This window comes from Elephas maximus, chromosome 3 (genome assembly GCF_024166365.1).
Source record: "Elephas maximus indicus isolate mEleMax1 chromosome 3, mEleMax1 primary haplotype, whole genome shotgun sequence".
In the NCBI taxonomy this organism is placed as follows: domain Eukaryota; kingdom Metazoa; phylum Chordata; class Mammalia; order Proboscidea; family Elephantidae; genus Elephas; species Elephas maximus.
Window position 1 is genome coordinate 208,070,595 of NC_064821.1, and position 70,580 is coordinate 208,141,174.

General features: G+C 43.7%; 1 protein-coding gene across 1 annotated transcript; it reads left to right on the forward strand.

Annotated features, from left to right (window-relative positions):
• Window positions 1-529: 529 nt before the first annotated feature.
• STYXL2 (serine/threonine/tyrosine interacting like 2) lies at window positions 530-42,484 on the forward strand. Its single transcript, XM_049881122.1, has 5 exons — window positions 530-639; window positions 23,539-23,633; window positions 26,916-27,147; window positions 29,452-29,669; window positions 39,687-42,484. Exons 1-5 carry the CDS (start codon window positions 530-532, stop codon window positions 42,482-42,484), a joined length of 3,453 nt encoding a protein of 1,150 aa, XP_049737079.1.
• The last annotated feature ends 28,096 nt before the right edge of the window (window positions 42,485-70,580 follow it).

The window sequence follows — 70,580 nt, forward strand, 5'->3', positions numbered from 1 at the left end:
TGTGTGTGTGTGTGTGTCCACACCCAGGAACCTCACAGAAAAATCATTCTGGTTTGACCCCCTAGTCTGGGAAATTCAGTTCTTCAACCTGTTTAGTCATAATAAGATGAACTTCCAGTTCACCTCACTGCTTCCTTACTGACATCTGTGGAAGGAGCCAAGTTGTCACTCCTTAAATGTTGTGACCCCTAGGTGGGCTGTTAACACAGCTGGGGTGTGCTACTTGGTGTTCTGGTAAAAGAAATTGTGCCCGATATGAACTGGATTTTCCCTTCAGGTCTTTTAGCCACCAGGGCTAATCTCTTCACCTGTTTTGTCATTGTTTTGTTTGGCAGATGGGGACAGTAATACCTGCCCTGTGTATCTCACAAATTGTATCGTGAAATTACTTTGGAAAACACAAGGCATTAGTATGCGATGACTTCCCAGTCCTAGCCCCAATGAGGGAACACCACTGACACTCTCCCCTAAAACCTCTAGAACCTGATTCCCTTACTGCCCTTTTCCTACCAAACTTACAGAGGTTGTCATGGCGACCAGTGGGGACCCAGAGGAGGAGCAGGTAGTCCCGAGTGAAGAGGATGAAGCTGATGTGAGGGCAGTGCAGGCCCGGTACCTCCGGAGCCCCTCGCCCAGCCAGTAAGTGTACATTCACTAACTTTTACAGCCCCCACTACCGTGGGGGACAGGGGCTAGAGACGATGATGTGAGGTGGGGCCTAGGGTGTCCACAGCCACCACCTTAAGTTCACTCATTCAACAAATACTGAACACTCATTATGTCATACTCTCTGAAGGAAGCAAATGTACAAACAGAATGCACTGCAGGGTTGCATGGAAACCGCTAGAAATATGTCTAGGGTCTAGGGAAAGGGAAAAACCTGACTTGGAAAAGAAGGCTTCTTGGAGGAGATGATGCTAGACCTGAGCCTTAAAGAGTGAACAGGAGTTTGGCAGATCTACCTGGAGAGGGGAGAGGGAAGGGGACAGGAGGAAGGGGGAAGGGGCAAGGACAGTGGTAGAGGTTAGTGGTGGTTCAGCGGTAGAATTCTCATCTTCCATGCAGAAGACCCTGGTTCAATTCTCCCAACTTGTCTGTCAGTGAAGGCTTGCATGTTGCTACAATGCTGAAACATGTTTTAGTAGAGCTTCTAGACTAAGACAGACTAGGAAGAAAGGCCTGGAGATTCACTTCCAAAAATCAGTCAATGAAAACCCTATAGATCACAATGGTCTGGCTCTGTTGGCTATTGTGCATGGAGTTACCATGAGTGAGGGGTGAGGGGACCTGGCTATCTGCTTCTGTAAAAATCACAGTCTTAGAAACACTTTGGGGCAGTTCTACACTGTCATATAGGGTCACCATGGGTCGATGGTAATGGATATGAGGATGGTAGACCAGAGACTCTAAGAAAAGTGATTAGAAGGGGAAGAGGCCTGTAGAACCAGAGCCCTAGTACTAGAATAACTTTGCATCTGTCATCAAACTGTGTCTTCCAAACTGGGATATGTACAAACCCAGCAGCAAGTGGCAGTGTGCCAAGGGGCAGATAAACATGATGCATCTTCCTGGAGAGTCCTTTTTATTTCATGACGAGTAGAATAAAAAACGTACATGAACAACAAAACAACAGCACCTGCTAAGGCTGCTTATGTATAATACAACCAAACACCTCATGGGATTTGGTTTCTTGGTTTGGAAGTTTAGAGTCATGGTTTCATGGGACATCCCAGTTAATTGGCCTAATATTGTGTTTAGTGGTTCTTTTCTATCTCCTAGTTTGTTATGTAGTGCCTGGGGTCTTAAAAGCTTGCAAGCAGTCATTCAGTTGGCCTCTATTTGCCTGGAGCAACAGAGGAAAAAAGAGAGTCAGGAGTAGGAGGAGGAAATGGAATACTGGCTAATTGCCTCCTTTGTCATGAGACCAGAAGAACTGGATGGTGCCCAGCTACCATTACTGAACGTTTTGATCGAAGATTCTATAGAAGAATCCTGATCAAACGGGAGAAAATACAGAACATAATTTCAAATTCTCATGGAATCCAGACTTTCTGGAGCCACAGAGGCTGGATAAACCCCCAAAACTGTTGCCCTCAGATAATCTTTAAACCTTAAACCCAAAATATCCCCTGAAGTCTTCGTAAAACCAAACAATAGTTCAGCTGAACTAGAAAAGAATGTCTGTCTTGAGCACCATACTCTTTTAAGAACTATCTATATGGGGTCGAAGTGACAACAGCAACCAGAAAGATCAGATAGGAAGCTTAGGGGGCAATGAGTTTATGTTAATGGGGGAGGAACAATTCAGAAAAGGAAGGTGAGAGTGGTTGCACAACTTGAAGAATGTAGTTAACATCACTGAATTGTACATGCAGAAATTGTTGAACTGGTGTATGTTCTGCTGTTCTCAACAAAAGCAACAAAAAACAAAATAAAAAAATACCATGCTGACACTAAAAGAACTTTAAAAATCTACATGAATTTTTAAGAAAAACTGTGAGACATCAAAGAAATTTCATGCTTAATTACCTGCTAAAGCAATAGTGGGTATGTGTCCATTTTCTTGTCATAAATGATACTCATCAGGGAGAAGAAGACCTGGCTCCTAATCATAAACAAAAACCAGCTGCCGTGGAGTTGATTCTGACTTATAACGACCACATAACGACCGTATAGGAAAGCTGCTGCAGCGTATAATTGAAGGGCTGGATTCTCCAGGTGGGGTGCATCCTGCCCCTCAGGTCTGAATGCAGCAACTCATGGTCTGACCAGCTCCCAATTGATAAGAGAAGAAATGGGAAACACAGTGGTCATCAGTTTGGATGAGTCTGTCTATCCCCAAAATGGGGTAACTTCTTGTATTTGACCTTGATTCTCCTCTCTGGAGGATCTCCCTTGTCTACTGCACTCTGTGATCTCTAGCCCCATCTTCTGGGCTGCCTTCCTTGTCCAGTGTTCTCCACAGCTACATCTGAAGTGAGACTGAAGCATATCTCTTGAAGGCTGTATAGCTTTTGAGACTGTTTCCTGCTCATGGAAATTAGGGGGCCCAAGGGCTGTTTTAAGGTTTAAACAGCCAAAGCCTTTTTAAGGCTCATGATTTCTTTTGAAAAGACGATCCTTTCAAAAATTTAATAGGTTTCTGACAACAGAGAGTCCTGGACAGAGCCAGAGAAAAATGCAGAGCAGAACTCAAATTCGCATAAAAAGACCAGACGTAATACTCTGATAGAGACTGGAGGAACCACCGAAACTGTGGTCCCAGAGGCTCTGTCATAAACATTAATCAAAAGAAAACTAGTAAAGCTATATTGATTTCAGAAAAAGTAGACTTTAAGGAAAGCATTACTAGAGACAAAGACGGACATACCATAATGATAAAAGGTTCAATTCACTTGAAGATATAATAATTTTGCATTCCTATGACCTAACATAGCTTCAGAATATGTAAAACAAAGCTTAAGAAGAAAAATATAAATCCACAATCTTGATCTCATTTATATTTTTTTAAAAACTCAGCAATTGATTGAATAAGGCAAAATATTATTAAGAATATAGGAAGTTTGAACAAAACAATAAACAAAATTAACCTAATTGGCATTTATAGGCTGTGCACCCAGTAACTGCAGGATATACATTCTAATTATGTGCTCATGAAAGGTTTACCAAAACAGACCATATACTGGACTGGACATATATCAACAAATTTTAAGTGATTGAAATTGTACAGAGAATATTCCCTGACCAGAGGAGAATATTAAGCTAGCTATCGATAAAAAGAGAAAAATAAAAATAGAAATTCAAATTAAAACTGTAATTCAGTACTACTACACATTCACCAGAATGAGTAACATTAAAGACCGACAAAGCCAAACATTAGTGAGGATGTGAAGCACTCAGAGCTCTCATTCATTTCTGAATTAGAGAATACGTAAATTGGGGGTGCAAATTAGGACAACCATTTTGGAAAACTATTTCACAGTATCCACTGAAGCTAAACATATGCCTGTCCTATGACCCAGCAGGCTCATTCCTGATGCATACTTAACAGAAATATGTGCATATGTGTGCCACAAGATAAATACCAGAAGGTCTTAGTAGCAAACAATCATTAAGGATATAAAATGTTTAAACAACATGATGAACTGTCCAATTAGCAGTAGGCTAGATAACTCTGGTGTATATTTTTAAAATACTGCCCTGGGGAATAGGCATTTTATGAAGTGCCTGTCGCTTTGGCTTGATTGAGCTCAGATTATTTTTATCAAGACAGTTGGGGAAGGCATCTACTGACCACTGGGGGCAAAGGCAGGGGAAGAGTCACTGAAGAGGAAGGTAGATAGATGTCAGGGAAGTCCAATTCTGCTGCCTTCACAGTTTCACATATAGTTAGCTGCCACCGGACAAAAGCATTTATTAACAGAGAAGTTCCAACAGTATTCAGTCCTTAGCCCTTCCAGCAGGCAGGTCTCCTCCTGGGTAAAAATAGGCATGAGCTCAGCCTGAAAGACCCACTTGCATGTGGCATGGGCTGTGCTTCCTAAAAGCAGGGTCTCACATTCAGAGCAAATTTTCTTTGGGTCCTCAATGTTTCCTGCTGAATCCTTTTGGTTTTGATGCTCTTCTTGGTTTGTGTCTACTCTTTAGCAATCGGTTTTCAAAAGCAGTTCCTAAATCTGGTAGCATTTTTCATAAATTTTCAAGGAAGGCAAGTGCATGGTGAAACTTCAAGAGCTCTTCTCACAATAATCATCATAGTCTGAGGTATAAATTATTAAGACTGAATTGGCTTTTGAGATATCATCCAATCAATCCTACTGCCTTACACAGAACCAGGCCTAAACCAGTCTAGATGAATGAGTACGCAGGGTCTTTTAAAAATGAAAAGACAACTCACAGACTGGGAGAAAATATCTTCAAATCACATATCTTATAATAATTTTGTATCTGGAATATTTTGAAACCCACAAAACCCAACAGCAATAAGAAAACAAACAACCCAATTTTTTAAAAAAAGGACAAAATACCCTTCACCAAAGAAGATATGTGGATAGAATTTGCTAAGCAAACAAAAAGATGGTCAACATCCTTAGTCATTAGGAAAATGTCAATTAAAACTACAATGAGATAGCACAGTACCTGTACCTGTACCTATTGCCATCAAGCCGATTTTGACTCATAGTGACCGTATAGAACAGAGCAGAACTTCCCCCATAGGATTGCTGTGATGGCTAAGGTTCTGTCAACTTGGCTAGGTCATGATTCTCAGTGGTTTGGGAGATATTATGTAATCATCCTCCATTTTGTAATCTGATGTAAGCAGCCAATCAGTTGAAAGCCAGTCAGTTTCTTGGAGGGTGTGGCCTGCATCCCATATATGTGGATGTCCTGGCAAAGCTCTCTCTGTATACCGCATCTGACTCATCATCCTCTGACTCCTGGTTCTTGGGACATGAGCCAGTAGCCTGCCACCTGACCTGCAGATCTTGGGATTTGGCAGCTCCCACAACCCCGTAAGCTGGCCTTCCAACTGACTTGCTTATTTTGGGTTTGTCAGCCCCTGCAATCACATGAGTTAGGAAGAAGCCTGCAGCCTGATGCCTGACCCACGGATTTGGGACATGCCAACCTCTACAACTGTGTGAGCCATTTCCTTGAGATAAATCTCTCCATATATATTTGTATATATATGCTTCACTGGTTGTGCTTCTCTAGAGAACTCAGCCTTAGACAGTCCCAAGGCTGTAAATCTTTACAGAAGCAGATTGCCACATCTTTCTCCCACAGAGTGTCTGTGGGATTCAAAACAGTGACCTTTCAGTTAAGAACCAAGCACTTTATCATTGTGCCACCAGGGCTCCTACACACCTGTTGCAATGTCTAAAGTTAAAAAGACTGACCATGCCAAATGGCGAGAATGTGGCACACCTAGAACAATCCTACACTGCTGGTAAGAGTGCAAAATGGTACAACCACTTTAGAAAACAGCTAGGCAGTTTCTTAAAAACTTAAGCATAAACCTACCTAAAACTACACCTATACCTATGTGATCCAGTCATTCTATTCCTAGGTATTTAACCAAGAGAAATGAAAACCTGTGTCCATGCAAAGATTGTGCACAAATGCCCATAACAGCTTTATTTGTAATAACCAAGAAACTAGAAGCAAATTTTGATGGACACATCGACAATGAATGAATAAACACATTGTGGTGTATTTACCATGTTTTTATGCAAACGATGTGCACCTTCTATGTTTGTTTGCCGAAAAGAAAAAAATTGGCATAGCTGCTCTTATGAAAATACCTTGTGGAGGGAGGATGCGGTTGGCAAACAAATGTAGAAAGTGCACTTTATTTGTGCAAAAATACATTGTATATATGGGGTAATGGCACACAGCAATACAAAGAAATGAACTATTGAGTCACACAATAACCTTGATGAATCTCAATATAATTATGCTGAGTGGCAGTAGCCAGACCAAAAAAGAGTACATAGTATATGATTACATTTATATAAAAATTCTAGAAAATGTAAACTAATTTCAAGAGTGACAGAAAGCATACCAGCAGTTCCCAAAAAATGGGGGCCTGGGAAGGGAGGAAGCAAAGAGAGGGCTGACAAAGGGGCATGAGAAAATTTGGAGAGGTAATGGATAAGTTCACAATCTTAATTATGGTGATGATTTCACAGATGTATACACATGTCAAGTCTTACTAAACTGTACATTTTAAATATGTACAGTGTATGTGTCAATTATACCTTAGTAAAGCTTTAAAAAAAAAAAGAACTATAAAAGGGGAGAAAAACTCTTCTGGGAGGCAGCATAGTAGTGTGGAGCAAACCTAGGTAGAGGAATTAAGGCCAACATTGAGGTCAAATCTGCTTTCCCACTTATTAGCCATGAGGACTTGCATATATTACTTAACCATTAAATGGGAATTCCAGTTTTATCCAGCATTAGAGATTAAAGAAGATGATATATATAAAAGAATATCAGGTATTTAATAAATGCTGATTCCCTTCCCTTTCCCCCCTAGAGAAAGATGCCTGACAACCACTCTCTTTCAATAACTCGTGATGTCAAGAAATTTTTATTTAACAAGAACCCCAAATACTCTAGTTAGAACCTCCTGTTTCTCGAATTCTGCCATCAGCAAATCCTGTATACTAGGCAAATGATCACTGCCTGTGGCTATCGGTTCCCAGTCCAAAGAGTTCTCCCGGTATTTGATAAGTGCCCGAAATTTTATCCTTCTCGTTTTATCTTCTTTAGCTAAAGGCTTGAGTCTTTTTTAAAAATTATATTATGCATTGAGTCAGCAAATATCTCACAAACTGACTCTTAGTCCTGTATCAACCACTGTCAAATATAACAACACTCTTTCCTGTGAAACCAAGATTTAAAAAAATAAAAATAAACACAGCCACCATCAAGTTGATTCAGACTCATGGCGACTCCACGTGTTTCAGAGCAGAACTCTGCTCCCTAGGGTTTTCAATGGCTGGGGTTTTTAAGTAGACCACCAGGACCTTCTTCTAAGGTGCCTCTGGTTAGCAGTCAAAAGTATTAATCACTTGCATCACCCAGGGACTCCGGAACCAGGATAGAGCCTTGCAAAACTTCACCCAGTGATACAGCCCAAAATAGTGGCTTAGTCGCGCCATTCCTCCGTAGCAAAGACCTGAGAAACCAAGTGAAACAGATACAGATGACAATCCTGGAACCCTAAGCATCAAATGAAAGGATAAAGAATTAGACTGGATACCATTGGAAGAAGAAACTGAATGACAACAGCAAAGGTGGAGTGATACAGAGTAGAGGTGCCCTGCCAGTCAGCATGGCACAGTGTGGCCATCTTGAGACAAAGCCAGCTTGCCTCCCAGGTGAGGAGCACAAGAAAGCAGCTTCACAGAACTCCCAATAGGAGACAGAGAAACTGTGTAAATGCACCCGGAGTGAAGCAAGGTGAGCAGGGCATGAGCCAAATCTAAGGAAGAAAGGTACAGGAAGGAGGGTGAGAGCTCCAGAGATCCTGGTGTCCACAGAACAGGGAGGAGCCAGAGAGAGGACTACTCACCAGCAACAGTCCCTGACTTTAAGGATGAGTGGCACACATGCACTAATATATTCGCAGAGTGTCAGCAGGAGATGCCCCACCCAACTGACCTCCAGGCAGTCCCCCACTCCTCACACTTGGTTTGGACTAGGTCCCTATTGTTGGTTGCAGCCAACAGGAAGTGCCCAGGCACCCAAGCCTGGTGACACATGGAGCATACTCCCCCTTCTCCCACCCTCCTGGTGATTAGTGACACTAACTCCCCTAACCCTGCCATCCTGCCCAACTGAGGACTGTGTATGAGTCCCCCCAGGCTATCCCCACCAACCCCATTCACCACCCCTCCTGCCACCCTGCCCACCTGGTAACAAGTGGTAAGCACTCCTGCACCCCTGGTCTCCTGTCACACCCTCATCTACCCAGTCAGTGGCAGAAAGCACTCCTACATGCCCAGTGGCCCACCACACCCTCACACCCACTGCCCTGTCCACTCTGAAAGTGGCAGAGAGCACTCCCACACACCCAGTCGCCCACCCCCGTGCCCACATTTGCTGCCCCGGCCACCCAGCGAGTGGTGGAGAGCACTCCTATGCCCCCAGTCACCTGTCGCACCCCCACCTACCATCCCACCCACCCAGTGAGTGGCAGAGAGTGTTCTCATGCCACTGGTTGTCTGCCACACACCCCTGGCCCACTGCCTTACCCACCACATCCCCCCACTGGCTGCCCCACCCACCTGGCAAGTAACAGTAAGCACTCCTGTGGTGCTGGTCACCGGCCACACCCCCTACCCACCACCTGCCAACCTGGCAAGTGGTAGTAAGTACTCCTATACTGCTGAGCATCCACCATACCACCAACCCACTACTCTGTCCATCTGGCAGCAGCAGAGCACTTACATGCCCCCAGTAACCTGTAACGCCCCCCGTCTGCCACCCTGCACATCCAGCAAATGCCATCATGTGATCTTGTGCCAATGAATGGACAACAGGTGGTGGCCTGTGCCTGTGAAGCTTGTCCTCAGCCACCCACACACCTGGTAAACAGTGACACACATTAGCCCTGCCCACCTCTGCCCCATCCACCCAGCAACAGTTGCTGAAAATTCCTGTGCCACCAGATGAGCAATCAGCTGAGCACACCTGCTCTGCCCACTCCGATATATCAAAACAAAACAAAAAATCAGGACAAAACAAACATACTATTAATCAATAAACACATAAATAAATTAAATAACACCTCAGTGCCTCAGAGACAGCAGACAATAACAAATCCTGTGAAAATCAGGGTAAGATGGCTCATAAAAGTGAGTAAGATAAAGGGAAAGAAAACCTTCCCTGGAAAGAAGCAATAATAGAATTACCTGAGAAGGAATTTAAAAGACTTATATTTAGTATCCTCAAACAGATCCAGGAAAATACAGACAAAAGCCTAGAAGAATTCAGGAAGGTAGTACAAGGACAAAATGACAGACTCAATAGATATTTAGAAACTATACAAAAAGAACTAGAAATTCAGAAGAGTAACAATAAAATACCAGAAATGGATAACTCAATGGAAGGACACAGAAGTAGAATCGAAGAACCATTCCCGAAGCCAACTCTCCAGACATAAAATGATACTGGTGAGGAGTATGTTTCTTAGCTCACATAGACACATGAGACTGTGTGGACAGCTCCTGTCTGGAGGCAAGGTGAGAAGACAGAGGGGGACAGGACCTGGTTGAACGGACACGGGAAATACAGGGTGGAGAGAAGGAGTGTGCTGTCACATTGTAGGGAGAACAGCTAGGGCCACATAACAATGTGTGTATAAGTTTTCGTGTGGGAAACTGACTTGAATTGTAAACTTTCACTTAAAGCACAATTTAAAAAAAAAGATGAAGTTTAGAACCCACCCTACACCATTAAAAAAAAAAAAAAGTAGAATAGAATCAATAGAAGAAAGAATCAGCAAATAAGAGGACGAATATCTCAATGCTAATTTGTTTGAGGAACAATCAGAAAAAAGAATGAAGAAATTAAGAGCTTTGTGGGACACAAGTCGACTACATCTGTAGAAAGAGATGATGGAAAAGCTCAATACTGTGGAACAGACCATCAATTGCTCATATGCAAGCTCAAGCTGAAACTGAAGAAAATTAGAACAAGTCCACGAGAGCCAAAGTGTGACCTTGAGTATATCCCACCTGAATTTAGAGACCATCTCAAGAATAGATTTGACATGTTGAACTCTAATGACCTAAAACCAGATGAATTGTTGAATCATATCGAGGACATCATAAATGAAGAAAGCAAGAAGTCACTGAAAAGAAAGAAAAGACCAAGATGAACATCAGAGGAGACTCTGAAACTTCCTCTTGAACGTCGAACAGCTAAAGCAAAAGAAAGAAATGATGAAGTAAAAGAACTGAACAGAAGATTTCAAAGGGCGGCTAGAAAAGAGAAAGTAAAGTATTACAATGACATGTACAAAGAGCTGGAGATAAAAAAAAAAAGGGAAGAACACACTGGGCATTTCTCAAGCTGAAAGAAGTGAAGAAAAAATTCAAGCCTCGAGTTGTGATATTGAAAGATTCTATGGGGAAAATATTAAACGACACAGGAAGCGTCAGAAGAAGATGGAAGGAATACACAGAGTATCATACCAAAAAAGAATTAGTCAATGTTCAAATGTTTCAAGAGGTAGCATAGGATCAGGAACCAATGGTAATGAAGGAAGAAGTCCAAGCTGCACTGAAGGCATTGGCAAAAAACCAAGCTCCAGGAATTGACGGAATATCAATTGAGATGTTTCAACAAACAGCTGCAGCACTGGAAGTGCTCACTCATCTATGCCAAGAAATTTGGAAGACAGTTACCTGGCAAACGGACTGGAAGAGGTCCATATTTGTGCCCATTCCCAAGGAAGGCGATCCAAATGAGTGCAGAAATTATCAACCTATATCATTAATATGACACGCAAGCAAAATTTTGCTGAAGATCATCCAAAAGCAGCTGCAGCAGTATAGCAACAGGAAACTTCCAGAAATTCAGGCCTGATTTAGAAGAGGACGTGGAACCAGGGATATCATTGCTGATGTCAGATGGATCCTTGCTGAAAGCAGAAAATACAAGAAGGATGTTTACATGTGTTTTATCGACTATGTACAGGCATTCGACTGTGTGGATCATGACAAATTATGGATAACATTGTGAAGAATAGGAATTCCAGAACACTTAATTGTACTCATGAGGAATGTGTACACAGATGAAGAGGCAGTTGTTAGAACAGAACAAGGGGATGCTGAGTGGTTTAAAGTCAGGAAAGGTGTGCATCACGGTTGTATCCTTTCACCATACTTATTCAATCTGTATGCTGAGCAGATAACCTGAGAGGCTATACTATAGAAGAAGAACTGGGCATCGGGATTGGAGGAAGACCTGCATTATGCAGATGACACAACCTTGCTTTCTGAAAGCAAAGAAGACTTGAAGCACTTGCTGATAAAGATCAAAGACCACAGCCTTCAGTATGGATTATACCTCAACATAAAGAAAACAAAAATCCTGATGACTGGACCAATAAGCAACATCATGATAAACGGAGAAAAGATTGAAGTTGTCAAGGATTTCATTTTACTTGGATCCACAATCAACACCCATGGAAGCAGCAGTCAAGAAATCAAAAGACGCATTGCATTGGACCAATGTGCTGCAAAGGACCTCTTTAAAGTGTTGAAGAGCAAAGATGTCACCCTGAAGACTAAGGTGCACCTTACCCAAGCCATGGTATTTTCAATCGCCTCATATGCATGTGAAAGCTGGACAATGAATAAGGAAGACCAAAGAAGAATTCACGCCTTTGAATTGTGGTGTTGGCAAAGAATATTGAATATGCATACCATACACTGCCAAAAGAACGAACAAATCTATCTTGGAAGAAGTACAACCAGAATGCTCCTTAGAAGCAAGAGTGGCAAGACTGCATCTTACATACTTTGGACATGTTGTCAGGAGGGATCAGTCCCTGGAGAAGGACATCATCCTTGGCAGAATACAGGGTCAGTGGAAAAGAGGAAGTCCCTCAACGAGATGGATTGACACAATGGCTGCAACAATGGGCTCGAGCATAACAACGATTGTAAGGATGGTGCAGGACCAGGCAGTGTTTCGTTCTGTTGTGCATAGGGTCGCTATGGGTCGGATCTGACTTGACAGCACCTAATAACAACAACAACATTGACAACCTGTGATACACAGATGACCCAACCTTGCTTGCTGAAAGCAAAGAGGACTTGAAGTACTTACTCGTGAAGATCGAACAGCACAGCCTTCAGTATGGACTACACCTCAACATAAAGAAAACAAAAACCCACACAATTGAACCAATAAGCAACATCATGATAAGTGGAGAAAAGGCTGAAGATATCAAGAATTTCATTTTACTTGAATCCACAATCAACACCCGTAGAAGGAGTAGTCGAGAAATCAAATGATGTATTGCATTGGGCAAATCTGCTTTGAAAGGCCTCTTGAAAGTGTTACAAAGCAAAGATGTCACTTTGAGGACTAAGGTGTGCCTGATCCAAGCCATGGTATTTTCAATTGCTTCATATTTATGTGAAAGCTGGACAATGAATAAGTAAGACCAAAGAACTGACGCCTTTGAGTTATGATGTTGGTGAAGAATATTGAATATACCATGGGCTGCCAGAAGAACAAACAAATAAATGTGTCTTAGAAGAAATACAGCCAGAATGCTCCTTATAAGTGAGGTGGCAAGACTTTGTCACACATACTTTGGACATGTTATCAGGACGGACCAGTCCCCAGAGAAGGACATCATGCTTGGTAAGGTGGAGAGTCTTCGAAAAAGAGGAGGACTCTCAATGAGATGGATTGACTCAGTGGCTGCAACAATGGGCTCAAACATATCAACAATTATTAATTGTATATAGGGTCTCCATGAGTCAAACCAACTCAACGGCCCCTAACAATGACAAGTAGTAAGGAAGAAGTAAAATTACCCCTATTTGCAGGTGATATGATCCTATACATAGAAAATCCCAGAGATTCCACAAGAAAGTTACCGGAACCAATAGAAGGATTCAGCAAAGTGACAGGATATAAGATTAACATACAAAAATCAGTTGAATTCCTCTACACTAACCAGGAGAGTTCTGAAAAGGAAATCAAGAAAACAATACCATTTACAATAGCCCCAGTAGGATAAAATACCTAGGAATAAATGTAACTGGGGATGTAAAAGACTTATACAAAGAAAACTGCAAAACGCTACTGCAAGAAACCTAAAGAGACCTATACGAATGGAAAAACATACCATGCTCATTTGTGAAAATGTCAACAGTACCAAAAGCAATCTATAAATATAATGCAATCCAATCCAAATCACAACATTCTTTAATGAAATGGAAAACCTAATCTCCAACTTTATATGGAAAGGAAAGAGGCCCCGAATAGCTAAAGGATTATTGAATAAGAAGAACAAAGTAGGAAGCCTCACACTTTCTGATCTCAGAATTTACTACCGTATTTTTACAAAAATAATGTATTCCTTCTGTGTTTGTTTGCTGGCTGCGCCCTCCCCCTGTGAGGCACCATCACGAGTGCTGCCATGCCAGTTCTCTTCCACATGTTGCTGTAAAAAAATCAGCACAGCTCGCTTATAAAAATATCTCATGGGGGAGGCACGGCTGGCAAACAAATGCAGAAGGGGCATATTATGTGCCTAAAAATAAGGTATATAGCCATGGCACTCAAAACAGTCTGGTACTGGTACAATGACAGACACATAGACCAATGGACAAAATTGAGAACCCCGAAGTGAATCCATCCAGCTATGGACAGCTGATCTTTGGCAAAGTGTCAAAATCCAACCAATGGGGAAGAGATAGTCTCTTTAGCAAATGGTGCTGGGAAAACTGGATATCCTTTTGCAGAAAAATGAAGCAGAATCCATACCTCACACCATACACAAAAACTAACTCAAAATGGATCTAAGGCCTAAATGTTAAACATAAAATTCTAAATTTCCTGGAAGATAACACAGGGACAAAGCTAGGGGTCCTAACTGACTGCATATATACACTGTCAAACATAACTAAAAATGCACAAACAACAGAAGATAAACTAGACAACTGTGACCTCCTAAAAATTAAATTCTTGTGCTCATCAAAAGACCTTACCAAAAGATAAAAAGAGAACCTACAGACTGGGAAAAAAAATTGACAATGACATATTTGACAAAAGTCTAATCTCTAAAATATATTGAAAATTCCAACATCTCAACAACAAAAAGACAATCTGTCTTAGTCATCTAGTGCTGCTATAACAGAAATATTACCACAAATGGATGGTGTTAGGAGCCTTGGTGGCACAGTGTTTAAGCATTTAACTGCTAACTGGAAGGTCGTGGTTCAAACCCACCAGCCTCTTAACGGAAAAAGATGTGACAGTCTGCTTCCATAAAGATTACAGCCTAGGAAACCCTATGGGGGCAGTTCTACTCTGTCCTGTAGGGTCGCTATGAGTTGTAATTGATTTGACAGCAGTAGGTTTCGTTTGGTTGGGTGACTTTAATTCAAGGTGCTTGCTCTAGGGGAAAGTTTCTCTCTGTGTTGGCTCTGGAGGAAGGTCCTTGACTCTTTAGCTTGTGGTTCCTGGTTCCTTGGAGATCTCCATGTGTCTTGGCATCTATCTTACCCTATCTCTACTTTCTTAATCTGCTCCTTTTATATTTTGTAAGAGATTGACTCAAGACACACCCGACACTTATCCTGTCTCATTAACATAACGAAGACAATTCATTCCCAAATAGAATTATAACCACAGGCATAGAGGTTAGGATTTTAGGGGGGCACAATTCAATCGATAACACAATCCAATCAAAAAATGAGCAAAGGACATGTACAGACACTTCACCAGAGAAGACATTCAGGTGGCTAACAAATACATGAAGAGGTGTTCATGATCATTAGCCATTAGAGCAAATTAAACCTACAATGAGATGACATCTCACCCCAGTATTACTGGTACTAATTTAAAAAAAAAAGAAAATAACAAATGTTGGCAAGGTTGTGGGGAGATTGGAACTCTTGTACACTGCTGGTGGGATTGTAAAATGGTACAACCACTACGGAAAATGGTATGGTGCTTCCTCAAAAAGCTGGAAATAGAAATACCATCTTATCCAACAATCCCACTTCTAGGTACATATCCTAGAGAAAAAAGAACAGTGACACGAATAGACATACGCACACCCATGTTCACTGCAGCATTATTCACAATAGCAAAAAGACCTAAGTGCCTGCCAATGGATGAATGGATAAAAAAGTGTGGTACATACACACAATGGAATACTACTCAAGGATAAAGAATAATGATGAGTCAGCAAAACATCTTATAACATGGATGAATCTGGAGGACATTATGCGGACTGATACGAGTCAATGCAAATAGATAAATATTGTAAGATGCCACTTTTATAAAAAGTCAAGAACAGTTTTACACACAGAAAGCAGCATTCCTTAATGGTTACTGGGGATGGGAGGGGGAGGGAGAGAGAATCACTTACTAGACAGTAAACCAAAACCCACTGCTGTCAAGTCGATTCCAACTCATAGCAACCCTATAGGACAGTGGTACTGCCCCATAGGGTTTCTAAGGAGTGTCTGGGGGATTTGAACTGCCGACCTAACTCTTAACCACTACACCACCAGGGTTTCCTACTAGATAGTAAAAAAAAAAAAAATAGATAGTAGACATGTGCTAATTCTGGTGAGGGGAAAAGCAATACACAATATGGGGGAAGTCAGCACAATGTGACACTGAGAGGTACGCAAGAATAAAGGACAACTACAGTAAATGCTATAACATATACAATTCAGCAATGGCAGTAATAATAACCAAAAATTTGTGGTGGTTACGTAGGTAGATATGTATACTATACAGGTGTGGGAGGGTGTTCGGGCGAACGTGCGCATGCACGTATAGGTGTAGTTGTGGACATTTGTGTATACATATTTGTATACGCTGCGTATGTACTCATGTATAATAGAGCACATGGGGGACACAGTTATGGAAACTTCTTAGATACAGCCAAACACCTCATGGGACTGTGCTGCTGGGCTTGAAGGCTAAGGACAATAGTCTCGGGGGACGTCCAGGTCAATTGGCAAAACATAGTTCGTAACGTTCTATATCTTAGTTTGGTGAGTAGTATCCAGGGTCATAAAAGCTTGCAAGTGGCCATCTAAGATACATCTATTGGTCTCTTCCCATCTGGAACAAAGGAGACTGAAAGAAACCAAGGACTCAAAGAAGCAATTAGCCCACAGGACTAATGGCTCACATGAACCACAGCCTCCCCTAGCCTGAGACCAGAAGAATTAGGTGTTGCCTGGCCACCACTACTGACCTCTCTGACCAGGAACACAATGGAAGGTCCCTGTTAGAATATGAGAAAAATGTAGAACAAAACTAAAATTCATAAAAAAGACCAGACTTACTGGAGGGACAGAGACTGGAAAAACCACTGAGACTATCGCCCTAAGACACCCAAAACCTGGAAGTGAAGCCACTCCTGGAGGTCGCCTTTTAGCCTAATAATAGATTGGCCAATAAAACAAACAATAACACCCCTGAGGAATGTGCTCCTTAGAGCAATAAACTATACCGACCAAACGGGCATCATTTACCCAAAAACAAAGATGAGAAGGCAAGGAGGGGCAGGGAAACTGGGGGGATGGAAATGGGAAAGGCAGGGTGGAAATGGGGAGAGTGCTAACGCATTGCAGGGATAGCCATCAAAGTCATGCAACCATTTGTGTAGGAATTGTTGAATGGGAAATTAATTTGCTGTGTAAACCTTCACCTAAAACAATAAAATGTTCAAAAAACAAAAAAACTTCGCCCAGCATTCCAAAGAGCCACTACCAATCAGTGCGAGTTAGCTCAGGGGCCGAGCCTGCAGACTATCCAGCGGCGGTCTTCACATTTGAAACTTTCTCTGTAAATCTCATCCTAGTGTGACTTAAGAGCCTGAGAAAGGGGAGCAGACAGCAGAGGGTGGAGGTTGACAACTACGTCAAGTCCACATTTTTGCCTGAGTCAAACCCTGGCCTTAAATTCAAACCTAGTCACTGAGTCACTTTCTCTGGATGAAAACCTGTGGTTGAGGATTCATCCATCTTTCAGCTAGTTTTCCAGCAAATTTCCCAGATGATAAATGAGTTGACGCTAAAATTTAAAAACTCCTGTCCAGTGGTGGCACCAAGGGGCAGCTTGGTGAGGTCTTCTTTATTACTAAAAATCTCAGTGAGATGCCCCGCATCACCCAAATCAACACAGTCTAAGAAATCAGCACGCTTGCCTTGCCAACCAACCTCAAGACGGACCTTCCCATCCATCACAAGGAGACTGCACCCCCCAAACCCTGCCATATGGGACTTACAACTGCCTCTGTCTTTCTTAGCTAACACCCAATTCTTTCTTCCCCGCTGAGTAGAGGAGCAGGCTCCTTTATCCTTCTCTTGTTCCTGATTTGAAGAATGTCAGTTTCCATTTCTGTCTTTACAAATGAAAACCTATTTCCTACTTTGGCTTTTAGGATCTGAATTTCCCAAGCCATTGCAATTTCACAGACTCCTCCTTGGTGATGTGGCCAGGCTTTCTTTCGCACTGCCATTTCCCCTCAGGCTCAGGGCAACTCCTTACTGTGTGCGCCACCCCCCCCCCGCCCCCGCCCTTGACTCACCTATTGTGAGTGTCTGCGTGCTTGGACGGTGGGGCAGGACAGGGCAAGCATGATGGGTAATGTCTGTGTGTCCTTCCTGTGTTTCTTGGGAAATGGCTCCACCTATCTATCCTTTCTCTTTCATATTTCTTTTTCTGTGAAAAATTTTCCACCTCAGCTCTTTCACTAAGCCTGCTGGAAGCAGCTTGCTGAAAAATTGATTTTCTTCAGTTTACTGACTTTGCTTCTTCTGTGGAGCCTGGACTTTGCCTGTGTGTGATCACTTTCCCTGAAGTGACTGTGAACACTTACAAAGAGTGCAGATAACTTTTTTTTCTTTGAAGGGGCCAAATCAAGAATGACACCCGCTTCTGGACCTCTGCTTCCATCTCATTCTGAGGGACTCCTTGACACAAAGTGAGCAGCTGTAGGGAGGCTTTAGGGGTTAAAGGACCCCAGTTCCACTCCATTCTGTGCCTTGCCAGCCTGACCATCTGCTGAAAGCAGTGGCTTTCAAACTTTGCCCACTGTCACCCGCAGAAGGACGTATTATTTACATCTGAACTCAGAACATATATATACATGTATATATGTATAAATTTTTATAAAGTTCCACAAAACTGCACTTATCTTTACAATGGGGAGTGCTGTTCTACCTCTTTCTTTCTTTTTCCAAACAGGCACCACCCATTAAATTGATTTTATGATACACGAATGGGTCACAGTTTGCAATTTTAAAAAAGCAGCTTTAAAGGAAGCTATATATTTTTTTTTTATACCAGCCTCCTGCTTTCGGTTTGGGAGTCTATCAAGCTCCCTTTATTGTTTCTCTTTCAATTCACCCTCAAGGCTTTTTAGCCACAGCTTCCTGAGCCTATGATGAGGTGTGTATCGATCCAAGGGCCTCTTTCTCCCTGCCTGTTTTTCTTGAGCAGGCAGCCCGGCTTCTATCTAATCAGGGTGTGAATGTCCCCGCACACCATCTCAGGTATACTAGTTGGGGCATAGATGTGGTCATAAATCAAAACCTCCAGCTCGCTTTCTCCCTGGCCCTGTGAATGTAAACAAGGCCTCCTTCCTCCTTTCTTTTGCTGCAATCCTGCTTCTCTGTGGAAAAGGAGGGCTCGACTCCTCAGCCCTGAAATGCTGTTCTCAGTCAGGCCCTTTGAGTTCTGATCCCCACACCCTTCTTTAATAGCCTTAATAAACCATGTCTTTGACAAAACTGTTATTACTGTTAGCTTTACATCTCTACTAATAGCAGGTGACTCATAAAAATCACTGGTAATCATATCCTACATTCGCAATTGGGTTATGTTGACCGTAGTTCACTGCTGCTTGCACTTGATCTATCCTCAGCAGCCAAGGACAGAAACATTGTGGGGGGGGTGGGGGGGGCGGGGGGCCTTTCCTTAAGCCCCTTCTTTTCTCAATCATAAATCCACCAACTTCTCAAAAGTGTACTGAGCAGGGTCTTCACGAGTGAGTTCTCAGATTCACTGTCTAATTAGCTGAAGTTCAGTCTTTACCACTCACAGGAAGGAAGGCTGTTTCTCAGTACTTTCTGTTTTAAAATTTTAATTCTGAATTCTCCCATAGCGAGCCCACAGCCTCAGAGCTGAGGTATACTTAGGGCATATAGTGTCCAGCACCTGTTTCATGAAACCAAATCCGCACAATCTGGAGTCAACGCTATTACGCTGTTAAGGGAAATGGCCTGATGAAGGGCCCCAGCTAGGCTTTCCTGGGCCAGGATCCTGGCAACACCGCCTGCTGAGTTCTCCGGGGTGGGGGGGGGGGCATCTGTACACCTGACAGGTGAGGGCTCAGTGTGTATCAGTTGCTTGGAATACTGATTACGGATGTGAGAAAGCCTCCTTGGAATGCGGAAGCCTGAAGGCCCTCAGAGGAACAAAGAAAACTGACCTTGTGTAAAAAATGAGAGGCTGTGTGGGGAGGAAGCCCTTCTAGTCACCACAGTAAACAAGAATTCTCAGCTAGTTACCCTCTCGTGGCTTGACTTGGATGTTTGCCCCCGAACCCCATTTTATATAATATGGACTCTTAATAAATGAAATTGTCAATATTTTATTAATAATACCATAACATAATGTTAATTACAAATACAGTAATATCTTATAATACAATATGATCATTAATCATGTTACATAATATTAATTATAGGAAATATAATAAAATCTTTAATAAATATTGTTGAAATGGAAATGTAATTCAAATTTATATAAAATTTGAGGCTCTCACTCTCACTTTCTGAATGGCTGATTTTGCAAACAAGACTGCTCAGAATGTTCACAGAGTCTGAAGTGCTGGACTTTGGGGGAGAGGCAGGGCTTGCTGTCCCATGTTGGTATTCATTTCTTATTACTCCCCAACCCAACAAATTTGGGTCAGTCAGATATTTATTAGGTTCTGTATTACTCTTAGGAAGATTATCCTAGCATCTGCTCAGAGCTTACATCTTAGCCCTTGGAATAGTACTATAGCTACTTAACAAATCACCCCAAAACATAACGAATTAAGACAACCATTTTATTTGCTTCCCTCTTTGGGGGGTCAAGAATTTAGACAGGACCCAACTGGGCAGCTTGTCATTGTTTCATGTGGTGTCAGCTGGGCTAGATTATTTACCTCTAAGAGGGCTGGTCCACAGGCTGATGGCTGGCAAGTTGGTGCTGACTGTTGGCTGGGAGCTCAGCAAAGACTGTTGTCTAATGGCCTTTCAGCTTGGTGGCGTTTGGGTAATTGGACTTCTATGTCAACTCAGGGCTCCCAGAGAGAGCACCAAGGGCCAGGAAGGGGAAGTTACCTTTAAAGCCTGGGCTCAAAAACTGGTACAGAGTCGCCCACTGTACCCTATTGGTCAAATAGTCACAGAGACAACCCAGAATCAAGGAGAGGGGACATAAACCCCACCTTTCTATACAAGGAGTGTCACAGATCTATGACCTTCTTCAATCCACCATAAGAAAAAATTTCTGGCCGCCAAAGTAAGCCTCAGAAATTATATACATCTTGGCCTCAGAAGAGCAAAGGGTTGGCATGAACAGAACACAGCCAGGGCCCTGGTTTTGCTCCTGGGCTTGCTACTGGTATCCCAGTAAAATGATGAGCACAGAAGAGGTACTTGATAACTACTTGCTGCTGATTGTTGTAATTGCCACAGTCCCTTATATATGGTGCTATTGAGGACAAATTCAGCGAGTCTGAGAATATCTATTAAGCATTTATACTGTGCTGGACATTGTGCTATGTAACATGGTTAGCAAAATAAATCTAGCCATGGTCTCTGCCCTCATAGAGTGATGGTCTAGTATATGAGACAGATATTTATCAAATGATCTCGTAAATAAATGTACAATTTCATGTGATAGAAGCATCAGAAGGGAGAGGTGTGTGGTGTAACGACAGGTGGAGGTCAGGGAAGATTTCCCTGAAGAAGTGATGATTGAGCTAAGATCTGAAGGATGGGTGAAGAGGGGGAGGTATGAGCACGCAGGCACTGGAAATGGGCTTCTGAAAGGTCCCTGGACAAAAGAAAACTTGGTGAGGATGAACAACCAAAAGAAGATCACAGTAAGAGAAAGGAATGAACCAGAGAGAGCCCAGCTGTAAGCTGAGAATGGACAGGAGGAAGAGGCCAGAGACTGTAGGACCTTGGAGAACATCAAGTTTGATCTCCAAGGTGGACACCTTGTCTAGGGCTAGCATATCCCATCCATTCATCCAGCCATCTATCTGTTCATTCATCTACCCGCCTGTCTGCCACCATTCACTCATGCAGTCATTAATTCTTGCCTAATCACCTTCCATGTGCTGGAGATACAGGGGTGAACAAGATCAACCTAGTCTGCCTCTTTACAGACCTCATTCCTACCCCCAACCAGGTGTTTTTATCTTTATTACCTCCACCAAGCAATGAGGTCTCTCATGATCTCCCTAGTTCTATCCTAGGATAATATCCCACAAAGCTCACTCTTAATCTACTTCCACTCCTTAGTCATTTGAAAATGCATATTCTGGTTATAAGGAGTACTTCGTGTCAGAGTAAGGATGATCCAACACAACTGCTACTGAAAAACCCTCAGGAGCTACCAATGATGGTGCCATCTCTGACACTGCCCGGGCAGGTCTGGCCATGTCCTGAGCAGAGTTACAGGCTACTCCTTCCTCTTGGCAAGGGCATTTTCATCTCTGTAGCTTTGTCGGCTCTGAGAACATCATTTTCCCAAGAGCAGCCTCTGATGGTGTGGATGTCTAGTACAATAGAATTGTTCAGTTAGTCAATTCAGTTTAATTCAACTCATCTCAACTCAAGTTATCTCTATTCAGTTCAGTTGGACTCAGCTTAATTTAACTCAATCTATGCATCCATGCACCCATGCATCCATCCATGCATCATCCATGCATCCATCCATCCGTGCATCCATCCATCCATCCATCATGCATACATCATGCATCCATCCATGCATCCATCCATTCATCCATCCATGCGTCCATCCGTCCTTCTGTCCATCCATCCATCCGTCCATCCATCCATCCATCCTTGCTTTTAACAAGTATTTTGTGAGCAGTTCTTTGTGTCCAATTCTATGTTCATCCTGGGGGTCCAGCTAGAGTTGCTTCCACCACCTGACTTACCTCTCCATTCCAATGCAAATGATAGCATGTGTTGTGGTACACAGAAGACTGGCTTTAGAGTGGGACTGTCCTCTATGTTTACAACTTAGCTCTGACACTACCTTGAGCAATTTTCTTAACCTCTCTGAGCCACAATTTCTTCAGCTGTATAGCAGGAATGCTGATGCTTATTTTGTGGGGTTTGTCAGAATTAAGCTAATAGAAGGCACTAAAAAATGGTATCCATTAAATCCCTCCACTTTTTTTTTAGCCTATCTGAACCTAAAGGAAAGAGCAAGTGAAAAAAGCTCAAAGCTTACTCTAAAACCAGGAAAACAGGAGAATTCACTCAGAAGGAGAGTATTCACCATTGCAGTATGGTCCTAACCCTTGGGATGCTGTCTCTGTGCTAGGATTCTCCATGTTCCCCAAAGATCTCTTTGGAAATTCTTGCTGAAATCATTCTGAGAAATCACCCTTGACAATTACTCAAGTTACCTTATTCCTTCCCTGGGCTCAGCATGATCCTTGATTTCTTGTGTTCGAATGAGGGTCTGTGTGTTTCAGCACATATTTGGCAGCTCCCTTGGTGCTGTGCCCATTCTCATGCAAGCAGGGAGAAGACATGAGGAATGGAGGGAATGGCGGCTGCCTACCCAGACCAACCAGCCCCACAGAATCTTGGAAAAGGCATAGTTAGGAACATCCTGTAGTATAGGTAGTGGAACATGGAGACAAGAGAAAAAAAAAGAGCAGTAAGATATCCAGGGGTGGGAACACAGTAGAGAAAGTGAGACCACAACAGGGTGAGTTCCTGCCAACCATGAACTCTTCACTCCACAATCTAGACTTCCACGTCATTAAACATCAGCTCACACACTAGAGGTGCCAACCCTTGCCTTATGGATGGGCAACTGAGCTACAGGATGCCCAGCGTTCTTCATTACCAGGCTCCCTAAGCTTGGGAAGGCACCCCATTTATCTCTATCTTCTGGTCTACTATGTATGGATAAAATCAGATCCAGGTTTCTCCTCTGAAAAAAACATGCCTTCCACTCCTCAGATGCTGCCCGGGGTCATTTCATGTGAACACCCTCTTTTCTTAGGTATTCAATGGTCTCAGATGCAGAAACAGAAAGCATTTTCATGGAGCCCATTCACCTCTCCTCAGGCGTTGCAGCCAAACAGATCATCAGTGAAGGTAAGACATGCAAAAGCTGGTGGGAGCAGAGTGATTTCAAGGGTCAAATGGAAACTCTGGGGGGAAGCGGGCGTTTGGAAGTTGTAAACATGCCTCTCAGGTATTGCCCTCACATTAGGAGGAGCAGATCCGAAGAAGACAATTCTGCCAAACCCTGTTTATCAGCCTTCACAGGACAGAGATGGACATTATTATACACTGGTGTGAACAGTTACCCCAGTCTACAGCCAGGGAGGCAGCTCCAGCCTTTGAGGACCCCCATTAAGTTTTCTGCTTATCCTCAGGGGTCCTGGGGCAGCTCATGCTAGAGACAGACCTTGAGCCCCAGAAATGACAAGCGGCCTCCAGAGAGTTCTGTTCAAAGGGATACCTAGGGTTAGGCTTGCATTTCCATTCATTGTTTAAAGATGGTCTTCAAACTGGAGTATGCCCAGGGGAGGAGTCAGGAAAGGTATGACAGGGAGAGATGTTGATATTGATACAGTAAATTTCAAAGTGGATACTGTACTAGATTACACTCAAGGATACTCAGCCTGATTGGATGGATTTTTTTGCCTAGTCATTTTTGGGCAAATAATTTTTTGAGATTTTTTTTTGTCCCTTTTCCCTTCCTTTTTCCCAGGTGACATCTCTGCACTTCTGTTGGGGTAGGTGGGATAGAGGCAGCACTGCTGACGAAATGAGGCCAGGTTACTGTTTGGGCTTTCTTTGGCATCCTCTGCTGGTGGCCTTGATCCCTTTTCTGCTTCAGTCACAGAACCACACGGTCTGCTCCTTCTCTGCCCTAACCCCAGGCTTTTTCATCCACCTGGCCCTTTGGGTCTCCACTAGGTCTCCTTCCTCAAGGATACTGGAATCTCCTGCACACCTCACAGGAACCAGGAGTTCTATCTGCTGCTGTTGGCTCCTCTGGTCATCTGTGAAGCATCATCTTCTCAAGCCGCCTCTGATGCTTTTTCTTGTTTTCCTTAACCAGCCTATCTGGGGTCCCTATTATCTTGCTCCAAGCCAGTTCACCGCCCAGGAACCCAGTCAGTGTCTTCACCCTGGTCTAGTTCTCTCTGAATTGCTTCCAGCACCACCCTAACTCTAGAAGATCTTTTCCTCCTTCTGTATGGCTGGGAATTTCCCTCAGTGTCAATTCTATTTCTTCCCTGCTCTGGGCTCCACTCTGTGGCCTACTCTCAGACTTGGGTTCTTGCTAAGTAAAAACACAGTTTCAAGAGTCATGAGAAAAACATTTTCTCTTTTTGAAAGCTCACCTTCAAGTCTATCAAATACTTTGGACATTCAAACTCTAGTTTGTAACTAGAAGCTGAGTAATACCTTCTTTATTCTAGGTCTTATCTACTTTGCCCTTCTCTGGGACATTAGTCTTAGTGGCTAAAGGGCTGTGAGGTAGGGGGAAAAAAAAGAATATATTCCTGAGAAAGGAAAACGTATTAGCTCATATTTCCCAACAATACCCTGCTCACTGGTGATCATGGGGTGAAAGTGTGTGTTGAAGAACCTTCCATTTTCATGGACGTCTGCCCATGCCACACATCGAGAGAGCGGAGAAGAGGAGGTGTTACGGTTTACATTGCTTCTGCAGAAACCATAGCAGTAGACATAAATGGGAGGAACAGATGCAGGCAGGGAGCTGGACTCTAACAGGCTGAGGTGTGAACAAGGGGCCTAGGGAAATTTGGAGTTGCCAGTTAAGAAATGAGGTGCTAACCAAAAGGTCGACAGTTGGAATTCACCAGCTGCTCCTTGGAAACCCTATGGGGCAGTTCTTCTCTGTCCCATAGGGTCATTATGAGTCAGAATTGACTCAACAGCAACGGGTTTGGTTTGAGTTTGGATGAGGGAACTGGCACATTTATTTTTAAACTGAAAAAGAAGAAATCAAAACAACAACCTACCTTCCTCAGTTTTACTTTTTATATGTAATAAAGGGAAGACATTATCTAAGTTGGAAGGAGAGGGACTTTTATATTTTGTATTTAAGATTCCAGGAGAGCAAGAGAAAACTGGAAGCCTTCTTCTGTTTAAACTACAGAGTGCTGGGATTGTAGATGTTTTCTTCTTTCAGCTTTTGAAAAGGAGATCAGAGATCACTTAGAGCTCAGAGCTGAGGCTGGGCTGTGGGGGCCATCAGGCAGCTACTGGGTGGTTTAGATGAGAGAGAGAGAGAACAGAGAAACTTTAGGGAAATGTAGTCCTCGGCCTGGGCAGAAACGATTCCCAGGATTCTTAGTCCTTGAGCAGGAAGCCCAGCTTACAGGCACTTTTTCAAGCTCATTCCGTGAACACTGGGCCGAGTCAATTTCCCAAATGCAGAGAACTCTTCACTAGTCTCAGCTCAGATACCAAGACTGTCAGGGACAGAGATGGTACCTGCAACAAGTGTGGCCAGCACAAAGGCCACACCTTTCCTACTTCACTCCATTTTTTGTTTGTTTGCTTCTCCCTTTCTTTCTGTTCAGTATTTTTATCTCCCAAGTGGAAGGAAAAGCTTTACTGTCCGCTATTCTTGCCTGCCTTCTTAGAGAAGGGAAACGTCTTACTTCCCCCAAATACTTGCTAAATCTTGAACAAATATGTTAGGAAGAGAAGAAGAAAGGTGCATTCCTGACATGAGTGAGTTGGAATTTGGGCTCATTTGGAATTTGAGCTTTCCTGACCTGCTGTGCAGGAAGGTCTGAGTCCTGTGTTGAGACTGCCATTGGAGCTCAGGTCAAATTTTTGCCACCTGTCTGAGAGCAGAGAGGCTGAGAATCACAAGTGTTCACAGTCTAGTGGGGGATGCAGACAATAAACAAAATAAATAAGCAAATGTAGAAAGAGATAGGGCATTAGTGACTACTTAGAGTTTTACTTTTCCGCAGAGTGAATTATGTTAAGGAAATATAATTTACTCATTCAAGTAAATATTTCTGAGCATCCACTTTGTACCAGGAACCATGGGAGTTATAGGGATGACTCAGACAGACACCTAATCCTCCAGGACCTCAGTCCAAAGTACCAATCAGCTTGAGAGAAAATATAAGGTGGCAGTGAGGGAACTGTCCCCCTGCACCCACTCTCCACATGCTGTTGGTGACCTGAACTACAGGTGTCCAGGCCAGTGTAGTGGGTTCCCTGGGTCTGCATTTTGTCCCTCCTAGCAGATAAGTTGGCATTTCAGCCTGTGCCCAAAGTCCAGACAGCAAACTGGCCAAGGATGGGCTTTCCCATGTTGCCGGGAAATCCATGGTGTTCCTAACCCTTTGACAAGGATGCTGCCTGTCTCCTTAGAACTCAAGCCGCGAGGGGTCGGAGCAGACTCAGAGTGTCCAGGCCTGCTGGAGTCCGCTGAGCAGCTGCTGGTGGAGGACCTGTACAACCGTGTCAAGGAGAAGATGGACGACACCAGCCTGTACAATACTCCCTGCGTCCTGGACCTGCAGCGGGCCCTGGTCCAGGACCGCCATGAGGCCCCCTGGAATGAGGTGGATGAGGTCTGGCCCAACATCTTCATAGCTGAGAAGTGAGTCTGACTTCTGAGGGTCATGGCCTCTGTCCCACCCCTCTGGTTAGTGCCTCTGAGAGATGAAACTCCCCCAACTTTCACCCAAGGTCCAAGAGCTCCACTCAGCAATTTGAAGCCAGCCAACCACTCACCCAGCCCTGGCCTTGGAGAAAGGCCATCCGTCTACCTGCACACAGAGATCACCAGGCAAAAAGCTGGCACAATGCTTGTCCCCTGCCCTCTTGCCAAAGCCATCCTAGCCATGTCCCTCCAGGTACTTCTCTGAGCCTCCCTTCCTGCCACAGAGTCCTACCAACACAGCCCCAGCTATCACCACCGTCCCCTGACATCTGTAACAACCATATAACAGGACCCTCAGAACCACCGACAGTACTGATCTGCATATACATGTATCAACATGTGAAAATGTTCACAGTAGAGCAAGAGGAAAAACGAGGTACAAAAATATATATACACAGCATGATGTTGATTTAGTAATATATAGGTGCATGTGTGTCTGTGTGGAGCCCTGGTGGCATAGTGGTTAAGTGTTTGGCTGCTAACCAAAAGGTCAGCAGTTCAAATCTACCAGCCGCTCCTTGGAAACCCTATGGGGCAGTTCTACTCTGTCCTTTAGGGGTGCTATGAGTCGGAATCAACTCAAAGACAACGGGCTTGGTTTTGGTTTTTTGGTGTGTCTGTGTGCACTTCTGCATGGACAACAAACTAGAAAGAAATGTGACAAAATGTTAGCAGCACTTTTTTCTGGGAGGTGGGTTTTACAAGTGATTTTTATTTCTTCTTTAGACTTTTTTTGAATTATACAGGTTTCCTATTATAAACATAATCAGGAAAAAAGTTATTTTTTAAAACATTTTAATCAGTTTATCAATGGTTTCCAGAACAAAAACAGAAGCAACTCACTCATATCCTATTCCTCCAGTGCCTTACCTGTGCATAATTGGTACCAGTAAGTTAATCAGTGAAGCCAATTTTTGCTGATCCATTGACTACTTAATGTTCTTCCATATTAATTACCCACTTCCACTTATCCATGAGAGAAGGAAGCACCCAGGGCAGGCAGTAGGGAAAAGAGCTTTGGACACTGGGTCTTATACTCCAACATGGAGTAGGCATTTGCCCAGATCCCATTTCCCAGAGTTCTAAGCGTCCAGAGTCCACCAAGCCCTAAGTGACCCCTAAATGATCTGTAGGCCCAGGAATGTTCACATCCGTGGCCACCAGGGACCTCCCGTTGCTGTCGAGTAGATCCCTACAGGACAGAGTAGAACTGCCCCATAGGTTTTCCAAGGAGCACCTGGTGGATTTGAACTGCCAACCTTTTGGTTAGCAGCAGAACTCTTAATCACTACGCCACCAGGGTTTCCACCAGGGACCTCAGGCCTCTCCAAATACCCACCTAAAGACCTCTGCTCCTTCTGGGACAGCCCTGTCCTCAGGGCCTCTTGAACCTAACCTCCACTTACTCAGCTGCAGCGAAACCAGCTCTGGATGAGGAATCGAAAACACGGGCTCTTGTTCGGTCTTTTTCTTCTTTCACAGTGTTGGGAAGTTATATAACTGCTCTTTGGTTCATTTTTATTATCTTCAAACCGGAATAAAAATCGTTGCCCTATCTACTCCTGAAGCTTATTATCAGAATAAATTGTTTAAAAAGTGCATGTGAAAGCCCTTTGAAAAATACAGCATGCATATTGGCATAAAGTACCCAACATCTTACTACTACTTCTGTCTGCCACTTTTGTGTCTGGACGAATGTCCATTCCCAAGGTGTGGGGTTTTTAAACTAGGCACTCTCTGGACCTTTCAAAGGTTTCCTTACATACCAGTCTGGTTCTCCTCTTCATCCTGCCCCCCTCTGCCCTGCTCCCCATGTCTTCTCTCTCTTGCCACTGCCAGGTGATTGGCTACTTCTTACCATATTTGCAGTGGACTGCAGACATATCAGAGTACATAATGGCACAAATCGTAAAGCGCTGGACTACTGATTGGAAGGTTGGCAGCTCATCCCCACCCAGAGCTGCTTGCAAGACAGGCCTGATGATGTGCTTTTTAAAGGTCACAGCCTTGAAAACCCTTTCGAGCAGTTCTACTCTGCACACATGGGGTTTCCATGAGTTAGAAATTGACTCAACAGCAACTAACAATCACCACCAGACAAACCCAGCAGCAGAGGAGCCACTGGCCCAGCTATGGCCCTCCCGGCCTGACTCAAGCAGGCTCTCAGTCGTATGGGTAGTACAGGAGGGCTCCTTTCTAGCTCTGACTCTATCAAAGGTGTCCCTGCCTCTTTTCCCCCAGGAGCGTGGCTGTGAACAAGGCGAGGCTGAAGAGGCTGGGGATTACCCACATCCTGAACGCTGCTCATGGCACTGGTGTTTACACTGGTCCAGAATTCTACACTGGCCTGGAGATACAGTACCTGGGTGTGGAAGTGGATGACTTCCCCGAGGTGGACATCTCTCAGCATTTCCGGAAGGCTGCTGAGTTCCTCGACGAAGCCCTGCTGACCTACAGAGGTGAGGGGGTCTGCCTGCTGCAGACTGCTAGAATTTCACAGAGGGAAGGCAACAGTGAGGGATGTTTAGAAAAAAAAAAAACTCCTGATAAATGCCATGTGTGGAAGTTATCTGTCTTAAGAAGGTTGTTTTCTCCTCCTGAGAAAAGAGAAATGAAAAGATGATCATTCACCCAATAAATATTTATTCAGGGTCCAACATGCACCAAAGGTGTTTAGGTGGCACAAATGGTTTGCACTTGACTACTAACCTAAAGGTTGATGATTTGAACCCACTCAGTGGTACCACGAAAGAAAGGCATGGCAACCTGCTTCTGTAAAGCTCACAGCCAAGAAGACCCTATGGAGCAATTCTATTCTGTAACACATGGGGTCACCATGAGTCGGAATCAACTTGATGACAATGGATTTGGTTTGGAACATGTGCCAGGTGTTGTTCTAGGCACTGGGGTTACTGTGGTGGAAGAGACTGACAAAGCCTCTGGCCTTTGAATCTTATATTGTAGTGAATAGAGAGGAAATTTTTAAAAAGAAAAGGAAAAAAGTGAGAAGAATGTCAGAGAATGATAAGTACAAGACAGAGACTGTAACTAGGACGAAGTGTTAGAGTGACTGGTTTGCTTCTTGTGGGGAGTGGTTGAGAAGGCCTCTCTGAGGAAGTGACATTAAACTGAGTGACAAGAATGAGCTAGCTGTGGGAAACCTAGAAGAAGGGGATTCCTGGTCAAGGAAACCGCTGGTGTGCAAAGATCCTAAGGTGGAATGATCTTGGTGTGTTTGAGGAATCCAAGGCTGGTGTGGATTAGCGTAGTGCACGAGGGCTCGAATGGCAGGGGTCTGATGGTATAGAAAGGTGAAGGTCAAGTTAAGGAAGTCGACAGGTGCCTTGGGAAGACACTGGGGGATTGATCGGATTGCCTGTGATGGAGAATGTTACCCCGGTAGGGGGGTGCCAGCGGAAGTGAGGAGGGCTGGCTGAGGCTGTCGCTGTAGTGCAGGGAAGAGATGAAGGGAGGCAAGGCTACAGTTTATAAGGCAGAAGTCTAGGTGAGGAGAGGCGTCAGCCGTGCAACAGGAGCAAGACAGCCAAAGGTTACAAGTTCAGGATCTGGTGATGAGACACCTGGGTTCATGGGCCAGCTTTGCTCTTCTCCATACCTTGTGCCCTTGGGCAATTTCCTTTATCCCTGGGCACCTCAGTTTCCTTATGCGTAGAACAAAGATTAAAAATGTCTACTCTTAAAAGGGCTGTGAGGATTAAAATAAAACCTGCATATAAAGAGCTTACTTATCACAGTACCTGGTGACCTGGTGCAAAATAAATACTTAAAAACTTACAGTATGATTCTAATGAATAAGAATGTTAATGATTCCTGGGGCGGGTATTGCTTGTCATTACCAATGGCCAGGAAGGGTAACTTCTATCTGAAAAAAAGTATATTTAAAACTGTTTTCTCCCCTTTCCGATGCTTTAGAAAAAAAAACCTTTTTAAAAATGCATTGCTTTTCAGCAAGTCAAAGAGACACACGCACACTCATGTTCACTGTAGCATTATTCACCATGCCAAAGATGGAGACAGCCCACGTGCTCTTCAGCAGATGAACGGACAAGTAAAATGTGGCACATACATACAATGGAGTACTATTCAGCCATAAAGAGAAATGACATTCTGATGCATGCTAGAACATGGGGAACCTTGAAAACGTGATGCTCTGTGAAATAAGCCAGGCACAAAATGTCAAATATGGTATGATTCCACTTTTATGAAATATCTAGAACAAGGAAATCCATCATGACAAAAGATGATTAGTAGTTACCAAGGGCTGGAGGGAGGGAAAAATGGGGAGTGAAAATAAATGAAGGCAAGAAAGATAAATAAAAACAAGGGTTGGGGATGAAAGGACGATAACATGAACCATCCAATTACAGGGTTAATGAGAGAGAATCAATTGAGATAATTAAAGTGGTAATAATCTGAACAGGGTATAGCAATCTAAAAAGGTTTAAATATATATTTGTAAGAAAAAAATCAAAATATCGCAGTAGTTAATATCACCACCGGTCTGATCAGAAAAGTCTCTAACACTGGGTTGCCACGCAGCTCATGGCGGCAGATACAAGTTTTCTAAAATTCTATTTTTTTTGCCTGAAATCTCAGGTTTTATCATTAGCAACAACTGTCGATTGTTTTCCTTGATATGACAAGCTCACTTCATTTACTTTCAAGAAAACTTCTGCCAAATACCCAAGTCTGAATAACTATAATTTGCCTGTCAATCATTCTTTCAAGTAAAAATGGGAAAAGTAGCTAGTTTAGCTTGCAACTAAAACAAGTGCACAAGAATTTTCCCTTCCGACAACTACCCTATGTTGGGAAGCAGCTTTACCCACTGTTGCTTTTGTATTGTCAGTGCAAATGTCAACGCAATGAAAAAGGCAAATGATGTTTCCGTATTAGGAAAATAGCTCTGACCTCACAGGCTCCCTGAAAAGTTGTTGAGATCCACAGGAGTCCATGGACCATATTTTGAGAATCACTGTCCTAATTTTATATTGTCTGTGATGCCAAAGCAAAGCCGCAATGCTAGCAGTAAATCCCAGGCTTTCCCTACTGCTTCACCAACCACTCTCTGGCAAAACCCAGATAGTGGATTAACGTGATCAGTCGCTAACCCAAAAGTTGGAGGTTCAAGTCCATGCAGAGGCGCCTCGGAAGAAAGCCCTGCCAATCTATTTCTGAAAAATCAGTTATGGAAAACCCTATGGAACACAGTTCTACTCTGACCCACATGGGGTCACCATGAGTTGGAGTTGACTAGATGGCAATTGGCTTGGATTTACAACTACTTACCTGCTTGCAAATGATTTGTAGATCAATCGTATCATACGGTTTGGCTGAGCCATTTTGAACCTTCCAGTTTCTGTAGAAATGATAAAATTGATCCAAACAAAGGCTTTGGTTGGCATATCTTGTCAAGGACCACAGGTCGTGTCATCTGCCTTGATTTCTTCCTGGCGGTACTCTGGATCCAGGAGGCGTTGTCTTGATAACAGAGGGAAGGCTCCATGAAGCCCTGAGAACCTGACTCCATTACCGTCAGTACTCATGCTACGTTCCTGTTGCAATACTTCAGCCTTTTCATTAGAAATAATCAATGTTTAAGTGACAAGTAGTTGGAACTGTAACTTGAGTTTTTGTTTTTTTTTTTTTTGGCAAAACCATGAAGAGAAAGAATGGACCAACATGGTCTGAGGGGTTAATGGGATAAATAATTACTTAGCAGCTGGATAGGAGTTTAGAGAGTCCTTAGGCTTTTGAACTGAGATCCATATAAGGTCCCAAGAATGGGCAAACCCAGTCAGATTCCTCTCGTTTTGTCACATTTCCTTTGGAAGACACTTTGACTTTTCTCAAAACCTTCTCTTATCTTCCCCGTGATGCCCACCCACCTGAAGGGAAAAAGAAGGAAAGAAAGAAAGAAAAAAAGCATCTCTTTGACCAATGTGGCAATGTGGAATGGAGTGTGTCACATGCCCTGTGGAAGAGGGAATTTGTTCTGCGGCTTTTCCTCGGGGGCTGGCACCAACGGGCGGACTTCCCCTGGGGAGTCGGAGGCGGGCGCAGTGGACAATGCGTGTAGACACCGTCCCAGCGCGCTGTCCTCCCGCAGCGCTGGTGGGCAGAGACAGACCACCGAGGGTGAAACGCGTTAACACCTTCCAGGAGCACCGGCGAGAGCAAGAAAGCAGGAGAAGGCTGCCTGGAGGGTGGAGGAAGGGAGGACGCGCCCGGCCAGGTGGGGCGGAGTTGCTGTGCGATTGGAGCAGGGACGTTTCCTGTCCGGGTTTCACCAAGGCGCCCAGGATGCGGGCGTCGGGCTGGGTCCCATCTGCCAGGAGTGGGCGCACCGTTGCCTGCAGTGCTGGCGAGTGTGTTAGCTCCGCCAGGGGCCTGAGGCCCTTGGAAATTAACCTTTTCTTGGGACCAGATGGAGTCCAGGTCACCTTCAGGGCCTGTGCAGGGTCCAAGCGATGGATTTCCTCTCCTCTTGCTACCCATCCTCTCCGTTCAGCCTCACCCTCCCATTTCTCCACACCCCTGCAAGGGAGGCGAGGGAGGCTAAAGGACGGTGTTACTATGGCTGCTTTTGTGGGTAGTTCCTACACTTGGCTGAGAAGCTCTCACTACACCTTGAATTGACCCCTGAGGCTGTTTCTGTTGTTTCCTCTTGTCTGTAATGCTTTGGAAGGAGCCCCAGTGGAGCAACCGTTAAGTGTTCAGCTGCTAACCAAAATGTTGGCAGTTAGAACCCACCCAGTGGCTCTGTGGAAGAAAGACCTGGCAACCTGCTTTCCTAAAGATTACAGCCAAGAAAACCTAGAGGGGCAGTACTCCTCTGTCTCCTGAGGTCGCTATGAGTTGGAATCCACTCACTGCACTTGGCAACATGATACTTTGGAGTCAGTTCCTAGCAGCTAGGAAGAAGAAATTCAAACACCTGGTATTAGACATTTTACTTAATAATCACCCCACAAAGTGGAAGTTATTATTTACTTTTTATTGATTGGGAAATTGAGGCCCATGGAAGGTTAAGTGACTTTGCCCAAGTGTAATAATGGATATTCTCTTGGTTGCTAGTAAGTCCAAACCATCCCAAGCTACTCAACAAGCAGCAAAGGTATTAATTAAAAAGGCACTGGAGGCGGCTAACAGATACATGAGGAAATGCTCACGATCATTAGCCATTAGAGAAATGCAAATCAAAACCACAATGAGATACCATCTCACCTCAACTAGGCTAGCATTGACTCAAAAAACACAAAATAGTAAATGTTGGAGAGGTTATGGAGAGACTGGAACCCTTATACACTGCTGGTGGGAATATAAAATGGTACAACCACTTTGGAAATCAATTTAGTGCTTCCTTAAAAAGCTAGAAATAGAAGTATCATATGATCCAGCAATCCCACTCCTTGGAATACATTCTAGAGAAATAAGAGCCCTCACATGAATAGATATATGCACACCCATGTGCATTGCAGCACTGTTCACAATAGCAAAAAGATGGAAAGCAAACCTAGGTACCCACCAACAGACAAATGAGTAAACAAATTATGATATATTCACACAATGGAATACTACGCAACAATAAAGAACAGCGATGAATCCGAGAAATATCTCGCAACATGGATGAATCTGGAAGGCATTGTACTGAGTGAAATTAGTCAGTCGCAAAAGGACAAATATTGTAAGAGACCACTATTATAAGAACTCAAGAAAAGATTTAAACACAGAGAAAAATATTCTTTGATGGTTACGAGGGTGGAAAGGGAGTGAGAGGGTTATTCACTAACTAGATAGTAAACTAGATAATAGACAAGAATTATCTTAGGCGAAGGGAATGACAACACACAATACAGGGGAAGTCAGCACAGCTGGATTAAACCAAAAGCTAAGAAGTCTCCTGAACACAACCAAACACTTCAACGGACAGAGTCGCAGGGGCAGGGACCTGGGGACCATGGTTTTGGGGGACATCTAGGTCAATTGGTATAACAAAGCTTATTAAGAAAAAGTTCTTCATCCCACTTTGGTGAATGGCATCTGCGGTCTTAAAAGCTTACAAACGGCCATCTAAGAGACTTCAATTGGTCCCAACTCACCTGGAGCAAAGGAGAATGAAGAATGCCGAAGACACAAAGAAAACACTAGCCCAAGAGACAAAAGAGCTGCATAAACCAGAGACTCCATCAGCCTGAGACCAGAAGAACTACATGGTGCCTGGCTACCATCAATGACTGACCGCCCTGACAGGGAACACAACAGACAGTCCCTGATGGAGCGGGGAAAAAGTGTGGTGCAGAACTCAAATTCACGTAAAAAGACCAGACTTAATGGTCTGACTGAGACTAGAAGAATCTCAGAAGACATGGCCTCCGGATTCTCTGTTAACCCAGAACTAAAACCATTCCTGAAGCCAACTCTTCAGACAAAGGTTAGACTGGACTATAAAAAAAATAGAATGATACTCTTGAGGAGTGTGCTTCTTGGATCAAGTAGATGTGCGGGACTGAATGGGAAGCTCCTGGCTGGAGGCAGGATCAGAAGGCAGAAAGGGATAGGAGCTAGTTGAATGGTACGGGAAACCTGGGATGAAAAGGGGGAGTGTGCCGTAACATTACAGGGATTGCAACTAGGGTCTCATAGCAGTGTGTGTATAAATTTTTGTATGAGAAACTAACTTGAGCTGTAAACTTTCACCTAAAACACCATAAAAAAATAATATATATAAATATATAAATAAAAAGACACAGGAAGGAATCCAAGGACAGGGATGTACCTGGCCCCAGGATGGTTCTGGAAAGGGACTGGACATCCCTCTTGGTTGCAATCTTCTCTTTCTCTCTCTACCTAGAATAGAATGGCCCTCCACAGGCCTGGCCATTTAACGTTATTTTCCTACCTTACTCCCAGTTCCAAATTCCCTGAAGAGAGAATTTCCTGAGCAGACTCTGGTCATATGTCTACCCTTATGTCTATAGATGGTGGCAATGGGGGTGGTTTCTGGAAAAGTACATCTTTCTGCGTTTTCCTGGAGCGGGAGAAGGGGGTACATTATGAGAAAAGGGGAGGTAGAGTTATGAACTGGGAGGACACAGCACAAGTGCCTGCCCCGTAAGGGCATACTGAGAGTGGTAGAGAGAATTTGAAATCAGTCTTACAGAAGTCCCATGTTCTCTTCACTACTTGTACTCCTCAAAATTTAAAACAGAGGAACTACACCTAGGTGGAACGGCCCATCAGTTCTGCTGCTAATCAAAACAGTGACTCTGCAAATTAGAAAAAGACCCCTCTCCTCAAACCATTTTACTGCCAGAAATGTTTCTTCCTAAGACAAATAAGTCTACTTTGACTTCAGTGTGAAGGATGCCCCTGGAGCTGTGCAAAGCACAGTCTATACAACCATCAGTGAAGGCCCCATGCCTGGCAGAGAAAGAAAATCCTGTCACTGCTTTGGCTGAAGTGGCTGGGGGCCCAGAATCCACCCACCCAGCCTCTCCCTTGTCCCTCAGGCTTCCCCTGAGGCCCCCTGGAGAAATTCCAGGGTACAAGAAATACAAAGTGGAAAAACATGGCACCCCTGACCTGGTCCCAGTCAGACTGGGTCTAAAGCAGTATTTGGTGCCCTTGTGAGGAAGACTGGCTGATCCTGTCATGACGTGACCTGACCTGATGATCCTTCCTCCAAAGTAAGAGAGTGAAACATTGGAACTACTAGTTGCAGATTATGGCCTGGTCAGGTAGTTAAGGGGGAGTCTTTGGTAAGGTCCAGCTGAGCCCTAAGCTAGAGGTGGAAGACAATTTTTGTTAGCTGCTGTTGACTTGGCCCAAGTCACTCAACAGGATCAGACCATTGTGATTCATAGGGTTTTCATGGGCTGATTTTCAGAAGTAGATCGCCAGGCCTTTCTTCCTAGTCCATCTTAGTCTGGAAGGTCCACTAAAATCTATTCAGCATCATAGCAACGTACAAGCCTTCACGGACAGACAAGTAATGGCTGCGCTTGAGTTGCATTGGCCAGAAATTATACCCAGATCTCCCACATGGAAGGTGAAAATTCTACCACTGAACCACTGCTGTCCCCAAGAGAAGAATAGAGAAAGTCAACCTGTTGACACTCTTTTAGTGGCTTTGATTCTGCTTGCTTACCTCCCTTCCGTGGCTGCTGGCTTTTCTTGGCAATAAGGCCTTTCAGTGCCCTCCAGTCTTGCCTGTCTCTGAGGTCCTTTGGGACAAAGACAAGCCCTTAACTAGTACAAAGATAGAATAATGAAAGGGTCATTCCCCTCTTCCCCCACATCATTAGGTAGGACTCTTAACCGATTTAACAAACATCCCCCAAAATTGTTCACAAGTAGATTAATGACATCCTGGAGGAAGGTCTCTATTGGTTGCTTTCTGCCTTTTAAATGGTCACTCAAATGAAGCCACAGAAGACATAAAGGATGCAAAGCAGGTGGGGAGGCAGGAGACAGCTATCTATTGATGACAAAGTCAAGACTTGCAAATATTTCTGTAGGCTACAACTAGAGAAAAATTTAATAGGGACTTGTAGCATTTTCCTTATGTTTAAAAATCCTACAAGATAAGATCCACCAGGCTTAATAGCAGTTTTTGAAAAGTGTTACAGATTTTAGTTGATCCGAAAGATAATTTGAGCTCATTGTGTGACACATCCACCCACAGTGCACACTTGGCATCAGTGAAGTCCCAGTGTCCAAAGCAGGGGTGGTGAGGGGCGGTGCAACTCCATGTGGCTCAGCCCTAACCTAAAATGCCTTGCTCCATCCTGGAACAAATTTCTAAGAAAAAAAACTGATAAAGTGAGACCTGCAGGAGAGTGGCTAGAATAGTAAGGGAACATGAAACTCTGTCCAAGAAATGATTTCGAAGAATCAGAATAATCTGGGGGAAAAAAAAAAACAAAAAGAATCTCCTGGTAAAAATATGATAGTGATCTTCTCAAGGATTTTTTTTCGTAAAAGGTCTGGTTCATATAGATATATTCTTATTGTTCCCAGAATGCCAGAGTAAGAGCCCTTGTTTGTATGTTACAGGAAGTCATATTTTGTCCTAACATAAGAAAGAATTTTCCAGAAATTAGAGTGATCCAAATATCGAGTGGGGTGTATGTGTGTGTATGTGTCTGTGTGTCTGTGTGTGATAGTGAGTTCCCTGTCACTGGAAGCATCGTAGCAGAGGCTGGATGACTTAGCATCAAGGATGTTGTAAAGTTAATTCCTGGACAGCACAGGAGTTTAAACTGTGACTTCTGTGGTGCTCTCCAACATCAAGATTCTGCCTTTCTTGATCCATTTATCTTAGCATCTTTCTTTTTCTTCTCTTTGCCTCCTTACCCCATTCTATATTTACCTCCCTCTCATGCTCAGTTTGGTGGGTAGAGAGTAGAGAGGTGCACTCAAGTGTTTCAAAAGTGGTGACCAAAAAAAACCAATCCCAACCCATTACCGTCGAGTTGATTCCGACTCATAGCAACCCTATAGGACAGAGTAGAGCAGTTGCATAGGGTTTCCAAGAAGCACCTGGTGGATTCTAACTGCTAACCTTTTGGTTAGCAGCTGTAGCTCTTAACCACTGTGCCACCAGGGTTTCCAAAAAGGGTATCTGTCTCCCCAGCAGGGACTCAAACCCTGGTCTCCCACGTGACAGGAGGGGATACTCACCATTTGTTTTTCCCACCCAACCCCTGCTTATGTGCCGACAACGGTTATGTGTCCAATAAACACCATATGAATGTAATATGAAGCCCTGGTGCACAGTGGTTAAGAGCTCAGCTGCTAACCAAGAGGTCAGCAGTTCAAATCTACCAGCAGCTCCTTGGAAACCCTATGGGGCGGTTCTACACTATCCTATAGGGTCTCTATGAGTCCAAATCAACTCAACGGCAACGGGTATCTGTAATATGGGGACAATGATGTTCATTTCTCATGTGACATGAGCCTGAACGAACACCAGAGGCAAGGTAAACACAAGAAGTCCAGAACATCAAAACGCCACTTTAACTTCAGGGAAGCCACTGTAGTTATGTTGTTACCCCTTCAGCCATTCAAGTGTAATTATTGTTGTTGTTAGCTCCACCTCATGGCAACTTAGGTATAATACAGCGAAACCTTGCCCCATCTTGTGCCATCGTAATTCACATCTGAGTCCATTGTTGTGGCTCTCGTGTTAGTATATCTCATGAAGGGTTTCCCTCCATTTGGTGACTCTCTCCTTTACCAAGCACAATGTTCTTTTCCAGCAATTAATCTTTCCTGATTATGTACCCAAGGTAAACCAGTGGAAGTCCCCCAATCGTCTCCTCTAAGCAGCACCCTGGCTGCATTTCTTCTAAGACCGATTTGCTTGTTCTTAGAGAGGAGTATCAGATGGCTCTGGTACCGCATATCCTGCCACACTCAGCAGTAGCTAAATTTTTGTATTTCCTTTTCAGGGAAAGCCCTGGTCAGTAGTGAAATGGGCATCAGCCGGTCAGCAGTGCTTGTGGTGGCCTACCTGATGATCTTCCACAACATGGCCATCCTGGAGGCCTTGATGACCGTGCGCAAGAAGCGGGCCATCTACCCCAACGACGGCTTCCTGAAGCAGCTCCGCGAGCTCAACGAGAAGCTGATGGAGGAGAGAGAAGAGGACGATGGCGGGGAGGAGGGCACAGACCAGGGGAGCACGCTAGGGGCCAGAGTGCATGGCCTCACCGTGGAGGAGGAGGATGACATCACCAGCCACCTAAGTGGATCCTCCTTGGGGAAGGCCAGCCAGGCCTCCAAGCCCCTCACCCTTATAGACGAGGATGAGGAGGAGAGGCTGTATGAGGAGTGGAAGAAGGGGCAAGGCCTCCCCACAGGCAAGGTCCCCCAGGGTGGAGATGGCCGGTGCTCAGCCTCCTCTGGCCAGGGCGGGGAGGAATTGGAGGATGAGGACGTGGAGAGCATCATCCGGGAATGGCAGAGCCGAAATGAGCGGTACCAGACAGAAGAGCACCAGAGACGGGGCAGGGAGGAGGAAGAGGAGGTGGAGAGTGAGGCTGGCTGCTTCGTGGGGAGAAGACGGAGGCACACCCTGAGTGAGAGCAGCACCTCAGAGAGCGTCAGCAGCCATGACATACGGGTCCTGAAGCAGCAGCTGCAGATGAGCAGCCTGAACCGAGCTGGGAGGCGCCGCTCGGACTCAGTGTCCACAGAGAGCACCTGGGACATGTGGAACCAGAGGCTGCTGGAGATTGAGAAGGAGGCCGCCCGGAAGTATCACTCCAGGAGCAGGAGAGAGGAGGCAGACACAGGCTCAGAGGCAGGGAGCAGGGTGCCAGAGGATGATGAGGAGAGTGTGGCTTCAGAGGCCAGCTCCTTCTACAACTTCTGCAGCAGGAACAAGGACAAGCTCACTGCCCTAGAGAGGTGGAAGATCAAGAGAATCCAATTTGGATTTCACAAAAAAGACTCGGAGGCAGGAGATGGCAGCAGTGAGCAAGGGGCAGAGGAGGCAGAGGGGGAGAAAAGGAACCCCTCCGATGTCAACCTGACGGCCTACCAGGCCTGGAAGCTGAAACACCAGAAGAAGCTGGGCAGTGAGAACAAGGAGGAGGTGGTGGAGCTCAGCAAGGGAGAGGACTCAGCCTCAGCCAAGAAGAGGCAGCGGAGGCTGGAGCTGCTGGAGAGGAGCCGGCAGACGCTGGAGGAGAGCCAGTCCATGGGAAGCTGGGAGGCAGCCAGCTCGGCAGCCAGCATGAGCATCCCCCTGTCAGCATTCTGGTCTGCAACCCCCTCAGTCAGTGCTGATGGGGACACAGGGTCAGTACTCAGCACCCAGAGCCACCGCTCCCACCTGTCTCAGGCCGCAAGCAACACAAGGGGATGCTCTGTCTCCAACCCCACCACACCCCTGCCCACCCTGCCAGTGGGGCCTGGAGACACAATTTCCATTGCCAGTATCCAGAACTGGATCGCCAACGTGGTCAGCGAGACCCTTGCCCAGAAGCAGAATGAAATGTTGCTGTTGTCCCGCTCACCGTCCATTGCAAGCCTGAAGGTGGCACCGCTGGCTGGCTGCCTGGGGGATGACCAAGCGTCCATGCTCAGTGGACAGAGCGGCTCCTCCCTGGGTGGCTGCCTGTGGCCTCAGAGCCAGACAAGACCTAGCTGTGACACGCAGTCTGTGCTGTCCTCCAACACCACACTGAGTTCGAGGGCCGAGGACACAGGGAGTAAGGTGAAGGGGACAAGCAAGCCTATCTATAGCCTCTTTGCCGATGATGTGGACCTAAAGGAGCTTGGTCGGAAGGAGAAGGAGAGGCAAATGGAGTTGAGGGAGAAGATGTCTGAGTACAAAATGGAGAAGCTGGCCTCAGACAACAAACGCAGCTCCCTTTTCAAGAAGAAGGTCAAGGAAGAGGATGATGACGTTAGTGACAGGGATGAGGACACTGACAGTGCCATAGGGAGCTTCCGATACTCTTCCCACACTAATTCCCAAAAACCGGAAACAGACACCTCCTCTTCCCTGGCTGTCTCTGATTGTTATGGAAATGACAACAGAGCTGACAAAGAGATGGATAGAAGCATTAATAAGTGGCTAGGTGGCCTCAGGACAGAGGAAAAATCTCCTTCCCAAAGTGATTGGTCTGGAAGCTCCAGAGGGAAGTACACCAGATCCTCCACACTCCGGGAGACTGCGTCTAAATCCTCCAGTTACAAATTCTCCAAGTCGCAGTCAGAGGAACGGGATACCTCCTCCTACCAGGAGGCAAATGGCAACTCGGTCAGAAGCACTTCCCGGTTCTCCTCTTCCTCCACCAGAGAGGGCAGAGAGATGCACAAGTCCTCCAGGTCCATGTTCAGTGAGACCTCAAGCTCCCGAGAAGAAAGCCCAGAGCCCTACTTCTTCCGTAGGACCCCCGAGCCCCCTGAAGGGGCAGAGTCCCCTGAACAGCGACGTCGGGATTGGGCCAGGCCCAAGGACTGGGAAGATGTGGAAGAATCATCCAAATCAGACTTTTCTGAATTTGGAGCCAAGAGGAAGTTCACACAGAGCTTCGCGAGGTCTGAAGAGGAGGGAGAAAGAGAAAGGATGGAAAACAGGGAGGAAGGGAGGTTTGCCTCGGGGCGGCGGTCCCAGTATCACAGAAGCACTGACAGGGAGGAAGAGGGGGAAATGGACGATGAAGCCATCATTGCCGCCTGGAGACGTCGACAAGAAGAAACCTGGACTAAGTTGCAGAGAAGGAGGGAGGATTAAGCTGGGCAAAGCAGACCTAGGGGAGACCGAGAAAACAGAAGGACCCATACTGCCTGGCACAGGTCTCAGGCACACATTGCTACCACCTGTCAAGGTCATCAGTATGAGGTTTGAATTCCGGACCATCTAGCCCCGTTTACCTGTTGCCCAATAGCCTCTAAGATTTGGTGCTTCACTTTTGTATGTGGTAGTGTCCCTCATAGACTAGAGAGGTAAGTTGAAAACGCAATGTAGTTTGTTGGGAAACTCTAGCTTACATCCAGGAAGGCCACGAACGTGGCACATGGTTCTGTTTGAGGAAGTGTTATAGTTTTGTGATGAGACCCAGTAAATCTCCTGTGGCAAGCTTAACCTATCCTGACAATGTTCTTGTTGTTTCCTTTTATTGTTTTGGATCTCCATTAAATGGTATATTGTCAAATATTTCTTTTTCATTCTGATCACTTTTAACTCTTTGGGAATTAGGGGGAATCACTTTAGATGAGTTATTATGAGCCAACCTCCTCTTGTTCAACAAAAGCTATGCCTTCAGACACCACCACCATCATCTCATTATCAAAAATAATAATCAGGTATTTTGGCTATGATACAATGCAGTGGGAGATTATAACAGTAAAACCCTTGAGAGTAACAGAGGGGACTAGAGAAAGACAGAACATGGTTTATTGTGGTGGGAGTGGCAAGATATAAGATAGAGAGAGGATTCCTCTGGAAAAGCAGAAAAACAAAAGAAGACCATAGTGGAGAGAAGAAGCCCAATACAAGGAGATAGAGACATATATTTATAAAATCTAGTGGTCATCCTTGCTTTCTATTTCCTTGGAGGATCTTTGGATAATGCAGTTACTCGTCCACTTGATCCTTCCCAGCACTCTGGAGAAGCAAGGTGGTTGAGGCCTCTTTACCCGTTGTTCTGAAGGAGTTTCTGCCCTCCCAAAACACAGGCTGGGTTGCTGAAGCAAGAAGACATAGTTTGAGTACCTTACAACAATCATTGATGGACTTGTCGCCACAGTTGCTTTTAAGCAGAAATACCTTGTGGGCTTCAAAAACACACATGTGCCATGCAGGGGTCAGAGATGTCTTGATCAAACAAAAAACCCAATTCAGGATACACAGCAGCTGATGAGATGACTAACGGGAGGCAAGACAAGTAAGGAGAAACCCACCAATGGGGACTAATAGGAATGATAATTCAACATATGATCGATTTTTCTAAGAAGTGAGTTGTGAAATGTGGAGATTACAAAATCTTTGTGAGTGAATTAGTTTTGCATCACACATCTCGACGCGCACAAAGATAAAAACATCAAGGCAAAAGGGAGTTGACTTGAGCTCAAACCCAGAACTGCACATAGTTGCTATCAAAGCAACTGAGTTAATTTGCTCACCTTCCCTCTATCACTTCAACCCACACTTCAGTTGCTCATGATACTCACCTCCCTCCTGCTAACTGAGAGGGAGAAAGGCTTTGAAAAAAAAAAATGCTACTCAGTCTTTGTCCCATTTTCCTCTTCCTTTGCCCACGTTTACTTTAGCTGGCCCCACTCCCTAGTTTCTATGGTCATTCCCACCATACAAAATGGCATTGTCCTAATATATCTCAAGGCAGGAAGACTGGTTGTGGCCCATTTTACTTTCTGGGAGAGCTCAAGGCTTCCTCTCTCATTTCACTCTTATGGGGAAGCTTCTGACATCAGCAAAGACGGTCAACTAGGCACCCACTCTAGAAGCTCAGTTTTCTGGGGGAAGGAATGAGACCATCCTTGGGACAACAAAAGCTCTCTTCCCCTTTTCCTCATCTTCTTACCTTGAATTATCTTGCCATTTGAGGGAAAATACCTAGAGAGTCAAGATCAGGATGAACAGGTTAAATTAACTGATGGGTCAGATAAGCAGCTGCCCTGGATAAGGAGCCAGTTAACTCAGGTCTGTATACATGGTGGGGCACTGATGGTGCAGTGGTTAAGAGCTCGGCTGCTAACCAAAAGGTCAACAGTTCAAATCCACCAGCCATTCTTGGGAACCCTATGGGGCAGTTCTGCTGTGTCCTATAGGGTCACTATGAGTTGGATGGCAAAGGGTTTGGTTTCAGGTTTTGGTATACATGTCTTAAAAAAAAAAAAAAAAAACTAAAAATACAGTCTCATTCACATCTAGGTAGACAGGAAATTTAAAACAAACAAAAAACAACTAGCCAGTTCCAAACTCATGCCCAACTGAATGAATGTTGAACAAACATTTAAAGAATATTGGCTTGAAGAGTCACTTCAGTCTCCCTCCAACCCTGTGAATCTAGGGGGAAGGGACTAAGGAGACCACCTGGACTGCTTTTAGTTGAGCTCTTAGGTTAGTGGGGCAGTGGCCCTTGTGGTCCACATATAGACCACCTCGGCTTTCTAGAGGAGGAAATCAGAAAAGGGTCAAAGGCCAAGCCCTAGGGAAATGCCTCTGCTTGCTGGATCTCCAAGGAGAGTTCCCTTGGAATTCTGTACTCAGGGGAGACGTCTGCCTGAGAATTCAGGATTCCAAATCCAACTTATTCCTGGAGTACAGCTGGGAAACCACACCATGAGAAATCTATGTAATGAGTGACGAGCTTTAGGGACTATGTGGAATTTGAAGTGTTAGGACCCCAAGTGTGACTTCTGAATTACACCTAACCTAGGATGATAGGGGATACCCTGGTGGCGTAGCGGTTAAGAGCTACAGCTGCTAACTAAAAGGTCAGCAGTTCAAATCTGCCAGGCACTCCTTGGAAACCCTATGGGGCAGTTGTACTCTGTCCTGTAGGGTCACCATAGGGTTGCTATGAGTCAGAATCAACTCAACAGCAATTTTTTTTTAGGATGATAGGGCTCTACGGCTTGCAATCCACATGAGGGCGATCCAGACTTCCAGTCTCTGAATGACATTAAAAGGTGTATGCCAGTAAAGGACCCAGCAGGAAACAGATGGCACACCTGAGGTGGTAACTGATGCAAGTTTAAAGCAGAGACTATTTACAGAGGCGTGGGCAGGGTGAAGAGGGACAAGAAGTTATAGTAAAGCACCCAGGTACTAGCAATAAAGAGAAGTTGATACCACCCTCAAACTGAAGAGGCAAGAGGAAGAAGCTGTTTCTAGGACTCAGCAAGAGTCGTAACTGTGGAAAAGGGCCACCTGACAGGAGCTGGGTCATCAGATGGAGGAACACAGCCACTGCGAAACCATGGCCTGGCAGAGGAGTGGGGGCAATAAAAACCTGGACTTCTGTCTCCTCTCAGTCTTTGATCTCATGCTAAACCAAATAAAACCCAAACCCATTGCTGTCAAGTCAATTCCGACTCATAGCAACTCTATAGGACAGGGTAGAAGTGCCCCATAGAGTTTCCAAGGAGCGCCTGGTGGATTTGAACTGCCAACCTTTTGGTTAACAGCCATAGCTCTTAACCACTATACCACCAGGGTTTCTGATCTCATAGTAGTAGCTTCCAATAGCCTAAACCAACTAGAAACCAGAGGGTAAGAGAGCCCGTTAGGCTGAGGAAGAGCAGAAAGTGGGTCTGGAGGGCAATTCCCAGCACGAAGGTTAATGTGTGTAAATGGAAAGGCCATACCCGTAGAGCCTTACCAATGAAGCTATCTTAAATGACTTAGAACACTATACACTGAACACAAGATTGACCCACTCTTGAGAATTAATTAACAACCAGGATAGAGTTTCAGCTGTATAAAACCAACTGATGGAGTCAGGGATTTAAAAAAAGAAAAAGTGTAGACGGATCTGACTGCATGGCCTTCATCCACTCCTGAATTACAAAGCTTTCACTGGAAGAGATCCCCCAGAATAAAGAGAGACTCCTAGTGGCTTTGTGGTTAAGTACTACAGCTGCTAACCAAAGGGTCGGCAGTTTGAATCCACCAGGCGCTCCTTGGAAACTCTATGGGGCAGTTCTACTCTGTCCTATAGGGTCACTATGAGTCGGAACCGACTCGACGGCAGTGGGCTTTGGTTTTTTTTTTTTTTTTTTTTTTTTAGTGTATGTAGTTGCTATCAGTTGGAACCAACTCGACAGCAACGTACCCACAGGACTGGAAATCCTATACATAATTCTGAGGGGAGAAGAGGGAAAAGAGAGAGAGGAAGAAACACACTTTTTCTTCACCCAAAGAGGAAGCCCCAGAGGGAAAATGAAAACATGGCTACTATGAAGAAACAAGGTGTGTCAAGGAGCTCCCAGCAGGAAACACATGACACATCTAAATTGTTGTTGTTGTGTGCCATGGAGTCAGATTTTCGACTCATAGCAATGCCATGTGACAGAGTAGAACTGCCCTTAGGGTTTTCTAAGACTGGTTGGGTAGGCTTTAACCACCTTTCGGTTAGCAGCCTAGGTCTTAAACATAGCTCCACCAGGGCTCCTTATATCTACGTGAGCGTCCTTCAAAGGGGCTTAATAAGGGGCTATTTACAAAGGTGTGGGCAGGGTAGAGGGAAACCACAAGACACAGTACATATCCCAGACCTGAAGGGACCAGGGGAGGGAGCTTAGAATCCTAGAGGTAGAGAGAGCTGTGTGAAGGAAGGCTGTTTTACAAGAGCAGAGACCTTGTTCTAGGGACAAGCCATTTTAATGTAACCCCCCAGGGAAGGAGCCAGAAGACTTCAGCCCCAGAGGACAAGGTTCTTGGTGCTTGTGGTCCACTTGGTCAGCCTCACAGGCCACAGGGGAGGGTGAGAAAGGGTGGAACATGCCGCTGGAAGGGCCAAAGGAAGATATCCAACATCAAGGGTGAATACCAGGCCTGTGATGTGAATGTTGGTTAACATGTGCTTATTGGTGGGTTTTTTTTGTGTGTGTGTGCTTTAGGTGAAAGTTTACAGCTAAAGTTAATTTCTCATACAAAAATTTATACACATATTTTTAAGTGACCCTAGTTGCAATCCCTGTAATGTGACAGCACACTACCTGTTTCTACCCCGGGTTTCCCATGTCCATTCAACCAGCTCCTATCCCTTTCTGCCTTCTCATCCTGCCTCCAGACAGGAGCTGCCCATGTAGTCTCATGTATCTACTTGAACTAAGAAGCACACTCTTCACAAGTATTATTTTATGTTTTATAGTGGTCTAATCTTTGTCTGAAGAGTTGGCTTTGGAAATGGTTTTAGTTCTGGGTTAATAGAGAGTCCAGGGGCCAAGACTTCTGGGGTTCCTCTAGTCTCAGTCAGACCATTAAGTCTGGTCTTTTTTACATGAATTTGAGCTCTGCACCACACTTTTCTCCTGCTCTGTTGTGTTCCCTGTCAGGGCAGCCATTGGTGGTAGCCAGGCACCATCTAGTTCTTCTGGTCTCAGGCTGATGGGGCCTCTAGTTTATGTGGCTCTTTTGTCTCTTCAGCTACTATTTTCCTTGTGTCTTTGATGTTCTTAATTCTCCTTTGCTCCAAGTGGGTTAAGAGCATCTTAGATGGCTGCTCAAAAGCTTTTAAGACCCCAGACGCCACTCACCAAAGTGGGGTGCAGAACATTTTCTTAATAAACTTTGTTATGCCAGTTGACCTAGATACCCCCCAAAACCATGGTCCCCAGACCCCCACCCCTGCTGCTCTGGTCCTCAAAGTGTTTGGTTGTGACTTGTGCTTGTTGTTAATGTCAGGTCGTGAAGACTCTGCTTTTAGTGTTTGGAGTAACACCAGAAGAGGGAGTATTTCCCTGGACTCCCTGAAACTTTTTTCCCTGGTGTTCCTTCGGAGAATTACTAAGCAATGATGATTAAATAACAAAGTCTTGACACAATTTGCCTTAAAGCATGCTACACAGAGTTGCCCTTTATGATGATGTGCCAAACACTGTGCTAATGCTAGTTGCCAGCAAATCGACTGCAACTCATGGCAACCCCTGTGTGTCAGAGTAGAACTGTGCTCCATAGTTTTCAGTGGCTGACTTTTCAGAAGTAGATCACCAGACCTTTCTTCCAAGGCACCTCTGGGTGGACTTGCACTTTCTAACACATTAACCGTTTGTACCACCCAAGGATTCCAACACTAGTTACAAAAAAAAAAAAAAAATCAGCAGAGCACTAGGCAACGATAAAGAACAATGATGAATCTGCAAAGTGTCTCACAACATGGATGAATCTGGAGGGCATTATGCTGAGTGAAATAAGTCAGTCACAAAAAGACGAATTACAAATATTGCATGAGACAACTACTGTAAAAACTCATGAAAATGTTTACACGCAAAAAGAAAGAATCTTTGATGGTCATGAGGAAGGGTAGGAGTGGGATAGAAAAACACTGAATAGACAATAGATAAGTCGTAACTTTGATGAAGGGTAAGACAGTACACTTACAGAGGAAGCCATCTTGTCCAAGGTAAGGTCATGGAAGCTCTATAGATACATCCAAACTCCCTGAGGGACCAAATTACTGGGCTGAGGGCTGTGGGGACCATGGTCTCAGGGAACATCTAGCTCAATTGGCATAACACATAAAGAAAATGTTCTACATTCTACTCTGGTGAGTAGTGTCTGCAGGGGTCTTAAAAGCTTGCGAGCCGCCATCTAAGATACTCTACTGGTTTTACCCTATCTGGAGCAAAAGAGAACGAAGAAAACCAAAGACACAAGGGAAAGATTAGTCTAAAGGACTAATAGACCACAACTACCACAGCCCCACTAGACAGAATCCAGCACAACTAGATGGTGCCCACCTACCACCACTGACTGCTCTGACAGGGATCACAATAGAGAGTACCGGACAGAGCTGGAGAAAAATGTAGGACAAAATTCTAACTCACAAAAAAAGACCAGGCTTACTGGCTTGACAGTGACTGAAGAAACCCCAAGAGTATGGTCCCTGGACACCCTTTTAGCTCAGTAATGAAGTCACTCCTGAGGTTCACACATCAGCCAAAGATTAGACAGAACTGTAAAACAAAATGAGACTAAACGGGCACACCAGCCCAGGGGCAAGGACTAGAAGACAGGAGGGGACAGGAAAGCTGGTGAAGTGGAACTCAAGGTCAAGAAGGGGAGAGTGTTGACGTGTCGTGGGGCTGGTAACCGATGCCACAAAACAATATGTGTACTAATTGTTTAATCAGAAGCTATTTTTTTCTGTAACCCTTCATCTAAAATATAATAATAAAGAAAAAAAAAAAAAAGAAACATTGCCATGGAGTTGATTCCGACTTATGGCAATTCCATGTGTTATAGAGTAGAACTGCTCCATAGGATTTTTTTGGCTGTAATCTTTACGGAAGCAGATCTCCAGGCCTTTTTCCCGAGGTGCTACTGAGTGGGTTCAAACTGCCAACCTTTAGATTAGCAGTTGATTGCAAACCACTTGTTGCTAAGGACCTAACACTTTGATCCTGTTGCTGTCGAGTCGGTTCCGACTCATAGTGACCCTGTAGGATAGAGTAGAACTGCCCCGTGGGGTTTCCCAGGCTGTAATCATTATTGAAGCAGACTGCCACATCTGTCTTTCACGGAGCGGCTGGTGGGCTCACATCACAAACCTTTCGGTTAGCAGCTGAGCGCTCACCCACTGGGCCACCAGGTCTAATTTAGCACTGGGAATTGAGCAGAAATCAAGACAGACCAAAACTTGTCCTCAAGGAGCTAACAATTTCATTAAGGGAAATAGTAAACAAGAAAATGTAAATTTAGACTATTATTTTCTGCCTGCCTGTTTGTCTGTCTGTCTCCCCGCTACCAGAACAAAAGCTCTATGAGGGTAGTGGTTGTTCATTGCTGTTACTCCCAGCACCTAGAAACTAAGCCTGGCATAAAGGGGACTCTCAACAGCATTGCTGTGGTTGAAGATGATAAACAGGGGGACATAACAGAAATCAGGCAGGTGGGGCTGGAGGCGGGGTTACGGCAGATAGGATGGTCACGCAGGGAGACAACTCTCTGAGGAAATAACACTTAAGCTAAACCTGAAGGATGAGGAGGGGCCAGCCAGACAAAAGCCCAGAGGAAGAGCAGGCTGAATAAGGAAACTGAAGGGGACACTGAGGCTTGAAGAGGTAAAATGATGAATCACCCAAGGCCATATGGCTACTCCATGTCAAAGTCAAAGTTCAAACTGAGACAGCCTGATTTCAGAGCCCCCACACCTTACAGGGTAGGTGACATCTGTAATGTGCTTGGAACAACGTCCAAACAAACAAAAAGCAAACCCGTTGCTGTTGAGTCGATTCTGACTCATAGCAACCCCATGGGGTTTCCGAGGAGCAACTGGTAGATCTGAACCGCTGACCTTTTGGTCCAGCACATAGTAATTGCTCATTCAGCTGTTTTTTACATCCTCTGTTGTTGTTGTTGTTGTTAGGAGCCATCAAGTCGATTTTGACTCACAGAGACCCTCAGGTGACAGAGTACAACTGCCCCATAGAGTTTTCTGGGCTGTAATCTTTATGGGTGCAGATTGCCAGGTCTTTCTCCCGCAGAGCTGCTGGATGGGCTCCAATAACTAACCTTTCAATTAGCAGCCAAGCACTTAACCGTTGCATTGCCAGGGCTCCTTTTACATCTTCTACTGGACTGTAAATTTCTTGGTCAATCTTGTTTTGAAAGCATGGGGTTATGGATTAATTAATCACTATGGATCATTTATAGGACCCAAAGAGGCCAGTTTGTTCCCGTTTAGTTTCAGAGTGGTTTTTTTTGTTTTTGTTTTTGTTTTTCCTGATGAGTGGGCAAAACAGGGTGTGATGGGAGAAAGAATGTTGCAGGGTATTAGGCTGGAGGGAATTCTGGCCGCCTGTGGGAGGGGCAGCAGTTCAGCCAGTTGCTCCGGAGAACAGCGCCCTCTTCACTACCCTGGGCCAGAGCTACTGAAAGCATTTCTCTCCAGGCTCCAGTGAGGCTCCAATCCCTTCAGCATAGCCCAGACTGCACTAATGCCCATGTTTACCAGGACAGAGCAGAGGCTGGGGTGGATGAGGAGGGAACGAAAAGGAAAGCAGCTCCCAAGACCATCATAGTAATCACTGGTCCTGGCCCACTCCATACCACTCCTGCTACAGCCAGCCTGCTGTGACCTCATCCACACTGGGCTGCTAAGAGCTGTTCCGGGGGACTGGGCATTCCTCAAAGGAACACAGAGTAACACAGCCCCTGCCGCAGGCAAAAGGACAGACAGCAGGTATGACTCACTGCCCTTTGCAAGACATTGGGAACATGTGGCTTAAATGAATCATTGACTTTTTAATGTTTCTCAGACAAGAAGAAAATGCTAACAAGCCCTTGAACAGGAAGACAATGCAAGTGGCTTCCTGCCCCTGGTGGTCCCAGAGAGGGGCATAGCAAGCAAGGATCCCAGAGTTTGTGCTCTCTTCTTTTGGAATTCCATTTGGAAAGCTGCATGACCACCACTCAGCCAAGTTGCATTCAGCCCTGCTGCCCGACACAACAACTCTGCAAAACAGGTATTAATATCCCCATTTTACAGACGGGAAAATCAGACTTGGAGGGGTTAAGTAATATGCCCTGAATCACACAGTTAGTAGGAACGCCAGGATTTGAACCTAGGTCTATCTGATGTTAAAACCACTTTTTCTACACACCATTTTGCCTTTACAGAGCTCTATGCCCAGAGAGAGATTAGAACTGCAATTGAAGAGAAGTCTGGGATTTGCAGCTGCCGACCGATCAGCCATCCAGAAGACACGGCCCTTGAACAAAGCCCAAGCTCGAGCTGGCCTTCCTCCATTGTCCACGTTAGCCATCACACTAATAAACAGTCCAGTGTGAAACAGTGTCGGGAAGATGACAAGCTCGTCCTCAGGGGAGCTCTACTTAAAGCATGGAATGTTCAAAGAGGCTAAGATTTCTGCGTGCTCTATCTTCCTGGCTCCCAGGAGAGAAGCTTTCATTCCAGGGAGTCACAATATTTGTGCGTCTTTCAGACAGCTTTCTATTTGTAAAACTGCACAGCGCATGTAGTTATGTAGCTCTTGATTTATTACAAAGGCTGCTGTGGAAGATGGCAGAGACCTAGAGGAGGGGCTCTTTAACAGGCTTGTCCCATGGCCAACACTCTGGACTGAGGCAGGAAACCGGGGTTCTACTCTCAGATCTATCTCAGTGTGTCTGTGTGTGTGAGCGCACGTGTGTGCCAGTGAGAGACAGACAGAGACCGAGATAGTAGGCAAATCGCACAACTTCACAGTGTCTCAGTCTCTCAAACAGAAAGAAATAGCCACCCGATTGATAGCAATGGCAATGGAGTCAGGATGAACAAGGGCTTCAGACAAAGCCCAAATTTAGACAAATCTGTCTAACAATAAAGCCATTCAATAGAGGTGTATTATGACATCTATTAATAGGCAAAAATTGAGACCTGCCATAAAAGATCTCTGTCACTGGCTATATCCACTCACCCTTCTTTCATCCACAAACATTTATGGAGTACTCTGCTAGATGGCAAGAATTGTTCTGGGAGCTAGGAACACAAAGACAGATGAGACACCATGTCTTCCTCTGAAGAGCTGCAACACTGTTTAGGGAGTCCTGAAACAAAGAAAGGTACTTCAGGAGCCCAGAGCCTACTTTGGCTTGAAATCCCCAGTGTTAGACTCATTCCTTTGAGTTAAAGCACTGGTTACCGGTAGAACACCTATGAATTAGAAAGAACTCAGTGGCAGGATTAGCCAGCCATTGCTTTGAAAAGAGACGAACCTGAGGGGACAGTGAGGCTGAGAAGGTAAGTTTTGAGGGAGGAAAATCGGAAGGTCCAGGAGCCTATAGCTATGTCGGGGGACTAACAAGGACAACATGGGACCTTTTACAAATTACAAAGAAAATCTCCTTTCCCCTCGTTTCTTCTGTATTGTTTTAAACCTCTTCTGAGGCAGAAGGAGCCCTGGTGGCACAGTGGTTAAGTGTTTGCCTACTAACCGAAATTTTGCTGGTTTGAACCCACCACCCATCTGCGGGAAAAAAATACAGCAGTCTGTTTTTGTAAAGATTTACAGCCTTGGAAACCCTCTTGGGCAGTTCTACTCTATACTATAGGGTTGCTATAGGGTCACTATAAGGGTCAGAATTGACTTGATGGCAACAGGTTGGATGCACATCTCTGTGCTTGGTGCAGTGAATCACAGAATGGGGCTCACTTTTGACAGACTGGCAACAATAGGTTTTTTTTGTTTTTTTTTTTCGGTAATGTGTATGTCAGCAGTTCAGCCGAGCCCTTTAAGCCTTTTTTATTTGATCACGAAAATTATAGAGTTTGAGTTATAATTCTACTGGGTATAAAAAATACTGTTTCAAATACGACTGTAACCTGGATGGTTTTTAAAAAATTGCATCTACTGTAATAAAAGATTTTCACTACCTCATAATAATAAACGATATGAAGTTGGCACTCTAAACTCTGACCTTGCAGGCCTGAACCTCAATGACCTCTCAGCTTAAAGCCCAAGTCCTGTCTAGATGAATGTTATATGAATGTGAATGATCTGACAGTCAGACACCTACAGTCCCCCCCCACCCCGCCCCCATCGTCTCAGACGCGCTCAGCAAATGTAGCCGTGCTTACTATGGAAGGCAAATGAGAAAAACAATGTAATTCCAAGGAGACAGTTCAGAATTTCCTCCCCTTTAGCCCATAAAGTGTCATTTCATTAACCTGCGCATTTATCTATACAAGGTGACTGTCATGATGTGTGTTTATTTCATCATGATAATGTTAGGAAAGGATCAAGAAAAATCTAAAAACAGCATCAGACATTATACTTCCATCTTTTTTGTTTGTAAATAAAATTCTGTTTCTCCAAGTCTAAAGTTTTAAATTAATTTTTGGAAAATCCCCCCTGGGCTCCCCCCAAGGACTTACCTGCGTTGGTCATATCCCAATCTAACCACCTGTTTCTCCACAAAATCTCTCAACCCATTATTGAGAGCCTATGGTCCAGCCCAGTTTTCCATGACTTACCCAAACCTTTATTTATGCTAAAGCCAGCATGTCTCTGCCTTTGTGACTCCACATAATCTCAGTGATCTCATAACAACTGAAGGTAGGTGGTTTTTATCGCCATTTTACAGATCGGCAAACTGAGGTTCAGGAGTTATATGAACTGTCCAAGGTCAATCAGCTAGGAAAGACAGAGTAGGAAATCCACCTTATAACTTTGACCCCAGATCCTACAACGTCTCCACTGTGCCATTCTCATTGATTTTAGTTCTAGAGCTGAAGCAGGGCATGGAAGCATTTAAATTTTTTAATCTGAAATGCTAAAGAAAATGTGTCACATTTATTTATTTTTTACTCAGTGTTACTGGTAAGTAACACGATTTCCTACATTTTCACTTCTACCCTCCTCCCTCACCCCCAGCCATTAAGAGCTTCCTGGAAATTTTTCAATTTCCTTGGGGTGATTTTTTAGTTTCCTCTTTAAATGAAATTCTGGGTTTCCTCAAGAATATCTCAAAAATTTCTAGACAGCACTCTCCCCTCACCCCCAAGCTTCTGGGCGGTGACGTCTCTTTGCCACATTTTGACTATGGGCTTTAAAGTAGAAAAGGTGATCTCAAGAGTCCCATAAACATGTGTCAGTTACAACCCAAGGTTACCCAATGGTCGAGCCTCATGGTTCATCTTAAGCAAGCAAACAAACGATAACGCAAACCAATTGTCTCTGATTTCAACTCACAGTGATCCCACAAGTGTAAGAGTAGAAATGTGCTCCATAGGGTTTTCAATGGCAGTGAGCTTTTGGAAGTAGATCACCAGGCGTTCCTTCTGAGGTGCCTCTGAGTGGACTCAAAGGGCCAACCTTCTTTCAGTTAGCAGCCAAGAGCTTAACTGTTTGCACCACCTGGGGACTCCTCTTTAAAGTGTTTCATTATTTTCCCCAGTAAGGAACTGGATGCCTCTCTAAAGCACTAGGTCAAGTGGGTGTTTGTTTGTTTATCAAAGACTGCTTTGCTTCTCTACTTGATGTTGTACACTGGACCCTGCAACATTACCGTAAATGTTTGAATAGTAGCACCTGAAGTCCTCTAACTTCTTGGGGAGGAGAGGGAATCAACATCAGCACAAAGGTGATTCCTTCGAGGTGGTGGTCAGAGATACCGCTACTCTCCAACTTCATTACCATTTCTGACACCAGCTCTCCCCTTCCCTCCCCACAGTACACTCTACTTCTCTGCTGGGTTTGATAATTCATTGCAGTGGCCACACAGAACTCACAGACCATACTTACAGTTAAGTGGTTTATTAAGGAAATAACAGTACAAATTGGGATCAAGATCAACAGGCTACAACTCAGGATAAGGGTCAGGAAGCATGTAGGCAAAATGCGCAAGGCTCTCCTGAAGTGGAGAGGACATCCCTCCCTTCTTCAGTGCAGGACAGCTCTCTCACCCCTGCAAGCAAGCAGGTCCTTCTTTCTGCCATGCACTCCCTCTCTGGGCTGTGCTGGTCTCCTCTCAGCCCCCTAGGACAGGCCTTCTTTTGACTATGCATGCCCCTTTCCTCAATGCAGGCCTCCTTTCAGTCCCTTCAGGATAGGCCTCCTTTTGGCCCCCTCAGGACAGGGTTCTTGGCCTTACTTGCCCCCTTTCAGCTGTGCAGGCCTCCTCTCAGCCCCTACAGGACAGGCCTCCTTTTGGTCATGTACGCCCCCTCTTGGCCACTCAGGCCTCTCTGCCTTTGGCCTTCCTGCTGTCAGCCTTTCCACTGCTAACTGACTCAACTCATAGTCAGTGTAGCAGCTTTGCTTAGAACTCTTAGCTGCATTCTGAGCAGCAGGTTTCTGCCATCACCATTGACTCTGCCACAGGGCCCCTTCCAGGCCTCTCACTGTCTTCAGTGTTACAGCCCTTAACCTGTGTTACAGTTCTTTTAAGAGGTTCCTTTCCTCCTCTCTCTCTGTCTTAGGCTGGGTTCTCTAGAGGAGCAAAACCAGTAAAGCGTGTAAATATATAGAGAGAGAATTATATAAGGAAACTGCTCACGCGATTGTAGAGGCTGAAACGTCCCAAGTCTGTGGATCAGGATAGAGGCTTCTCCTGATTCATGTACTGCAGGGGCTGGCGAACCCAAGATTGACAGGTCGGAGAGCAGGGCTCTTGCTCACAGGCTTGAAGATCGATGAATCCCAAGATCAGCAGATAAGCTGCTAGCTCTAGTCCCAAGAACTAGAGGTCAGACAGATGAACAGGAGGCAGCTCCAGGGCAGGCAAAAGCCAGAAAGTCCACTTATATTTGGATGCAGACCACACACCCAAGGAAACTCCCTTTCAACTGATTGGCTACTCACAGCAGATCTCATCATGGGCATGATCACATATAAACAGTGAGAATCTCTGCCCAGGCAAGTTGACACATGATCTTAACTATCACGCTCTCTCTGCTTCTTCTCTCTTCTTATCTCTCTTGCCTTTTCTCCTTTCCTTCTTTCTGAAACCCCTGTGGGGTTGGCTACATATATAAGCAAACTCCTTGTCAATTTCAAGGTGTGGCCCTCCCAGCAGGGCCACAAACTGACCAATCCCCTTGGTGGACCATAGTCACTTTATTTGCATAGTCTACAGCCACTTCATTCACACAGCATACAGTATATTGACCAATCCCTTCAAGGTGAGTAAAATAGACCAATCACGGGGCAGGCTGCAGCCCAGGGCCAGACAAAAAGTCTCAAGCCTTCAAAATGTTTACAGTTTACCCAGGAAATGTTGATCAATCTGAACAAAGGCAACAAACCCTCTGGGGTAGAAAACTAGGGCACAGGTATCTCCTCAGGGCTTAGGGGGGGAAATCTCTCAAGCTATTTTTCCAGAGAACCAAGGCAAAAGGCCACGTAAAGGAACTCATTTTACCACAGCTAACAGTAACGTTAAATGATATAATTTATGGAGTATCTATAGGCACTATACCAGATATTTTCTATACCTTATTTTATGTTCACAATAACCCTGAGAGATAGATATTTCTACACCCGTTTTACAAATGAGAAAACTGGTTCAGAGAAGTTCAATCATTTTCTCAAGGTCACACATCTAGATTGGCAGGGCTGGCCTTGAAACATAGCTCTGTCTGATTCTGGGGCCAATGCCCTTTCCCCATCCTGCATGGCACCCCAATTTAAAAATACTCTTAACAGGTATGGCATGGAATTTTTGGAAGTCCACAAATAGGAGCCTGATACTACTATTTTATTTAATCTACCCTTTTCAGACCCAAAATTCAGGGACTAAAACCATAAATAAACCCTAGTACACAATTTTTAATTGAACGATCTATAATATTGATATTTTCTCTGTTGGGTGTCCTGATCATGTCTGGGGTTATTTTCCATTTTCTCCTTTTTCTTCTGAGGAGATATATTTGATCTGAGAGCATCTGCTATTTTCCAGAGCAATTTTCTCATTTGGCTTTAAGCTTGCTGTGGGTATCAATGTGCCTCCTCAGACTTGTTGGTACACACCACAAACATTAATAACTGTTGTACCAGAATGTTTGTGTAAAGTGAGAATGGCCTTTTTTAGTAATGCCATTCTCAGCTTTCTTAATGAACTTGCAGATACTCGATGTTCCAAGGACTTTGAGGGAGACACAAGAGAAATGGAGCCCCTGTTAGTGCTGTCCTCAGCTGAGGTTCCTCCTTCACAGGCGAAGAAAAGAGCTCTGTAACTATTACAGACCATCAGTGATTCCACTATTGAATTACAGGGGCTGCAGCTGAAGGGTGTTAGTGAGATCAGTAACTTCTGCAGATTCCTGCTTGGGAGCAGAGCCTCTCTAAAGGGGGTTAACTGCTCCAGTCTGAAAGACACACTGAGAATAATAAGAAATCCCCATGTCAGAAGGGTCTCCTGCAAGACATAGCATTTCTAGGTCGAAAGACACAATAGTAACACTCAATTAGAGAACCAATTAAAGGATAATGAAGTCCAAAATTGGGCGATATAAGCCATTACCTTTTTTTTTTCCACTAACATTGAGTTTTTTTCATTTATTCCCAAAAGAGAAAAACAAAAGAAAAAGGAAATTTCACTGAAGCATACTTGAAACATACCGAAAAGCATAAAAATAAAATAAAAACTGTTATCAAAGGAGCCCTGGTAGCACAGTAAAGTACTTGGCTGCCAGCTGAAAGGCTCATGGTTCAAAAAAATGTTCTGAGGGAGAATGATGTGGCAGTCTGCTTTCCTAAAGACTTGCAGCCTTGGAAATCCTACAGAGCAGTTCTATTCTGCCCTATAGGGTTGTTACAAGTTGGAATCGACTCAAGGGCAGTGGGTCTGGTTTTTGTTTACCTGAGAGAACCATTGTTGATATTTTTCTATGCTTATATAAGATACATACTTTCTATATATTTGGGACGATGTTATACACACTGTTCTTAAACTTAATTTTCACTGAATTTTTCCCATATAAAACATTTCTCTGCAACATGATTTTTAATTACTTTACAATATTCTATCCTTTGGCTGGGTCTAATTGATTTTACCAATCCCCTACTACTGAAGAATTAGGTTGTCTAGTTTTTCCTGTTAAAAACAACGTGGAGGTGAGTTGCCTTATAGGTGATTGCTATAGGTATCAGAAGTGCATCCTCAGATGGTTCCAATTATTCCTTTAGAATAAATTCCTAGAACGTGAAGTTACTACCTCAACACACACATACTTAAAAAAATGAAAGCAAAGATCTTTCTTGTAACATATTGCCAGATTGCCTTCCAAAAAAGTTTATATAAATTCAGTATCAGCAACAGTACCTAGTTCTTCACACTCCCATCTGTTTCTGGTATTATCAAATGTCTTCAACTTTGCCAATGTTATAATGCTAATGGTGACGACGGCTAAAGTTATTAAGTATTAAGGCCTGGCCATAGTAAACACTTAATAACTTTAGCCATCATCAACATTAGCATTTATTATGAAATGATTTCACCCTCGTAAAGAACCAGCAAGGAGCCCTGGTGGCACAATGGTTAAGTACTAACCGAACCGAACTGAACCAAAGTACTAACCGAACCGAAAGGTCGAGGTTCAAATCCACGAGCTGTTCAGTGGGAGAAAGATGTGGCAGTTGGCTTCCGTAAAGATTTACAACCTTGGAAATCCTATGGAACAGTTCTACTTTGTCCAATAGGGTCACTATGAGTTGAAATCTATTGCACCAATCGTAATAAGTTTGTTTCTTTTTTAATGGCCAGGTGCTGTGCTAAGGAGCCCTGGCGGCACAATGGTTAAGAGTTCAGCTGCTCTAGATAACTGGGAGCTCCTAAAAATTAAACACTTAACGCTCATGAAGACTTCTCCAAAAGAAAATGAAATAGAAAACAGAACAACAATTGAAAGAATAAACAAGACCAAAAGCTGATTCTTGGAAAAAAATCAACAAAAAAAATGATAAACCATTGGCCAAACCGACAAAAGAAAAACAGGAGAGGAAGCAAATGAACCGAAAAAGAACTGAGATGGGCCATATTACAACGGACCAAACTGAAATTAACAAAATAATATCAGATTACTAGAAAAATTGTACTCTAACAAATTTGAAAACCGAGAAGAAATGGGTGAATTCCTAGAGACACACTACCTACCTAAACTAACACAAAGAGAGGTAGAATAATTAAATTGACCCTAACAAAAGAAGAGATTGAAAAGGTAATCGAAAAACTCCCAACAAAAAAAAGCCCTGCCCTGGACGGCTTCACTGCAGAGTTCTACCAAACATTCAGAGAAGAGTTAACACCACTACTGCTAAAGGTATTTCAGAGCATAGAAAAGGATGCAATACTACCAAACTCATTCTATGAAGCCACCATATCCCTGATACCAAAACCAGGTAAAGACACCATAAAAAAAAAGAAAATTACAGACCTATATCCCTCATGAGCACAGTTGCAAAAATCCTCAACAAAATTGTACCCAATAGAATTCAACAACATATCAAAAAAATAATTCACCGTGACCAAGTGGGATTCATACCAGGTATGCAGGTGTGGTTCAACATTAGAAAAACAATTAATGTAATCCATCATATAAATAAAACAAAAGACAAGAATCACATGATTTTAGCAACTGATGCAGAAAAGGCATTTGTCAAAGTCCAACACCCATTCATGATAAAAACTCTAAGCAAAACAGGAATAGAAGGAAAATTCCTCAACATAATAAAAGGCATTTATACAAAGCCAATAACCAACATCATCCTAAACGGAGAGAGCCTGAAAGCATTCCCTTTGAGATCGGGAACCAGACAAAGATGCCCTTTATCACCGCTCTTATTCAACATTGTGCTTGAAGTCCTAGCCAGAACAATTAGGCTAGATAAAGAAATAAAGGGCATCCAGATTGGCAAGAAAGAAGTAAAAGTATCTCTATTTGCAGATGACATAATCGTATACACCAAAAACCCTAAACAATCCTCGAGAGAACTACTGAAACTAACAGAAGAGTTCAGCAGAGTACCGGGATACAAGATAAATATACAAAAATCAGTTGGATCCCTCTATACCAACAAAAAGAGCATCGAAGAGGAAATCACCAAATCAATACCATTTACAGTAGCACCAAAGAAGATAAAATAAAAAAGATAAAATAGGAATAAATCTTACCGGAGATGTAAAATACTTATACATAGAAAACTACAAAACACTTCTGCAAGAAACCAAAAGAGACCTACATAAGTGGAAAAACATACTTTGCTCATGCGTAGGAAGACTTAACATTATAAAAATGTCTATTCTACCAAAAGTGATCTACAGCTTTAATGCAATTCCTATCCAAATTCCAATGACATTTCTTAATGAGATGGAGAAACAAATCACCAACTTCATATGGAAAGGAAAGAGGCCGCAGATAAGTAAAGCATTACTGAAAAAGAAGAACGAAGTGGGAGGTCTCACTCTACCTAATTTTAGAACCTATTATACCACCACAAGAAAACCCTGGTGGCATAGTGGTTAAGTGCTATGGCTGCTAAACAAAGGGTCAGCAGTTCGAATCCACCAGGTGCTCCTTGGAAACTGTATGGGGCAGTTCTACCCTGTCCTATAGGGTCGCTATGAGTCGGAATTGACTAGACGGCACTGGTTGGCTGGGTATATACCACAGTAGTCAAAACAGCCTGGTACTGGTACAACAACAGATACATAGATCAATGGAACAGAATTGAGAATCCAGACATAAACCCACCCACATATAAGCAGTTGATATTTGACAAAGGCCCCAAAACAGTTAAATGGGGAAAGGATAGTCTCTTTAACAAATGGTGCTGGCATAACTGGATATCCATCTGCAAAAAAATGAAACAAAACCCATACGTCACTCCATGCACAAAAACGAGCTCAAAATGGATCAAAGGCCTAAATATAAAATCTAAAATGATAAAGACCATGGAAGAAAAATAGGGACAATGTTAGTAGCCCTAATACATGGCATAAACAGCATATAAAACATTATTAAAAATGGAGAAGAAAAACTAGATAACTGGGAGCTCCTAAAAATCAAACACCTATGCTCATCCAAAGACTTCACCAAAAGAGTAAAAAGATTACCTACAGATTGGGAAAAAGTTTTTAGCTATGACATTTCCTATCAGCACCTGATCTCTAAAATCTACATGATACTGCAAAAAGACAAATAACCCAATTAAAAAATGGGCAAAAGATATGCACAGACACTTCACTAAAGAAGACATTCAGGTAGCTAACAGATACAGGAGGAAATGCTCCTGATCATTAGCCATTAGAGAAATGCAAATCAAAACTACAACGAGATTCCATCTCACTCCAACAAGGCTGGCATTAATCCAAAAAACACAAAAGAATAAATGTTGGAGAGGCTGTAGAGAGATTGGAACACTTATACACTGCTGGTGGGAATGTAAAATGGTACAACCACTTTGGAAATCGATTGGGCACTTCCTTAAAAAGCTAGAAATAGAACTACCATATGATCCAGCAATCCCACTCCTTGGAATATATCCTAGAGAAATAAGAACCTTTACACGAACAGATATATACACACCCATGTTTACTGCAGCACTGTTTACAATAGCAAAAAGATGGAAGCAACCAAGTGCCCATGAATGGATGAATGGATAAATACATTATGGTATATTCACACAATGGAATACTACGCATCGATAAAGAACAGTGATGAATCCGTGAAACATTTCATAACATGGTGGAAACTGGAAGGCATTATGCTGAGTGAAATTAGTCAGTTGCAAAAGGACAAATATTGTATAAGACCACTATTATAATAACTCAAGAAATAGTTTAAACAGAGAAGAAAATATTCTTTGATGGTTATGAGAGGGGTGAGGTAGGGAGGGAGAGGGGTATTCACTAATTAGATAGTAGATACGAACTACTTTAGGTGAAGGGAAAGACAGCACATAATACAGGGGAGGTCAGCACGAGTGGACTAAACCAAAGCAAAGAAGTTTCCTGAATAAACTGAATACTTTGAAGGCCAGTGTAGCAGGGGCGGGGGTTTGGGGACCACGGTTTCAGGGGACATCTAAGTCAATCGGCATAATAAAATCTATTAAGAAAACATTCTGCAACCCACTTTGGAGAGTGGCTTCTGGGGTCTTAAACACTAGCAAGTGGCCATCTAAGATGCATCAATTGGCCTCAACCCACGTGGATCAAAGGAGAAAGAAGAACACCAAGGACACAAGGCAATTATGAGCCCAAGAGACAGAAAGGGCCTCATGAACCAGAGACTACATCATCCTGAGACCAGAAGAACTAGATGGGGCCCGGCTACAACCAATGACTGCCCTGATGGGGAACACAACAGAGAACCCCTGAGGGAGCAGGAGAGCAGTGGGATGCAGACCCCAAATTCTCATATAAAGACCAGACTTACTGGTCTGACTGAGATTAGAATGACCCCGGTGGTCATGGCCCCCAGACCTTCTGTTGGCCCAGGACAGGAACCATTCCCGAAGCCAACTCTTCAGACATGGATTGGACAGGACAATGGATTGGAGAGGGATGCTGGTGAGGAGTGAGCTTCTTGGATCAGGTGGACACTTGAGACTATGTTGGCATCTCCTGCTTGGAGCGGAGATGAGAGGGTAAAGGGGGTTAGAAGCTGGCGAAATGGACATGAGACGAGAGAGTGGAGGGAGGGAGTGGGCTGTCTTATTAGGGGGAGAGCAATTGGGAGTATGTAGCAAGGTGTATATAAGTTTTTGTGTGAGAGACTGACTTGATTTGTAGACTTGCACTTAAAGCACAATAAAAATTAAAAAATTTAATTAAAAAAAAAAAAGGCTTCTCCAAAAGAGAACCTACAGACTGGGAAAAATTTTTTGGTTACATACCTGACAAGGGTCTAATCTCTAAAATCTATTAAAATACTTTAACACCTCAACAAAAAGACGAACAATCCAATTAAAAAATGGGCAAAAGATATGAGCAGACACTTTACCAATGAAGACATACAGGTGGCTAAAAGATACAAGAGGAAATGCTCGAGATTACTAGTCATTAAACCAAAACCAAACCTGTTGCTGTCAAGTTGATTCTGACTCATAGTGACCCTATAGGACAGGGTAGAACTGCCACATAAAGTTTCCAAGAAGGGCCTGGCGGATTCAAACTGCAGACCTTTTGGTTAACAGCCATAGCTTTTAACCAATACACCACCAGGTTTTCCCACTAGCCATTAGAGAAATGCAAATCAAAAGTACAATGAGATAGCATTTCATCCGGACACTCCTGACACCAAGCACAAAAACAGAAAATAACAACTCTTGGAGAGGTTTTGGGGAGGTTGGAATTCTTATGCACTGCCTGTGGGAATGTTAAATGTTATAACCACTATGGACAAGGATATGGCGCCACCTTAAAAAGCTAGAAATAAAAAACCACCACATGATCCAGCAATCCCAGTCCTAGGAATATACCCTAGAGAAATAAGAGCTGTCACACGAATAGACATATGCACACCCATGTTCATTGCAGCATTATTCACAATAGCAAAAAGATGGAAACAACTTAAGTGCCCATCAATAGATGAATGGACAAGCAAATTATGGTACATACACACAATGAAATACTATGCAATGATAAAAAACAGTGATGAATCTCTGAATCATCCCACAACATGGGTGAATACAGAGGGCATTATGCTGAGTGAAATAAGTTAATGACAAAAGGACAAATATTGTATGACACCACTGTTATAAAAACCCAAGAAAATGTTTACACATGGAAAAAAAAATCTTTGATGGGGGAAAGGGGAACCACTAACTAGTTAGTAAGCAAGTGTTAACTTTAGTGAAGGGAAAGACAACATGCAATACAGGGGCAGTCAGCACAATTTGACCAAGGCAAGGTCATAGACACTTCCAAGACACATCCAAATACCTTGAGGGACCTAGTTACTGGGGCTGGGGACCATGGTCTCAAGGGACATCTAGGTCGATTGTCATAACATAGTTCATAAAGAAAATGTTCTGCATCTGACTTTGGTGAGTAGTGTCTAGAGTCTTAAAAGCTTGCGAGTGGCCATCTAAGAGACATCTATTGACCCCACCAAGTTTGGGAAAGAAGGAGAATGAAGAAAACGAAAGACAAAAGGAAAGTATTATTCCGAAAGACTAATAGACTACATGAACCACAACCTCCACCAGCCTGAGCGCAGAAGAACTAAATGGTGCCCAGCTACCACCACTGACTGCTCTGGCAAGGATCACAATTCAGGGTCCCAGACAGAGCAGGAGAAAAATGTAGAACGAAACTCAAATTCACAAAAAAAGACCAGACTTACTGGTCTGACAGAGACTGGAGGAACCCTTGAGACTACTAACTAAGAGCTGAAGTCAGGCCCAGAAGCCACCTTTCAGCAAAAGATTGGGCAGGCCTATAAAACAAGCAATAACACATGGGAGGAACTTGTTTCTTAGTTCAGTCAAGTATATGAGACCAAATGGGCAACATCTGCCCAAAAGCAAAGATGAGAAAGCAGGAAGGGACAGGAAAACTGGACGAATGGACAGGGGGAACCTGTGGTATAAAGGGAAAGGGGCAAATGTTGACACATTGCGAAGATTGAAGCCAATGTCACAAAATAATTTGTGCATAAATTTTTGAATGAGAAATTAATTTGCTCTCTAAAGTTTCACCTACAACACAATAAAATAAACACAACAAAAGAGTTCAGATGCAAACTGAACCCACCAGCTGCTCTGTAGGAGAAAAGACCTAGCGATCTGCTCCCATAAAGATTGTTGCTGTGTTAGGTGCCATCGAGTCAGTTCTAGCTAGTAGCAACCCCAGGAACAACAGAACAAAACACTGCCTGATCATGTGCCATCTTCACAATTGTTGTTATGCTTGAGCCCGTTGTTGCAGTCACTGTGTCAGTCTATCTTGTTGAAGGTCTCCCTCTTTTTCGCTGACCCTCTACTTTACCTAGCATGATGTCCTTCTCCAGGGACTGGTCCTTCCTGATAACATGTTCAAAGTATGTGAGATGAAGTCTCACCATCCTTGCTTTTAAGGAACATTCTGGCTATACTTCTTCCAAGAGAGATTTGTACATTATTCTGGCAGTCCATCATTCAATATTCTTCACCAACACCGTAATTCAAAGGCATTGATTCTTCTTTGATCTTCCTTATTCATTATCCAGCTTTCACACACATGTGATGCTATTGAAAACATCATTGTTTGGGTCAGATGCACCTTAGTCCTTAAAGTGACATCTTGGCTTTTTAACATTTTAAAGAGGTCTTTTGCAGCAGATTTGCCCAATGCAATATGTCTTTTAATTTCCTGACTACTGCTTCCATGGGTACTGATTGTGGATCCAAATAAGATGAAATCCTGACAACGTAAATATTTTCTTCGTTTATCATGATGTTTCTTATTGGTCCAGTTGTGAGGATTTTTGTTTTCCTTATGTTGAGGTGTAATCTCTACTGAAGGCTGTAGTCTTTGATCTTCATCATAAGTGTTTCGAGTCCTCTTCACTTTCAGCAAGCAAGGTTGTGTTGTCTGCATATCACAGATTGTTAATGAGTCTTCCTCCAATCCCGATGCCCCGTTCTTCTTAATACAGTCCAGCTTCTCATATTATTTGCTCAGCATACAGATTGAATAGGTATGGTGAAAGGACTCAACCCTGATGCACGCCTTTCCTGCGTTTAAGTCAGGCAGTATGCCCTTGTTCTGTTCAAATGACTGTCTCTTGGCCTATGTACAGGTTCCTCATGAAAACAATTAAGTGTTCTGGAATTCCCGTTCTTTGCAATGTTATCCATAATTTGGTATGATCCACATAGTCAAATGCCTTTGCATAGTCAGTAAAACACAGGTAAACACCTTTCTGGTATTCTCTGCTTTCAGCCAAGATTCATCTGAACCAGCAATGATATCCCTTGTTCCATGTCCTCTCCTGAATCCAGTTTGAATTTCTGGCAGTTCCCTGTGAATATACTGCTGCACCCACTTTTGAATGATCTTCAGGAAAATTTTACTTTCATGTGATATTAATGATCCCCAACCCCCAGGGCCATCGAGTCGATTCTGACTCATAGTGACCCTATAGGGCAATATTAATGATATTGTTCAATAATTTCCACATTCTGTTGGATTACCTTTCTTTGTAGTGGGCACATATATGGATCCCTTCCAATCAGTTGACCAAGTAGCTGTCTTCCAAATTTCTTGGCATAGATGAGTTAGTACTTCCACTGTTCTGTCCATTTGTTGAAACATCTCAATTGATATTCCAATTCCTGGAGCCCTGTTTTTAGCTAATGCCTTCGGTGCAGCTTGGACTTCTCTGTTCAGTACCGCTGGTTCAAAGTGTCAAATCTATTCTTGAAATGGTCTCTAAATTCAGGTGAGATATACTCAAGGTTGTATTTTGGCGCTCATGGACTTGTTCTAATTTTCTTCAGCTTCAACTTGAGCTTGCACATGAGCAATTTATGGTCTGTTCCACAGTCAGACCCTGCCCTTGTTCTGACTGATGATACTGAACTTTTCCATCATCTCTTTCCACGGATGTAGTCGATTTGACTCCTGTGTGTTCCATCTGGCAAGGTTCATGTGTATAGTCGCCGATTATGTTGCTGAAAAAAGGTATTTGCAATGAGCAAGTTGTTGGTCTTACAAAATTCTATCATGCAATCTCCAGGGTTGTTTCTATCACCAATGCCATAGTTTTCAACTACCAATCCTTCTTTGTTTCCCACTTTGGCATTCTAATCACCAGTAATTATTAACACGCCTTGTTGAATGTATGAGGAAATTCAGACTGCAGAAGTTGGTAAAAATCTTCAATTTCTTCATCTATGGCCTTAGTAGTTGGTGTGTAAATTTGAATAATTGTATTAACTGGTCTTCCTTGTAGGCATATGGATATTATCCTATTACTGACAGTGTTGTACTTCAGGACAGATCTCGAAATGTTCTTTTTGACGATGAATGCGATGCCATTCCTCTTCAATTTGTCAGTGCCAGCATAGTAGCCCATATGATTGTCAGATTCCAAATGGCCTGTACCAGCCCATTTCAGCTCACTAATGCCTAGGATATCGATATTTATGTGTACCATTTTATTTCTGATGACTTCCAATTTTCCTAGATTCATACTTCATACATTCCACAATCCGATTACTAGTGGATGTTTACAGCCGTTTCTTCTCATTTTTGAATCATGCACATCAGCAAATGAAGGTCCCGAAAGCTTGACTCCATCCACATCATTAAGGTTAACCTTACTTTGAGGAGGCAGCTCTTCTCCAGTTGTCTTTTGAGTGCCTTCCAACCTGAGGGGCTCATCTTCCAGCTGTATGTCAGACAATGTTCCACAGCTATTATGTTTTCATTAGCTCATTTTTTTCAGAAGTAAGCTGCTGCATCGTTCTTCCCAATCTGTCTTAGTTCGGAAGCTCAGCTGAAACCTGTCCACCATGGATGACCTTGCTGTCATTTGAAATACCGTGGCATAGCTTCCAGCATCACAGCAACACATAAGCCACCACAGTATGACAAACTATCAGATGTGTGACAGCTCATAAAAATTACAGCCTAGGAAATCCTACAGAGGAAGTTCTACCCTGTCTAATAGGTTCACTATGAGTTGGAATTGACTTGACAGCACACAACAACAATGGCCAGGCACTGTACTAGTACTTTACTGAGCGCATGCGTAAGTCTGCCATTTTTAGGTCCTCCATCAGGCCATCCACGTGGACAAGCATTCTGATCCCAGGCCCATTGACACTGTTGTCAAAGAGACTTGAAATAAACCCCCCAGTGTCTCTCATCCTCTCTTCCATCTGATAATGCTCACATGTCAGCCACCCTGGCCACCCATTCTCTACACCATTGTCCTCCAGATACTCTGTACTTCCTCCTCCATGCCTCAACACCCGACTCTTCCCCCATTATGAAACCCTCTCTCTGCAACCACTGCCTTACAACAAGCACTCCCCTGTTTCTCCAGCCCCCTTGTCTGAGTGAACCCATTCTCTCCTTGCCCTAAAAGAAACCTGGAACTTTTTTCCTAAATAGTTAGTTAGTGTCCCTAAATCAGTCATCCTTTCTCAGCTGATTGAAAACATCACCTCGAAATTATGTTAAATTCTGACGTTGTCTCTCTCACGTTGTCATCAGAACCACATCATTCTGATTATCACAGTTTAATCATATATTTGTTGTATAATTACATTAAACCCATTGCTGTCAAGTCAATTCTGACTCATAGCGACCCTATAGGACAGAGTAGAACTGCTCCACAGAGTTTCCAAGGAGCGGCCGGTGAATTCAAACTGCCAGCCTTTTGATTAGCAGAGCAGCTAGCCGTAGGTCTTAACTACTATGCTACCAATATTATTACCCTTCTTTTAAAAAGCTCCCCTATCTTCAAATTTCATTGGAATTTTACTTGGGGTATCATTATCTTTATAACTTAATTTGGGGAGAAATTGAAACAACTTTCATATGAAATTTTCCCACCTGTGAATATAGTGTGTCTCTCCACTTATTTCATGGGTAGGATGTTTTAGTTTAGTTCATAAAGATCCTAAAGGAGTCTTTTTAACCTTATTTTACACTTTTGTTTTAGTATTTGGTAAATTATTTAATATTTTTGTTGAAATTGTAGATAAGATTCCGGTTTTTTCTATATATATGTAAAGAATACATACATATATATATATATATATAAAATCATTGTTGGTAAAGAGGCAAGCTATTGATTTTTGCTTATTTTATTTATGTCTCTTATTATTTGTAACAGTTTTTCACTTTATCCTATGGGGTTTTTAAGACAAGCAACTGGGTTTTTAATAATTACACCATTTGCAAGGAATGGTAATTGTGCTTTCTCTCTCTCTCATATACATACATTGTAGTTAATTTTTATATAAACTTGCATTCTTTAGAATTTCCAATAAAAAATAATAGAGAGGATAACACCACCCTGGTCTTATTCCTGACTTTGTTATGAATTCCTGTAATGCTTCATTTTCTGACTTTTTTCCTTTAGCCATCTAGTGGGTACGAAGTGATATCTCATTGTGGTTTTGATTTGCATTTCCCTAATGACTAACGGGAGTTGGTGGTATAATGGTGAGCATAGCTGCCTTCCAAGCAGTTGACCCAGGTTCGATTCCCGGCCAACACAGTGGGCTGACATTTTGGAAACCCTGGTGGCATTGTGGTTAAGTGCTACGGCTGCTAACCAAAGGGTAGGCAGTTCAAATCCACCAGGTGCTCTTTGGAAACTCTATGTGGCAGTTCTCCTCTGTCCTGGAGGGTCGCTATGAGTCGGAATCAACTTGACAGCAGTGGGTTTGTTTTTTTAAGGATGTGGAGCAACTTTTTATGTGCTTGTAGCATTGGTGTATCTTCTTCGGAAAAATGTCTATTCAATATTTTGCCATTTTTTACTTGGGTTATTTGTCTTTTTATTCATGAGTTTGTAAGAGTTTTTTGTATATTCTAATACTAAACCCTTATCAGATACATGATTTGCAATATATTCTCCCACTTTGAGGGTTTTCTCTTTCTTGATGGTGTCCTTTGAAACACAAAAGTTATTAATTTTGGTGAAGCCAAATTTATCTTTTTTGTCACTACGCTTTTGGTGTCACATCTAAGA

Coding starts and splice junctions, on each gene's coding strand:
- STYXL2 (XM_049881122.1), top strand. CDS start 530: ATGGCGACCAGTGGGGACCCAGAGGAGGAGCAGGTAGTCCCGAGTGAA. Junction 23,634..26,915: donor CAAACAGATCATCAGTGAAG/GTAAGACATGCA, acceptor CTGTCTCCTTAG/AACTCAAGCCGCGAGGGGTC. Junction 29,670..39,686: donor AGCCCTGCTGACCTACAGAG/GTGAGGGGGTCT, acceptor TTTCCTTTTCAG/GGAAAGCCCTGGTCAGTAGT.